Genomic DNA, 72,089 nt, shown 5'->3' with positions numbered 1-72,089 from the left:
AAATATGGTGGTAAAACAAAACAAACAAGCAAACAAACAACAAAAAGCCACAGGTGAGTAACTGAGACCCTCTTCAAAGAAACACAGGAAAAGGTAATAGATAGCTGGTGTCATAGAAGTTAATATGATGGGTGAGATTAGAGATGGAGACAAAAAGGAGAAGTAAAGGGAAGAAGTCTGAAAAGAACAAAGGATTAAAATACAAATGTTAAAAATGACAAATGGAGGTCATAAAATGCATTTAATCACCCTTCACTTGTGGAGGAGAACTGCTAACCACAGCAGCCAGGGAGGAGACTGATAGGAAGGAGTTCAATGAGAGGACCTACTGAATTACTCTGGGGTTTATGTGTGCTGAAGTGTGCAAATGGCAAAGAAAGAAATGGGGAAAACACCATAACACCAAAAAAGGTTTGTGCTTTTCCCCTGTAGCCAAACTTATGCAGCAGCGTCAGGGAGACGATGTATAAGAATGGTATGAAATTGCCCAAACAAGAATTTTTGCATACTTACAAGTGTTTTTTTTTTTTGTTGTTTTTTTTTAAACAGTTACCCCTGGGCAGGTAAAAACTTTGGCAAAAGGGGATGCATTGTAATTCTGACTTCTCGTAATTAATGGAGAGGAAGATATGATACATCCAGAGCTGTAGAATGTAGTTCCCTGATTATGCTATCGTTCGTTTTCAGTTGTTCCATCTCAAGATTATTTATCTAATTTCCTCAGGATTGTATCCTCTAAATTCAGCTGTTAACAACTCTGACAGTAAGAAAAGCCAGCAGACATTTTGCACTCAGAACACATTACAGGCTTGTACTTCAAAACCCTGGTTTTGGAAAACTTGGGTCTATTTATAGTGATATTCACATTGTTTCAAATTTCTGCTTTCAAATCTTATGCTAAGTCATGACACAATTTCAGTTTATGATTCTGTCCTCTCTTATGGATCATTTGGGTGTATATATTGAATCACGTGTAACCCCGAGGGAGGAGGAGTCCCCTTTAGTCTGTTTGACTAAGCATACAATAATTGTTCCTCTTAATCCTAGTCTATGTAGATTCTATGACTTTATGACTTGGCTGTGTATAATGAAATTTAGGAAAGGAAATTGACTATATTTTGTTGCTATAATTTCTTTTTAAAATTTTTAAGTGCTATTCCTTCAGATTTATTTGCCTCGTGCATGTTCTAGAGACAAAGTTTGACTTTCTCTCCCTCCCCAACCCTTTCCTTCCTTCCGTCTGTCCATCTGTCCTATTCATTTTCAGTTCCATATCACTATTTCTGAGAAATTTGAATGCACAGACACTATGGTAGAATTTTCCAGGCATAAGGAGTGGACAACTTGAGTTGAATAAAAATGTTCAAAGCACTTTTATTTAAAATTCTCTGAACTAATTCTTCTGTATTCTTGCAAAAACACATTCCTAAAAACAAACAAACAAACAAACAAAAAACAGTTCATCTTCTGTTTTTAGGTATTTTCATTAAAAAAAAAAAAAAGCAGGAAAGGTAATAAATTACTATCAGACTGGTCCAGCAGCAAATGCTTCTGATCAGTAGTGTAAGAAGTAGTAACGCTGCATCCTTTCACTGCAGTCTGCTCACACCATGATCCCATGAGTCAGGACAGACTATGTAGGTCCTGCTAATGTGACCCCAAGGCTGAGGAAGACCAGGTGTGATGTAGAGGACAGATGACCTGTTCTGCACACCCATGTGTCGTAGGTCTCCATCTAGCTCTGCATCCCAGAGCTGGCTGCACAACAGAAACAGAACAATGTGAGCTTATTGTAAGAAAGCTCTAAACAGTAACTTTTGCCTTTTCTTTTTCCAGGTTCAGAAGAAAATTCGTCCCAATTCCAAGAGCATAAAACAGAGTCAAGTGATGACTGTGGTGGAGGTTGCAATTTTTGGAAATCGTAAAAGCTGGAACACTGTTTTTAGAAAGAGAGAGAGAAACTTCCACAATAGCAACATGGCATTTAACTTAATGAGTCAATGAAAGAAAGATATAAAACCTCTCAAAGGAAACATGCAAATAAAGAAAACTTCTCTAAATCATTAAGGTTTCACAGACAGGAAAAGGGTTCTTGCATGGAATGGGGCAGTGCCGTAAATGAAATCTTTCCAAATTCTGTGCTCAAGCACTAGGCTGCTGCTGTTTGCAGCATGTGTGGTGAGCTGTGTGGGCATACAAAGGGACAGGCCTGAAAGCAGCAGCAGGGCAGGGATGCAGGTTGCCTTCTTGCTCTTTGAGGCTCTCCAGGTCACACTGAGTGACATGAAATGTACGTATCTGCTCTGTGCCCCCGACAGAGTTGTCTACAGTCCCGTGGAGTTACAGCAGGTTCCCAATGGGGCTGCAGAAGCACAGATGCTTCCTATGGTCTCTGGGGTCATCCCCAAGGAATTCACCTTTGGGGAATAATCTCTAAGTGGGAACAATTTGCCAGTGTTGCCAGCTAAAGACTGTGCCTAACAGCATTTTTGAAACCACAGTTAATAACTGGAAGTCAGCCTTCAGCAGCCAAAGAGATACGTTGGAGAGAAATACATTCAAATACACACACTTGAATTTCTCTAGCATACAAAAATACTACATAGGACAGGTTTAGCATCTTAGAAGGTTATCAAGAGCTAATTCTTTCACCAAAACATCTAAATAAAGGCTTCAGTATGTGCAGTGTTATTGATGATTCAGTGAGAGACTGAGCCTTTGAAGTCTGTCACCATCTTTGAATCCTGAGAAGTCTGTTTCTGTCCATGCCACTGCCACCCACATGTGTCTATGTGTTTGTCTCTGTCTGTGGTTTTGCTTTAAATTGTCAGTTTTCCTCAAGGCAATCAATGCATCATCATCAGGACTCTGCAGTGAACAGCAAGGAGAGCTATGAATAGCCATACCCTGGGGACCTGCACACTGAGTGTCTTTGAAGGGGGCAGGGACATCTGCACCCTGCATTGCAACTAGCCCTATAAATGGAAAGGGGTTTGCTATAGGGAAAGCCAAATTACAGAATCAGAATAAATGTGTTAGGCACTTGCCCTGTGTTTGTGTCCTCAGTCTGCAGCATTTCAGCATTGCTCCACCATAGAGAAAAGCCTGAGTATGCCAGTAGGGATAACAATTCATCACTAGTATTAGCAAACAGCATCTGCATTTTTGTCTCACAGACTATCAAGAGAGGCAGATACACTTATGCACATTTTACAGACAAAGAACTGGGCTGAAACTATTGCAGTGGTTGCATGCAGCATCTCTCAGTCTTTTTTAAAGTAATATAAAATTTATGTGAAACATAAAATGAACATACTTGGGTAGTTCCACACTGATACATTAAGTGCTACTTTAACGTTATGGAACCCTAGAAACTTTTAGGAAAATATCAATACATTGGCATGTTAATATGCCGATACATTAAAGGCTGATTTTTGTCACAATATATAGTCAGTTTTATTTCTCAATTATTCTAATTCTGATTTCCTAGAATGATGAAATAATGTTTACATTAGAAATCTTATCCTACTGAATTTGGTAAAGTTAACAGAAGCAGAAGCTCTTTTCAGAGGATGCCAAAAGCAATTCTTCATACTCATTGTTGGGTTGTTTTGACCCAAAGTGGAGAATTTGAAGGTGTGAAAACCAAATATGCTTCTATATCACTGTGCAGGAAACCTGGGGTGGGTTTTAGGCTGGTAATGTCATCACTTCATTAGGATCTGTATTTTAGTTACCTAATGAACTGTGTTTAAGCACTTGATTCTGTGAACAGGTTTTCCCTCTGGAGGCTTTCAAGAGTCTCTGTTTTCATGTGGGTAGGATTGCTTTGCTAGGAACCCTGGACACAAGCCTAATTTAAGTGTACAGGCTGGTGCTAACTTCCACTCATGATAACTAGCACTTTTGCAGGGATATACTGGGTGGAAACCTGGGGACAGCAGATTAATATGTTGGTCTCAAAGGGGAGTCTGGTACCTCACAAGGTTTTTACAACAGAATCTCTCAGATTTGACTTGGAAAGATGGTTGATAAAACCATCATCAGAAATTAGGGGTGACTATCTCTTCAGAATGCATTTTGATGGGGTAGCTGGAGTCTGTTGACTACTGGGTCTGACCAGCTATTTTCCTGATTGTTTCTAGCCTACCCTGAGGTGCACCAAGTGAAAGGCTGAGAGGGAGCTCTCTCAGTTCACTCTTGAGGAGCTGAAAACTTTGGACAACAACAGGTCCTTCACAGCTGAGGCTGTAAAAGGAGGATCCTTTATTTAGAAATCACAGGCACAAAAATCACCTAAATGTAAACATGCCCTTACATGACATCAGTGTGGCTGGATAATTTGAATGGATCAGATCTGTTTTTCTGTCATGAGAATTGCTCCTTTTTAATACTTTTACACTGGGTTCAAATAATTTTTTAGCTCCTTATAAATGTAAGATCTTGCAAGGATCGAGGTAATGGAATAATTTAGCTTTAGCTGCTATTGCGGTATTAAGTAAAAGGTCATATTTTATTATGGTAAAAAATAAAGAAGACACACTGACTCCTTAAAGACAGTTTTCCAGAAAAACAGCCCATACCAAACCAAACCAAACCAAACCAAACCAAACCAAACCAAACCAAACCAAACCAAACCAAACCAAACCAAACCAAACCAAACCAAACCAAAACCAAACAAAAAACAAAACAGCAACAACAGCAATAACAACAAACAACAACAGCAAAACGCAATCCAAGGCACTGTACTATAAGCAGCATTTAGATATTTTTGTGTTCTTTTTAGCATTCATGTTAGGGACATCAGGATGAGAGCAAGATCTTTGTTTCTTAAGTGTTCATCTGTTCCTGCCACTTACTGGCTTTTCTGTGCAATCTCATAACAAAGCTTACATTAAGCCCCTAGAAAGCTATTTATATATCATTACTTGGATAGGAACCATGTCCTGTCTTGGTTTCCTTACCCTAAATCTACCAGGTTTCCTATAAATAGGTTTGGTGTCTTGGAAAAGCAAGCACTGGGGTTCTTTTTACCCTATGAAAAGCATTGTGTGCAGTCATTCTCATCCACAGAGAGAAATACCAAAACTCATATAAGGTGTTATCTATGCAAGCCATCGTGTTTTTTGATGCACTTTGTATGTCTGTAGTACGGCTGTAAATGATGGTGTCACTAACTAGAAAGTGCCAGAATGGTGAGTCCTCAAAAGAGACAAGGATGTGGATATGGATGATGGTAGGTGGTACCTGTGGCCTCTTCTTTGAACAGACCAGTCCCGTAAACAAGGATAGTATGGGCTATCCACACAGCAAGTTTTCATATGAACTTTGGGTTTGATGAGTAAAACAGGAACTGTTGGGCTTGATAAGAATGACTTCTCCTACTGAAGAGAAATAGAGGAAAATCATGGCAAATGCAACCTCAGAGAGGCTGTTTCCTACATTTCACTGCAGGTGCACATTCACCAATTCATCCTGCCTTCTTTGCCCCAGGCCCGTGGTAACAATTCAAGGTACACCATGGTTTCATGGCAGCTTGAATTCCTCTTAATTTGTGCTGCTATGGCCCCAAGGCACCAGAGGCTGCTCCCTTTCACATTATCACAGCTCTGTTCCAGTCCATTCCTCTCTGTTTCAGTGCTCAGCAGTTCCTGACCAGATTTAACCAAGGGAGTTGAACCACAGCCACATCTTCCACTTAGGATGCTTCAGCAGAGTGGTACAAGGCAGCTAGACCCTCCAGAGCACATTGCGTTATCACAGTAACTGCTGTAGAAATGGAATTGTGTTGAGAGGATGTTGACCACCTAACTACTATTTGTATTTTACATCCCTGATGAACCAGTCACAAAATATCTAAATTCTTTATACAGCCAAAGGAGTGTGCGGTGTGGTGCCATAGGCAGCTACCTCAGGCAACAGCTTCACAAGTAAAACTTACACAGATTTTTCAATATTTTGAGAGCATTTTTCTACAGAGTGAGGTGATAGGATCCATTCCAATTTTAGTTATTAATGGTCAAAATTTGCCTTTTAAGTTCTCAGGTATCTTTCCACTTCAAAGTAAAAGAATGCTACTTTAAAAGATTGAAAGCAATCTACTTACTGAAAAACCTACCTCTTACTACTGAATAACATCTCTTTTCACTTGTCAGGAAAACCTGAACCTTAAAAACTTACAGGAAATCTAATGTCTATATGAAGACACAGTATAAGCCTACAGTTTAGCAACAACAGCAACAGAAACTTATGGTTTCTTCCAATTTTATGAACAGAATAGAGTGCAACTGAGCACTTGGGAAGATCATAAATGTCTCAAAGCCACTGCTGGGATTTGCTCATGTAATACCTCTTGCTATTGGGGGTGCTCAGGTGTTGTGGTGTAGAGCAGAGTCTAAGATACTGACCAAGAGAAAGTGAACACAATGTGTATGGTGACAAGCTGTCCTTTGTTTTAACAAAAAGTAGGTTCTTCCTGTTTTTCAGATCCAGAGAGTTCCAAAATACATTGCATGCCATGGGTCTGCTCCTCAGTTTTTGTCACAGCACCACTGAAGAAAAACTGTTTTGGACCTGTGCCTGGTGTTTTGCCAGCCAGCCAGAGAGTCTGGGGGAGAAGTTGTCAATGGGCAAGCTTCTCTAGCTCAATATTGTGAAAATTCTCCTGTACTGGGAAACACAGAAATTCCAATTTATAGTTGTTTTTATTTATTCACTGTTAAGTCTTCTTCATTCTCATACCTTTTTTGTTCTAAAGACAGCTTTCAGAAGTCTTGACCACATTTTGCGCTAAATCACCTTGTCCAAATCATTTACAATCTTACGCATAGGACTTAGCCAAACAAGCCCTTATGTAAGGGCAGATAAATTTTAAGCAACTATACAGCAGCTGTGAAAATCTGAGACTCTTAAAGGCTGTGGATGCCCTTCCCGATGACACAGAAGATGAAAAGTTCCCAGAACAGAAGCCTGCAGTCTGTTGCTTTCCCTGTTAGACTACACTGAGGCTCTGAAAGGATCACAGGGCAGCTCAGGCTAGGAAGGAGCTCAGGAGGTCTCTGGTCCAACCTCCTGCTGACAGCAGGGTCAGCTATGGTGTCAGACCAGGCTGCTCAGGGCTTCAACCAGTCAGGGCTTGAAAAACTCCAAGGATGGAAACTTCAGCTTGGCGACCTGTGCCGCTGCCTGAGTGTCTTAAAGGGGAACAAGGTTCGCCTTACAACCAGTCTGAAACTCTTCTGTTTCAGCTATGTCCGTTGGCTGTCATCTTCCCGACCATTCACCTCTCTAATGACCATCTTGTGTGCCCTAGGGGCTGCTTTTATGCCGCTCGAAGCCATCTCCACTCGAGGCTGAACAAGCCCAGTTTCCCCAGTTCTCTCGGGATGCTCAGAGTGGAAGCAAGGAGGGGGAGCAGGAAGGCGGCAGTTGGTCCATACTATAGGGCCTACAGTGCTATCAGGGCTTCAGCACGTTGTGACCTGAAGCTACAGACAGGCAGTTCTGCTAAGTTAGTGCCATGGTACGACCATACATCTTTAACAAACAAACAACTTCTTGAAGCAGAACTACACAGCAGAATACCTACACTAAAGCAGCCTTTGGTAGGGAGCTAGAGGGAGATTTACAGTCATTTCATGCTTCTGTAAAATTGTTTTAATAAACCTGGAAGTTTATCAAGCATTTAGGAAAGTTAGAAAAAACAGTTCAGTGCAACAAAGCTGTACTGCCACAGCTAAAAATATATTTTTAAATGAATACTGCATTTTTAAATTAAGAAATTGGACAAAGTCCTACAGAGCCCTGTTTCAGGTTTGGCATTAAGCCTGCAAAAATACTTATTATGGTCAGCCTCTGCTACTGAAACATTTATTATGGCTGGATGTAGGCAGGTTCGGTCAATGTGAGAGATACTTCTAATCTTCATTGCTCTTGATGAGTATGTTTTTCACCATGTTCCAATTCAATAGAGTCTGTCTCGCTGCAGAACAAACTCCCTGCCCCCCAACCCCATCAGATTTTATTACTTAACTCACAGATTTCTATGAAAGCTATTTTTGTTCCTAGCAGGGTGCAAGGAATGTTAAAAAGTTCTATTTCTTTTTTTTTTTTTTTTTAAAAAAAAAAGATAATTACTATGCTGGTGTTGCTTGTCTGCATTTTATTTGGGATATGTTTAAATTTATAAGTTGATAAAAGCAAGTTTTCTGTTTGATCGTTAAATGGTATGAAAATTGGTGAAGTAAGACCACAAAAAATGGTAACATAAACATCTGATACTGTTGGAAAAAAAAGTCTTTAAAAAATAGAGTAAAAGACTATCTTATAATGATTTCCTCTATGGGATAGGAGACTGAAATAGATCCTATAACCTCTTGTCATCATTTAGGCAAGGTTCTAATTACTGTGTGCCATGTCAATCTGTTATGCACTGTATCATGGCTTATGATGTAGTTTGTATTAAGTATAACTTTCCTTAATTGGAGAGAAGTACCTTAGGCTTAAACAGTTAGTTGCTGCTTCATGAATGAAACTTTGTACAGTCAATTATTGCATGTTTTAGATCCAATCACAGGACTGCCTTGCCCCAAAAAAAGAAGCCAACTCATAATAGTTTGTTTGAGATGTTGCTGGATACAATGGATGAACATTTATGTTTTGAGACAGATAAAAATGAAATAAAGCTATACTGTCTCCTCTAACCTAGCCTAGAGCTTTCTATTTGTTTACAATACAGAATTAATTTTCCGCATATTCAAATCCTTTTTTCTCTTGAGACATTTTCCGCGTGACTTGTTTGGGGGGTAAGAAAAGGAACTAACCATGTATGTGCATATTGTTACACTAATGGCTTAGCATATTCTGCTCCTTTTTTATCTTGTTAGCTACACTAAAAGATATTTGGAGCAGGAAACTATGATTAATTTGAACAGTGCATAGCACAAAGACCCTGCTCCTCATGGGAACAGCTGGACATTACTGCAAGTCCAATACTAAGAACATTCATCCTGTGTCATTAATTGAAAAAAATAAAAAGGAAAGAACTACTGCAGTTCAAAACTATCTTTAACGCGTTTTCTAAAATTAACCTCTGAAAAATATTTTTTAAAAGTATTAAGAAAGGTAATGATCTATTTAGTATGAAAAGAATACTTATGCTGATGGTTCTGCTTAATCCACTCATGGAATTGTCCCTCTTCCAGCCCTTGTCTTTGCCTGCAGCTTTGGGGCATCAGGATGAGTGCCTTGTACCACAAAGGCTCCCAGGAATATGAGGAATAGTTACAGCAAGTTCTCACTCAATCTATGTGGCTGGAGTGTGCCCAGCATGCCTGGGAGCTTTGGAAACTTCAGACACCAAACTCTAATAACTCGCCACTGAATGTGTGTGAAGAAAGATTTATTTTCAAAGCATTGTAAATTGGCCACATCTCTGTTCCCATAGCAACAGCTAAAAGCACAACTCCAACATAAACCCAGTGTACATAAATTAAAGTATTTACCTTTGCTGTAGATGGTTGTTTGACACTCCTTGTGAGAATACAGAGAAAGTAGAATACAAACAACACTACATTATTATAAAAGTCTGACATGCAGAATACAAATTACTCCTAAAAAGTGGAATTGCTCTTGGTTCTAGTGATATGTGTGAAAACAGTAATTATTTACACATCACCTGTGTTTGAGTTAAAGGTAGCTTCTCTGAGATATCTTTTGAGTGCCAAAAAAGAGTAGTGTATAAATCCAGAGGTTTATTTTGATTTTTTTCCAACTTTTGGACTCTTGCAACATATTACGTTGTTTGGTCAGCTTACGTGGTTGAGGGTCATTTTTTTAGGCTGATCATCCTAGCTTTTCTTTTCCAGTTAAAGCAGGCCCATTTAAACTAGCTTTATAACCATCCAAAAGTTTCATTAATGAGTACAGACATGTACATGCATATGTCCACACACAGGCCTGCATGGTTTCAGGAGCCCTCAGATAGTAAACATCACATCTTCTTACACTGGAAACCGTTAGTTATCAAGTTTTCCTCAGGAACTTCAATGAAATACTGTTGAATATTCATATGTTTACCAATACATGATGATTTTTACATACCTTCATATTTAATTTTATATTTTACTCTTGAATCCTGTGCATCAGCCAATTCTAATCAGAATGCAAAACATTGGATCAATTTTAGCAGGGCTGATCAAGCAATCAGTGTGAAACAACACAGTCATATTTGCATCATCCCTTCTTCCTTTCATGAGCCTGAGATGGAAAGAGTTACTGAACAGCCCTGTATTTTTCCAACAGCAAAGGAAGACGAGAACTAAAAAAGATTGCTAAGTGACAGTGCAGGAGGGCATGATGTTGACTTGTTATGCTTCTAAGCAATGTAATTTAATACACGAGGAAGACGCCCATAGTCTGGTTGTGACCATCAATATTTCTGACACAAATACAGACTTTACGCAACCAAACAGTTTGCTCCCTATTTTAGATTAAAAAGCATTATCAAATAAAAGAGTGGGCTTAGCAATTACACAGCATCTAGAATCTTACATCAGAAATAGAAATAACCCAGATTCAGAAATAACTTGCAGGCACATCAGTCAATCAAATAAGGGTGCTACTGAGAAAAGATCTAAATATCTTAGTCACAACAAAGACAACTATTTTCAGCAAGGGCTCTGCAGATGCACATTCTGCTTGCAGCTGCAGCCCAGCCCTAAAAAGAGAGGTCAACTGGGTTTGGAGGGAATCCAAAGTGAGGATTTGAATGAGCTCTGCAGCCTAACCCTCCAGCTGAGGATGAGCAACTCACGTCAGCTCAAGATTTCAGTCCACTACAACCATCAGGGGAGTTGTGAGGTGCCTCAGCTGTACATTTGAGCCATAAATCTATTTCATTTGGATCAGCAGAGCAAAACCGTGTGCTGTTTATTTTCTTGCTGCCACTGTTCAGAGGACCTCTATGGAAAGGACTTTATTTTTAATCAGCTGAATCACGCCAGGAGACGTTTGAAGGCTTCTTATGTGCACTTAGTAGCTCAAGAAGGCAGGTGCTATTGCATGAGAAACAAGGAGGTTTAGAATACTGTGGGCCAGTTCCTCAATTGGTTTAAAATGGCGTATGTCCACTGACCTGCTGCATTCACACCAGCTGAAGAGCTGAATGGTAGTATATAGAAGAACATAGGATTTAAAGCTACAGATTTATGCTTTAATGGTGACAGACATACAGATAACCTCAAGGAAGAAGGGGAGCTCCTTATCCCTGAACTTAGCTGTACTGCCTGCACCTGATCAAGCCATTGTAAACACAAGTTTATTGCTGGGTCCAGTATTATCCCATGTTCTCATCGCTAATCTCAGAACAAATATGAAATATATGCTGTTTATTCTCTGGGTGTCAGAAACAGTGCCAGAGTGGTAAGAACTTAGAAGGGAGCAGTGACACTGTATGCTGAATGTTGACATTGACTTTCCATTGTGCAGGCTGTAAAATACAACTGTGATGAACGGATGAGCCATGCCCTGGTGCTCCCAGCATCATGGTACAAACAAAAGAGTGATGGATCCTTACTGTCTGACAGAGGAGGCAGGTGGCCCTAATGGTGGAAGCATGGGAAATGGATATAGGAATGCTAGCCACAGTTTAAGGGCTGCATCTGCAAAAGCAAGCTGAGCCGATGAGCAGGGGATTAGAAAGATAGCCAGTCATCTTTTTCATTGAAGGGACACCAAGATGTGGCTAATTACATAGAGCTAAGTCCTCTCCTGAACAGGAAATAGAGAGCATTACAGAGTTTTTATCTGCACTGGAGAGAGCATAACAAGGACTGGTGGGATGCTGAAGTCAGCTGAACTAAACCAGAAGGGAGACACACCAATTTTTAAGGGTGAAGATTAAATATAGGGTCATATTATTGAGGGGAATGGTGAGTTCTCCATCTCCTCATATTTTCAAACTGAGCTGGAAATCTTGGTAGCTGTTGGACTTTCTGCAAATGCACCCGGAATACCACAGTTTATATTTTAATTATTCCTTCTGGTCTTAATCTCAGTGGGGTATGGGGTCCATGAACAAGGTCTGGAAGGACCAGCTTGCAGGAGCACATGACAGAATTAACTTGGCTGTAGGCTATAGGCAGCTCCTGCTATAAATAAAGACAAGCCTGCCGTTAGTAAAGGGAATCTGAGGATCAGGGAAGTTGGGGACATGCTGTAGGACTGATTTCTTCTACATATTTTAGAGCAAGAATCTAACAGCTGAATGCAGGGTCCCTTTCCCATACCGCGTGAATGGTGATGTGTCATATTGCTTTGAGCCCTTCACATCTCACTTTTTTTATTAAGGCTAACAGTTATGTCCTATGTGGGTTTGCTGTGTGAAGAAATGTCTTTGTCTTAATTTAAGCACATTTTTCATGCTCAATAAAAGGAGCACCGTTTCCTTGAATTTCTGGGAGACTCAGTGGACTTTCGAGGAATTTATTATATCTTACTTCACTTGGTGAAACCTCTGCTATTGTGAAGGAGTTATCTTTTCCTGAAGAAAGAACCTATGTTAGCCCAGCAGGGATGGAGCATTTTTACAGCAGGGCCTTACAAGTGCTGACTGGATCTGGATGGCCCGTTGTCACAGCGTTTCTCTGATTTCCCAGTGTGCCAGGTAGAATTTCTATCAGAATGACCCAAGGCTCTTAATTATGCATAAATATGGGCCATCCAATGTGTTCTCATGAACGATTTTTTAACTCATTATCTGTACATGCTGCTGTCTTCTTGGAGAGATTACCACTGATCTTTCTGTTGTACATACGCCCTGCAGGTGCTCCTGGGATCAAAAAAGAGCTTCAGACAGAGCTCTTATCCACCAGCAAGCATAATTTGGAGGAGTGGTAGGTGCACTCCCAGAATCCTAGAGTCATTGAATATCCTGAGTTGGAAGGGTCTCACAAGGATCACCAAGTCCAACTCCTGACTCCACACAGGACCACCCAAACATGTGTCTCAGAGCACTGTCCAAACGCTTCTTGAACTCCGGCAGGCTCAAGGCTGTGACCACCGCCCTGGGGAGCCTGTCCCAGTGCCCGGCCACCCTCTGGGTGCAGAACCTTTCCCTAACCCCCAGCCTGACCCTCCCCTGTCCCAGCTCCATGCCGTTCCCTCGGGTCCTGTCGCTGTCCCCAGAGAGCAGAGCTCAGCGCCTGCCCCTCCGCTCCCCTCGTGAGGGAGCTGCAGGCCGCCATGAGGCCTCCCCTCAGCCTGCTCTGCTCTGGACTGAATCCTGTGGCATCCCATGGCATTTGAGGAAGAATTTAGTCTCCCTGAGGCTAAGGAATGAACCCGGGTTCCCTGCTGGAAGAACTTGCTGTTTTCAGGTCATGGATTTAGGATGGTGTAGCACAGCTGAGATCTCTGGTATGTAGGAAATACCGGACAAGATACGGCTGCAATAGCAAAAAAGATTGAGTCATAAAAAAAGGGATTCAAATCTTGTCATGGATTGGGGAAGAGAAGATTTAAATGAGAGTATTAAGGTGAAGTTCATAAACTCCTAACAGGGTTCATAACATTGGCTTTCATCAGGGTTATTCACTCAAGCAAGCACACTGTCATAAACAAAGCTGGGAGAAGTTCAGACATGGAACACAGAGATATGTGCTTTTAAAAACCTCACTTTTCCCTAGAAGATAATCTAGTTAAATGATCTTCTAAAAACAAGGAAGACGGGAAGAGGGTCACCGAAGAAGCAACAAATGTGTTTATTCTCAGAGATAAAAAAAAAAAAAAAGTGTTAAATATGATTCTGGACAAGCCAAGTGACCTTTGCCTGCTGCCAATTTTCTTTAGCAGAAACTTAAACTGTGCTTTAAATAGCAAATTAGATTGCCCCCCAGGGACTACAGAGCTCTTGTCTTCCCGTCCCAAGTGCTGTTACTTGGAACAACAAGTTAAAATAATTTTAAAACAATAATAAATAATCTATTTTTTTCAAAAATAAATGGTTTTGTGGAGTTATTTGGAATGTATTTACACAATGTCTGGTGAATTAATCAGTGATAATGCTTTAATCCAGCTTTTTTTAACATTCATGTAGTAAAATACTATGATCAGTGATAATATGATTGGGGAAAAGTAAGGATATTTCTTTGCCTTCAGAAAAAGAAAAAAAAAACCACACAGCAAAATGAATGGAACACAAGCTAAACCCATAACATACCACTACTGGAGATGCTCAAACTCAATCCGGAAGTCCTGCAGGGATTCTGAAAGCCTGATGTGTAGCCCTGAAGGTGCCCCAAGGGTGTGTTTCTTGTGTTTCTTCTGATGGGCGTGATACTGCCGGGCAATTCTGGAAGTCAATGCAGAAGACATAGTGGAATTTGCAGATTATACATACCTATGCTTTCCTCTCCTGTAGGTGATACTGACTTCCTCACTCACTTGAGCTTCATAAAACGTTAGGATTGGGACTTTTTATGGGCCTGTCTCTTTGTCCTTTCCTGTCCCTAGCCTTGATGATATTCTTTGTGTGAAAAGTGTCTGATACTCTACTCACCTCAGAAGTGTGTTTTTTCATTTGCTCCAGTCTAAAGAGCAGAATTTGACTCACTGGCTACAAACAGAGACTGGTGCTGAGGGACTGAAAGGCTGGTGACATTTCACAAAGCCTTCTTCATGACTGCTGAGAGATAAAGATGTGGCTCAATGCATAAGGTTAAAAGAAGCAGTGTCCTATATTTCAGTCTCTGAATGGGAATATGTTTCTCCTGATAGGAAGTAGTCCTGGCCAGCTGATCTTCAAAAGGTGTGTGAAGCTCCTGCTCTACCCCTTGGACTCCAATATCTTTAAGGTTGGTCGTATCTACCTGCTTATTTCTTAAGACACCACAGAACATGTACACATTTAATGGATACTATTTGTAGGCTGTAGATCAGTCAAAGACTTCATTGTGATGGTGAACCAGAAATTGCCAACAGACAGAAGATACCCACAGAGTTCTGCAATGAGTGATGCTGGGAGCATGAAATTGTATTTCTTTTTAGTTTGGTGGTTTGTGTGTGAGATGAGCCATGGCTTTCAGTAGCACAGAGAGGAGGGAAGGTTGACACTGAGGTTTGGTCCTGCAAAGCCATTACAGTATTGCCTTCTCCAGAAACTACCAAGGCAGAGACAAGACTGGAGAGACCACATGGGAAATCTCTAAAATTAATTTGAGTGGGCTTCTTTAGTCACACATGGAACTAACTTGATGCAAAGAAAAAGCAAAATCCTCACACTTTCACATCACTTTTGGGGAAAGGAGGAATTAATTTAAATATTATAACCATTAAAGAAGAAAATGGGTTCCTGAACTAAAATAACTCCACTTTCAGATAGTTTCCTTCTGACTCTCACCTACAGCTCATCTACAAGTTGGAATATTTAGGTCCTGCTTGAAAATCCTGTGCCAGTATTTCCCAAACATAGTTAACATTTTCACACCAGGTAGTGTTTTGTCCAATATGCATAAAATAAATCGATCCTTGCTTCTACAAGTATCTATATCTCACAGGGAATGCTTTAGTTCTCTTGCCTAACATGCAGCCACAATGCATTGGAAACAGATGTACTTCGCACTTACTTATCCCTTTTCATCTGAAGAATTTAAATCACTCTGAACACATTAACTATGTCTGAGGTCATTCTGATACAGGTTTTTCTCATGTTGGTTTTCCTGGACATGGGGTAACAGAAGGAAGGTACTTGTTCACGAGCACAGACTATGTCTGGTCTTGCCAGCTGTGGAGATTTCCAGTGAGGGATGGCAGCCTTTGAAACCATCCAAAGTAAATAAGCATCACCACTTATTCACAGTCACAATTCAATAATACATTTTACTCTTGTTCCTTAATGAACTGTTAGATCCTGCAGCCTGATAGGAGAGAGGCTGTCCCAGCAACATGGTGCCAGTAGCAAGGCTGAGCTTATATTCCCAGAAGGCACACACACACCTAGCACACCTACACCCCCCATACATAGGTATGTACAAGTGCCTGCTGCAAGAGATCACAGCCGACACACAGAGCACTCACATGAAGACAAACAGCACCACTATCTTCATCCTGCTCCTGTCTCTGGCTGAGCATGTTGGAGGTCCATTACAGGGAATGTGTTACAGTGTGGATCCCTTCAGCAGCTGGGCTCAGACATTCAGCCTGCCCAGTAGCTATCCATGGATTCCAGTCTGCCCAGTTGCTGGCAACTGTAAGTACAAGTCTGTACACTCCAGCTGCTGGTACAGACCCCCTTGCACACTCCAACACATGCATTTCCCAGTCAGCCACCAGACACCATGGCCTCTCGAGCAGTTGCCTGGGGCTCCATGGTCCCTTCAAGAGCTACCTCCTCCAGTTTCCTACTCACAGGCACACTGACCTCTCTAGTTCCCAGGCCACCTGAGTTACTTCATGGCTCATCCAGCCTGATGTTCAGTAGCTACCACATGCTCACTGGCACACCCATACTTGTGCCACGTGCTGGCACATGGGTCTCTGAGCCCTGGTCACACCCCCATGGTTGCGCTCAGACCTCTGCACCTGCACCCAGAAGGGACAGTCCCTCACCTAGGAAAGAGTCAGAAAGGAACTGAATAAGAAGACAAGGCAGACTGTGCTCATCACAAGCAGGGCATGGTCAGACAAGTGCACTTACCAGCAAAATATTTACACACAATCAGCTCTTTTATTACCCTTAAGCCTCTGTTTTCTTATTTGTTCCTCTCCAAACCACACTGACCACTCCTTTCCCTGGGTCTGTGTTCTCCCCAAAGCATCCCTGAACAAATATTCACCAATCCTAAAATGCCTTTGCCTTCATCCCACACAAAATCTTATACCTCCACCTCTCTCAATCTGTAAGATGCTCCAGATCTCCCCTTAGCCAAAGACAAGGGGTGTCCCTTGGCCTGTGGGGCTGAGGGTCCCCCAGTACAGCCTTGGGAGTGGCTGGTTAGAGTCTCAATTATGTGTGGAGATGACATTTTAATCATGTAACCAAACTAGCTACACTAGTATAAGTCACCTGCTTGCACCAATACTAGTTGGACTACACTAAAACAGCTGCATTGATGGAGTTAAATATGACTGTCTGGATGCTCTGCTGGTGTGAGCTACCGTAACTCCACTGGCTTCACAGCAACCATAATGATCATCCCTGGCTGGCGCAGCTGCATTGCCAACCCTGGGAACATACCCCAACAAGTCTTTCAACCAGTTTCCCTATGCTGAACCATCAGGCATTTGTAGATGCATGTTTTGTTTTGCTCTTTCTGATGCTGGAGTGATAGGAGAGAGCAAATTCCTTTTCGAGGCCAGATTAGAAGGAGACTAATAAATTCACGTAGTTTTGTTTCTGTTTTGTTGCCCTCTTCTCTGCGGTTCATCTTATGACAGGAAAGTGGTATGGAAAGAGACACAGAGATGCAAGGGAAGAAAAAGACAGCGAGTGCTTATGCAACATAGCATTGAACATTTCAGATATTACATTTAAGTGCTTGCTTTTTTTTTGGGTTTCTCTTTATCCACTTTAACAAAGCTCCCTTGAGCTTATGAAATTAGATCAGTTTTAAAGACAATTTCTAAGAGGAGAATGGTTTATTTCCCCAAGATTTCAAACCTAATTTTCCTGGAAAAGCTCATCCATTCTGCAGTCTTTTGTTCACAGAGACCTTTCCTTGTCTCAGAATCTGAAATCTCTCCTAAGTTGGTTTTATAAAAGTAAATATTTAACAGATGCAGGACCGCACCTTGGAACTGCAGAGGAACATATTTTATCATCTTAGCCTTTCACAATGATGTTTTCATCTGCTCAGGTGGTGAACACATGTGCTGTCTTTCTAATTTCATTACATATATATCAAATCAGAGTTATGAATAAAGATAATACAATAGTGACAGCTAACATGTTCCCGTTCATAGTATGGAACTGCTTTCTGTGAATTTGCTGAAAACTGGAGAATCTTGTTGTGAAAATTAGGAAGCTTTTTTCAGCAGTGGCTGATGAGCTGTCACTATAGCAGGAAAATGGCTCCAGAAATTTGGGAACTGCTGTATGTGAAGTATCTTATTGTACTCCTTTTGAGGTCAATGGTAAATGTCTTTATGGCTGCAGTAGGATCATCATCTGACTGTATTCAAGTAAACGTGGGTCAGATGATCCAAGACCATCTCATGTGTACGCTCATATATAATCCTCCCCTTTTTCACTCTCATCCTCTAAATCACACTTATGGGATCACATATATTAAATTATATTAAATTAAATCATGTATAAAGGTCAACTTTGCACAGTTATTATAACAAAACAAAATTCCAGAAAAGCCCACAGAAGCAGCAGTATCTGTTAATGAAAAGCACTAATAATCACCAAGGAACATAATCTTAGCAGCTGAGATAAACCATTGATAGCTACTGACCACACTTGAATATTCTGTGATGTACTCCCAAACAAACTATAGCCTGGTCCATAGAAGCTGACTTGTATTTAAAGAATAACAAAATTATTAGACAAAATTCAGTAATCACACACAGAGATGGTGTGATTTTTTTCCATCAGCATTGCCACATATTGATTTCTTGATTAAAAAAAAAAAAAAGTTTTTCCATCTATCCATAAACATGTAAAAAGATACTTGAACATTTTTTCCCTGTTCTTTACCATTCATTTTCTTCACCATCCCAACACAACCTGATTGCAGAATAATTGGAGCCAGAAGGCAAATGCTAAATCATTTTATGGCAAACTTGTCAAAGTAAATTGAATAGAATAGAGAGTTCAGTTGGAAGGGACCTTCAAAGATCATCTAGTCCAACTGCCTAAATTCTCATGAGATTTTTTCTTCAGCTTCACCTTTTTAGTTCTGAAGAACTTCACGATGCCAAAAAAAAAAAAAAAAAAAAAAAGGAAGAAGAAGAAATAGAGCTTTAAATAGAGCTTTCATTAAAAAAATAAAAAATAAAAAAAATCAACTTTTGCTCACCAAAATAGATTTGTTTGTTTTTTTTCTCAAGGGGGAACTATTGCTTGATAAACAGCATTGTCCACCACAAAATGCAGTGGAGTTGAACCATCTGTGGGCCATCAGAAGCCTGTAAATGCATCAGCTGACAGCCTACTGTGGAAACCTAGGTTGGGGGAGATGCTTCAGACCAATGGATGATGTTCTCAGAATTACAGAATGGTTGAGGCTGAAAGGAACCTCTGGAGGTCATATGGTCCAATATGAACTGTTGACCTTGAGATCATCTTGTCCTCCCTGCTGCAATTATAGCATTGTCTGGGGACGTCAAATGGTAGTCACAGGCCAAGGGAAGATGAGGGTTGGTTGTAAGGGGTGAGAGACTACTCTCTCCCTGGTTAGTCTGTACCTGTCTTGATAGGTATGAAAGAAGATGCCCTAGATTCAGCACTTTCTTCTGTTGGTCCCTGGTCTTGTTTTGAGATTGGAAGTGAGATAGGGTGGAATAGGGACAGCTAATATCTCCACAGGTCTGTCAGCTTATTTCTATGAAGCATCTGTCAGTCCTCTTCCAGTTGATGGCAAGATGTGAAGAAAATGACTCTTCCTTCTGTGTCCTTGGCTTTTGACTGGGATGGCGGATTTGTGCAAGAAAGGGATCACATGGATTTCATTTCTTCCCAGGTGGCCGTGCCAGTTCTGAAGAAGACCAGGAAGGAGGAGAAGAATGATTTGAAGCCTTCAGTTTTTCTTGTGGACATTTAATCCTGGCAATACTAAGTTTTTGATCAGTCCTTCTCACTTCCCACATCTCAGGTATTATTATTATTCTTCCTACTGTCATCTTCTGAAATTTGGGGGAAATTTTCAACACATTCTCCCATAGTCAAAGAGGATCAGCTATGCAGGAGCAAATAGTGCTGAGAAAGGTGTACCTAAGGTAGCTGGCAAGGCCTTTCAACTTAGTAGATACTGGACTGCAACAAGTAAATCATTGAGGAATGTCTCTAGGAGATGATGTGTTGATCTCCTTGCTCATAGGTTAGGTATGAACTTAGGCACTCCAACTTCAACTTCTGTTGGGTATCATAGAATCATAGCATGGTTTATGTTGGAAGGAACCTGTAAGGATCATCCAGTTCCAACCCCCTGCCACGTGCAGGGACACCTCCCACCAGACCAGGTTGCCCAAAGCCCCATCCAGGCTGACCTTGAACACCTCCACGGATGGGGCATCCACAACTTCTCTGGGCAACCTGTTCGAGGGCCTCACCACCCACTGAGTGAAGAATTTCTTCCTCATATCTAATCTAAATCTCTCCTCTTTTAGTTTAAAACCATTACTCCTTGTTCTGTAACTACACTCCCTGATAAAAGAGCCTCTCCCAGCTTTTCTGAAGGCCCCCTTTAGGTACCGGAAGGCCACTGTAAGGCCTCCCCAGAGCCTTCTCTTCTTGAGGCTGAACAACCCCAACTCCCTCAGCCTGTCTTCATAGGAGAGCTGCTACAGCCCACTGGTCATCCTCGTGACCTTCCTCTGGACTCACTCAAACAGGTCCCTGTCCTTCTTGTGCTGTGGGCCCCAGAGCTGAACTCAGGGCTCCAGATGGGGCCTCACAAGAGCAGAGCAGAGGGGGAGAATCCCCTCCCTCGCCCTGCTGGCCTCGCTGCTTTTGATGCAGCCCAGTATATGCTTAGCTTTCTGGGCAGCAAGTGCACATTGGTGGCTCACGTTGAGCTACTCACCAACAAACACCTCCAAAATACATATAAGAATGTATTTTGAGACAATTATGTGCTGCAGTGCTTTGCAGACTGGCAATTTGCCCTGAGTGGTGGTTTCTGTCAATCAGGGGCAAGGAGCTGTATTTTCTGGGCCAACAGAGAAAAGGTCCAGAATATATTTCAATGGTGAGCAATCCCAAATAGGTTCCCAAATAGCTTGGATAAGAAAGCTCTTGTATCAGCTGCAGGAACTGTCAACATTTTATCCTAGGTTCTGACCCCTTGGACTTAAATAGAAATAAATGTGGAATGAGTAAGACAAACAAGGGAAAAAATGTAAGAAATAGCAAATGTTTGGGGTTATAATCAAGGAAAAACCAAACAAACCCCCATGTGACATCCCCAAATCTGCCTGCCAAGCATGTGATTTACATCTTCTGCAGGAGGATTTAAAAGAAATGTCTAATAATGTATTTGATTCTCTTAACCCTCTCCCCTTTTGTTACCTCTGTCTATGACATTAAGAGCACAGCTGGAGCCCCCCAAGCTAACTGAAGTCATATGATGCTCTGAGGGCAGCCAAACATCCCAGGAGCAGCAAGAAGCTGACAGGCTGAGCAGCCCAACAGGACAATAAAGTGTTTTTTAAAAAGAGAGGGAAACAGAAAGATGAGGTGGAGAAAGGGGTTGTGGGGTGGGGGGATTATGGACTGTTTGAACAAATTTGTCACATCAATAAAAGTATTCTTTTTAATGAAACATTGCATGTTTTTATTTTCCTTTTCTTCTGTTCTGATGGAGCAGTCACACTGAAGTATTTGTGGTATGTGAAGTATTGGAAAAATAAACCTGGACAGAAGAGAGGCACAGATGTTTTCTATGTTTGATTTTTTTTTTTTTTAAGAAACTTTCATGGTCACCACCCTTTACTGCAGGACACAGCACTGTGGGCCACGTACTAAGCTTCCTCCTGCCCCATTTGTGTTCTGTATGGATCAGTGGGTGCTGCTGAACCAAGGGGAGAAAGAGCAGGCTTGCTTGGGACCTCAGCTGCTATTAGAGCATGGGCTGTACTACTGGACTGGCAGAAAAAAAGTGCTATGTTAGCATTCCCACCAGGACAAATTCCTCAGAGGACAAGCATTGTTGCACTGGGTCTTGCATTGGTGCCACCATCGGGTCAAATTGCTCTTTCCTGGTATGAACAAGAACTAATTTAGAGGTTGGCAACAACAGTTGAAATTCCATGGAAAACAAATGTCTTTGCGTGAACACTAGAGCAAAACCCAGACTTTCCAAATTGAGGAGAGGTGGAGGAGACTGTTCCTTGGTTTGTGTCCACATTAGCAGCAATGCCAGTCAAAACTGTCAGCATAGAGCCAAACGATGAAGCCAGCTGTGGAGAGGGGCTCCTGCTCCTTTACAGGAGCTGAGCTGGTGTGATGAGGAATGAAGGATTTGCACAGTTATTAAGATCTTCATGACACTGTATAACTTTTCAACAAAGGACAATCTTTATTTATTTATTTATTTAGGTATTGAATAGTCACATGGCCATGATCCTCAAGAATCATAATGGAAATGCAAAAATTATTTTGAATATTTAGCTTCATAAAGTGAACTATACTTTGCATTGGAAAAATGCACATATGAAAACTCTGAACAGAACAGCTTTCCCTCCCTCCATAATGGCACAAGGCTGTTGAGATGAAGTGGTTTCTGCTCTGCAGTCCTTGTGCCTGCAATTTAAAAACACATTTTGATCAGTGATGTTTGTAGTAATGAAAACCAGTCCAGACACAAGAAAGTTCAATGTGGCATGCACCATATTAAAAAACAATAGAAAGTCTACAGAATTGGAGATAAAGAGGATAAAGAAAAATGTACCAGGACATCAAGCTGCTGTTTGGGAAGAGCTCTTTAAGGAGATAAGCACATCCCATGTTAGGGCTATTTTTGCAAAGAGTAACATAAAAAAGCAGTATCTATTTCTAGATCTATCGATCGATCTATCTCAGAATTCTAGTAGTTAGAGAGTCAAATTTAAGAATAACAAATTCCTAACACCATCAGATATAACAGGAAAAAAAAAAAGGATGTGATGTGACTGGGAAAAGTAAAATTGGGGAAAGGAATAGGTGAGGGAAAAAAATACAGCTTTTCCAAAGGAGAAGAAAGGTGGACAAGGAAGACAGGAACTGAACCAAGAAGTGTGGAAGGACTGCTGTTACCACGTCCTACCATACCATATAATATTCAGGTCATGTGAGAAGTTTGGGCAATGCTCCCATTGAAGGCAGTGGATTGTGCAGGACTGAAAATGTCAGGGGTCATGATCTGCCTATTGAGGGATTACATCTGAAAGTCTCGCTTCTCTCCCGAAGAGGTCTCCATTGACCTCCACCATCACAAACACACACACAATCACACAGTCCTGTGGAGGAGTCCCTTGGCTGTCTGTCTAGTGGCTCAAAGCTTCATATGGTTTTAAACAAGAAGGAAAAATCCCCAAAGCCCACCACCCCCGGAAAAGAAATCCAAACCTCAAAACCCCTTGAGAGCAAAAGACTGGTTATAAAGGTTATAAATGACCTCTTGGGTATAGCTCCTGTTTTGTTAGCAAAGAAAAGCCATCATTTTCCAAGTCTGTCTGCTTGGTGCACACAATTATTACTAAATTCATGTCCAGTGCTGGAAGAAAATGTGGGATCCAGTAAATGAGAATAAAAATTTTGGCAGAAGACAAGTGATTGTGGGATAGCCTACAATAGCTAAGCTCAATTTTCCAGGATAAAGCTAATATTTAGTAGTTTGTGCCAGCTGCTGCCAAAGCATAAAAATCTAGCAAAATCTTTCTGTCCCATAGGGTAGGGTTTTTTTTGTTGTTGTTGTTTTTGTTTTTTTCTTCCTGGGAGCTGGGAGACTTGGAAATACAATAAATATTGAAAGTGTTTGGGTTTGTGGAGGCAAATTAGTGGCTACAATCTTACTGGTATTTGATAGTTGTCCTGACTTCCCTGTACCTATGAGGGATTTGGATGGGAAACACACACACACATGTTGGCGACTTTGATATAATCAGTCAGGGGGCAGAAACGCCCATTTAAAGCAGAGCTGGGTAATGCAGAACAGTCATTGCTTGGGCTTTTCTGCAAATTACTCTCCGAAATGGCTGGAGATATGAATCCTCTATATTTTAATTTCTTAAAGTTTCCTGGATTCATTTATAGGTAGGAAGGCAGTACATATCTTAATGTTTTAATTTTAATGTCATAGATCGAAACTCAAATTCCCAGATAAAATAAGTTTTTGTACACTAGCATGATGCAGTAAACATATGGCTGTGACTAGCTGAAACTAGAGAGTTCAATTAAGAGGTATGTAAGTGATTTCTCTTAAAAATGGCCCTAGCTTTTCCACATCTTTTAAACTTCTACTTTAGTGGAATTTGGCATGTCTGAGAGAATTTAGCAGATCTGAAACAACATAGGTATAACTAACAAAGGATAAGGATCAAGTCCATAGGAGTCTAAGTGGATTATAGATGTATTTTAGACCACTGTAAATAAGAAGTGGGATTTGCTTTAATCTCAAGATTATGTACATGAGGGATATCTCCACTGCAGTCTACAGATATACTTTCACACTTAAATATTATGTATGAGGACAGAAAAAGGTATAGTTAGAGAATCTTTTGCTAGGGTCTTTCAGAGAGGCACGGTAATTGTTCCCTGAGAGAAAAATAAATAAATAAATAAATAAATAAAGTCAGCCCAATCAATCCAGCTACTTCAATGGCAAAACCCACTACACCACATGTGTGACTTAAATCTGTGATGGCTAGGTTATCACAACGTAAGAATGCCATGTTATCTTGGAGATTCTGGTTGAAAGTAATGGCAGATAAATTACTTCTGTAGTGTCTTTCCAATGGTAGATCATTTAACTTGCTACCCTGCATGATGGAATAAATAGAACCCACATAGAAATGAGGGATCTGCAGAGGCCAGAGATGCTCTTTAAGAAAAGGATTTTGAAATTTCCAAGTTCTATTTCATAGAGTTCTATCATCCTAGAATCACTTAAGTTAGAAAAGACCTTTAAGATCATTAAGTCCAACCATCCACCTAACACTACAAGAGCACAGCTAAACCATGTCCCTAAGCTGTATACATGGATACATCCGTGCATCTGTTAAATACCTTCAGGGTATTTGAAGTATCTCATTCTGATTTAGTGGGAAAAAATAAAAATAAAAATCTCCACATAATTAATGGTCTTTTTTTCTTTTGGACTTTTTTTTTTTAATAAAATGTTTTGATTCTGACATAAAGCAACTAAAAACAATGAAACCAAACATTTTCTAAAATTGAAAAGCAGTTTCAACATCACTAGAACTATTTATCAAAAATTCTTAAAGAAACTGAAATTCTTAAACTAAATTCCAGGAAACCCAATCACAAAATTATTTGATTCTGGCACTGCTGCATATTGGGATGGAACATTTTGATAGTTCTATCAAAATTTCTCTGGAAAACTTTAATAGAAAACTTTTCCACACTGTAAAATGTCTGTAAACACAGTACATCTCTCAGAGCTCCCATTTCAGGTCTCAATCCTCATACAACATTTATGTATCTTCTTTGATATCCTTGTAACTGTACATTAATCTGTACAATTGTAGATGTCCCTGCTTGGAAATCCTCTCCCCAGATATGCCACAAAGTACTTGAGACCCCAGAAGCCCTATTTTGGTTGATTCTATAGTAACGACTGCTAAAATGGGGTGAACTGCAATGAGGCAGTCAACCCTTCAACTTAAAGTATATTCAAGTTAAATTTTCATGGTCTATTCATTTGAAAGGTTCACGCTGTGAGAAAGTTTTTTGAGAAGGGCTGAGAACTGCCTCTGTGCCCTAGGTTTCCAGCTTAGGATCCATTGCTCTTTGTTCTCTATCAGTAACAGCAACATTAACAGAAGAAAAAAGGGAAGTCATCTTGGGAAATATTAAAGCTATTTGTCTACTATGTGCATAGATGACAGAATATTCTTAATGAGCCACAGAAATGAGAAATTCAGAGCCCTACAGCAGTCAGGAAAGGGCTTGAACTTTCTCTAAATACCAGCAATCCTGTAAGTCTGGTCAATTGATCCTGGATAAAAAGAATGTTGTTGGTATCTCAGTAAGCTGGTTAATGTGAATTAGACTAAAGCATTTCAGAGGTAATGGGGACAACTGGGTTAGCCAAAAAATGCATTAAGAAAATATGTTTTCAGAAATGTAACTTTGCAGAGCTGTCAGCACGAGGAGGGTGTGCGTCACGCCAAATGGAACGGCAACGTCTTCCTGACAACTTTCAGGTTCCATTAGCGACTGAGGATGCCTGTGAATTCAGTGTTATATCCATTAGTGAGCAAATCATGCACGTCTTTATTAGCTGAATCTCTATCCATCTCACAGACTATCCTTGCTTTTCTTAGAATGACACCATTATGAAAAATGTGCAACCAAACAAACCAAGTGAATTCAGTCTTCTACATCTGCAGGAAAAACCATGCTTGAACCCAATTATTATTTTAGTTAAAAAAAAAAAAAGGAAACCATGGATTAAAAAAAAAAGGAACCCATGTATTAATTTGGGGCCAAGCTGTGCTTTGGCTACAGGTTATACTGAAATAGCAGATGCTCTCTTCTTCTTCCTCCTGCATGTTATATTTCTTACAAGAACCATGCATAAGTGCAATCTTTACATTCGGTGAAGGAAATATATGGATTGTGCCCTCCTTACTTTCCTAAGGCTGCATAGAGTGAGAGTTTTAAAAGCTTTTAATAGTCTGAATCTCATTACTGCTATCATTTCTTGCAAGAAACCCAAAACTACAGGTGGTCAGGTACCTGAGTTTGAACCATCAGCCCAGACCTCAATCCCACTCATCCCCTGGAAGTTCTGGGGGGTTTATTCAGGTGGATCATCCAAGTGCCCGGGTGTTTATTGCTTGCTTACACCTCTGCTAATTTCCCAGGCAATAAGTCCTCTGCCTAGGATTTGATGCCACAATAACCATGAAGTTAGAGGAAGACCAAATATGAGGAAGCACAGTTTTGTAGTATAACATATTCAGGTGGACAGGCAAAGCTAACATCTGCTTTCAGGATTTTTTTTTTCTTTTTTTCCATCCAATTACCACTTTATAAGGGGAGGTGGAGGTGGAAGGTATCCTATTCTGTGGGTTATGGTACTCTTTTTGGAAGACTGGGTTTGAACCCTCAGGCCCAGGAGGGATTTTGATCTCGGTCTCCCTCATCCAGGATGATTGCGGTAATCATTAACCATGACACAAAGACCACAGCAATGCTATGAACATCTGGGCGTGGCTGCCATGACTTGCACCAAACTCATCGCTTTGAGGTGATGGTAGGCATGCTTTGAGTAAGCCTGTTGGATAAGCAAGTCTTCTTAGAGGAACTATATAGTTGAGACAGGTCGTACATTCCGGGTGACCTCAAGGAGATGGAGACAGGTATTTAGAGGTTCAGCTCAGTAGCCACAAGCATGGAAATTTTTTCATGAAAACTCTTTTCAGGCTACATCCCTATGACACAGGCCATTGCTTTAGGTCTCTTTTGTGGCCAGAATGCTGTCTCAATGGTCCTGAAACATAATTATTAGGTTCAAAGTGTCTGCAGTAATATGAAGATTGTGTTGCAGCCCTGCAAGGTGGTGCTTTTACATCAGAAATCTGAAGGCAAGTGCTTCATGTTCTGGGACGTGACATAACGGTGCGAGAAGGTGTCTGAAGATGGAAAGCCTGCTGGGATAGTTCTGAAGGAACTGTGAAGGACAGAGAGCTGAAGCTGGCAGCAGCTACTGGACTAAACTGTCCCCAGAACTGAGCACACCCTTTTGCTTTGGAAGGAAACTGTTCACCTTGCAAGACAGCACAGGAGCATGCAGTGTGTGTAATAGGAGCACCAGGAAAAATACAACAAGAACTGAGGGACTGGGTTGTTTTCCAGGGACATTTCTATCGCTTTGTTCCCTTCTGGAGTGCAGGGTCCTGGAGTGGGTGGCCAGAGGCAGAACAAGGACTGCCTCTCCTTTGGCACCAAACCTCCACACAGGAGATATACTGTGCCTGTCATGGGTGACAAAGGCACTTTTCCCTGAAGACCTGTAGGAGGAATCCCCCAAGGAGAGCTCAGGAATATGCTTAGCTGTTCCCAAGGGGTACCTTCCTATAGCAGTTCTGGACGCCAGTTGATGTGAGCTGTAGTTAAATAGCACAGACACATTTTTTTCGTGCTATGGATTTCAACCCAGCTTTCCCAGGAGTCCAGAGATGTGGAGTTATTTTTCCTCTCATTTTTATTTTTTTTTTTGCACATTTTGCTTGCATTAAGACTGAAGTCTGGAATGGTTCATTTATTTGCATTCCTGTCAGCACAACAGCATGGGGATACATTGAGAAGGATGACTTTCTTAATTACGATAATAGAGGTTTTGAAGCTGTAACACTGTATCTTTCTTTTAGTGACAGAAATATGTTATGCAAGGCAAAGTCAACTCTAAGAATGCCAAGCGATCCGTCATGCTTCTCAGCTGATGACGTTTTAGCAGAACAGCAAAATACATTTCTATGGAGATTGTTCCAAAGAGAAATGTCTTTTCCAAATACAGAGTTGTATTTGTACATAGTAGTATTTTTTTTGTAACAACACAAAGTTCACCTGCTGCATTATATCGAGACATCTTTAAAAGCAAATCCAGAAAAATAAAACCTGCACCCAATTTTTTGTTCCATAACTAAGTCAAGGCACCAAGAATGAAACAAGATTAAACATTTTATTTAAAAAAGGCAGGGAGTGTAGTACAAATTACTGTGTACCACATCAAAGGAAACCCAGGAATACAAAGTCCATGGGGCAGCTTGAACAAGTTACTTAGAATAGGAGCATAACCGTGGTCTGAAGCCGCATTTTGAGAAATCTCAGTATATCCCTCTAGATGTTTTTCAGCTGGACAGCAGGACTATGCAGAGTAAAATATTACACTTGATAAGCACCAGTCATGGAGTTGTACAGTTTTGCTGCAGTTTCTGTGGGTCCAACTCTGACGTCCCTTGAAGCACTGGCAGGCACAAGTAGTTCCAATGAGAGATGGTGATCTCAGTGCTAACAGGGCTCACTAACAAAAAAGGTCATCGGGGTGTCTGAAAGCAGAGTAGCAATTTGACCCAAGGGTCAATCTCCAGAACAGCAGCCTGGGAGCACGGTGGTCATCCAGGGTCTCCCTGCCCCATGGAGAAACCCCATGTAGATAGAGGGCTGTAAGGGTGCTGCTGCAGCCAGTGGCACTCTGAGGCTGGGCTCTGCCATGTGAATTGTTTTATTCTTACATCCAGACTCCGCACATCTGCGGAAGTTTCACTTCAATGGCAAGCATGAATAGCAGGGAGAGTAGACTGGAAATCTGATATACCATGGGCCATATAGAGTTGTCAGCAAAGTTAATGGTGAGGACCATTTCAGGCCGACTGCACCTATGTTGAATGCCTATCTTCGGTTATCTTCCTCCGGACTGGGAGCACCTCATCTCTATTATAGCACCTCAAATGCCTGAGACACACCAGACGTCTGCCTGTGGAACACTTCAAAGCATTGGTAGGTATCTACAGATCAGGAGGAATTAGTTCAATTTGCCTCTTTAAAGCATTTTCTTCATTTGAATTAATTAAATACTTCATGAATCATAGTACAAAATCATCTACACATAGTCTCATCTCAATGAGATTTTTCTTATCTACATTCCATTCTTCGAAGAAAATGAATGCCTTCTGTTCAGGTACTTATGTCACTATGCTTTCAAAGATTAAACAAAAGAAACCTTGCTTTTTGATCACAGTTGCACTGCTTCATGAAGAAGATCATGGTAACATGCATTTCTTTTAAAAATAATGTATAAGAAAAGCCAGAAATCGAAGTACTAGATTTTTTGAATAAAACTAATACTAATTCTTTAAAGCGAAAAGGATAAATAAAATAATAAGCAGTCTTTATGTTTCATTCTTAGAATTATTACAGTTTATTATCTGGCCACCTGCAGAAGAGAGGTTTCTCTCTGGCAGAACAGGTGGGCTGAGAAAGTAAGAGACAAATTCTTGCTCTGTATCAGCCCTGTGTCCACTGAGACATAAGGCTGAAAGGTGTCTGCTCGTATTCCAGTATGAGGAAAAAGATCAGGCAAGTTTTACATATTTAGTTTAAATTGCCAGTTTCTTGGGATTTAGATATGCTTTTGATTTAAATAATGCCTATTAACTACATTAATATCTGTAGCTCTGAATACACTGTGGTCATGAAACTTCAGTTTGAGGTGCTTCTGTTGACACAGTGCCATGTTGGAGTTTTGTGCCAGTGCTCACTAAAAAGCACTTCCTCCTGAATGACCTCTCCTTTTCCCTAGCCCTTGATTAATAATTGAATTCACAGCCTCAAGTAATGCAACTTTCATATGCTGTATCACTTGAGATCTTTAACATATTGGAAGACTGCATGTACCACTCTGAGTAAGGTTTCCCTTGATATGGAAAAGCTGAAAAAGAAAAAAGACAACTTTTTAAAATGAACTCTTTATCTGGATGACTTCGAATACTTCGACATCTATCTATATTTTTCTTTGTAATATGAATCAAGAATAATTAAATGGGAATGGTAACATCTGTCACCAATCAAAGGACTTGCAGTAAAATTAAAATGATATTTTTTCCTCCTAAAATCCACTTTTTCATCTGATGCCATTCACTGAGATCAGATGCATTTCACTCTAGCTGTGTCAGATCTTGGAATTGCATAAGTAATAAAGTCCTGAAGGCCAATGGCATGGGAACAATGGAATGTGTAACAATATAATCAGCAGCAAAATCTATATTTAATGTGTGGCATTCTAATGCTATAAAATATGATCATTTTTAAACCTCTTTGTTCTTTCTCGCCAGGTTCTATGGCTGCTAAGAATTTTTAATCTTGTGCCATTTTATCTTAGCTGATGTCTTTTTATTTTATTTTATTTTTGCTTCTGACTTTGGAAATTATTATATAAGACATATGAAGGAGACAAGTGAGGGAGTACAAATGGATAAAACAGTCTATACTGTGCTTAGTAAGTGTCAAGCAGAGCCAATAAGTTTTTAAACTTGACAGTCTGTTAATCTTTTGCAGTGAACTCAGAAAGAGATTTTCTTTTTTCAAGAGCTACCATGGCATTCAATTGCAACCATTTTATTGCTGGAATTAGCTGAGCTCTATCACTTTTTAAATGAAAATATTGCTTTGCAAAAAGGGGAAAAAATCCAGCTCCGTCCAGCAAATTTCAGCTGTACTTACTCTGGTGAATGACAGATACATTTTTTTATACTGTTCCCTTTTATAGTAATAATACTAAACCCAACACTATACTAAGCCAGTGTCAAGGGGATGGCATCAAGGATATGACAAGAAAGCCAGGAAGCTTATAAAGAAAGAAAGAAGATCTGTCTATGGAAAAGTCTTAAGACAAGGACAAGAGGCCAATATGGCAAAATCCTTCAGAAACCAATCCAGAACCCCATGGGAGCCAGATGGGGTTTTGTGGGCACAAGAATTCATTTTCTTGAGCTTAGTCTAGGATTACGATCTTAATTTGCTCTGGTGAATTTAAGTAGAAAAAATCAACGTGCATTGAGTCTCTGTGAGAAAATATCTTAAGGTAGGATTAATCTCACATAAATTCAGCCATTTCCTGACAGGTAGCTTCCCTAAGACACTTGTGTTGGGTCCACTGATAGAGAGAGATGTGCATCACTAGCCTCATCCTTTTCTTCACAGGAGCCTTTGATTAATTAGTTTAAACTATGTGCTGAGCTTTCAAGGGGGTAAATAAGGCAAGGTGAGCCTTGTCCTGTAGGTCTCTGATCAACTGGTGTTTTCTCTAGCATAGGGACAGCAGACGGCTGGGGATGGAAATCACCTTGAAGTGATCCTAGCCACATGTCTGAGACTTCTAGCACTGGCTACAGGAGGGCTGGGAGGCTGTCCACTCTATTTTCTATGGCATTTTCCTATTTTGTAAAGTCTTCAGATTTCAGACAAGGGTAGGATTCTGCCTTAACCTTGAAAGAAAAATTCTCCTTTTTTCAGTGGGTAGACATTAATAACCTAAACATTTTCACCTGTGAGGTACTTTGGATAATACAGGGTGCCTTGGGGTATTCAAGGCAGAAACAGTCTGACTTTGCAGAATATATGCAAAATGGAGAAATTTGAAGAAAGAGTCGGTGGTCATGTGAGATATCCATGCTCGCAAAACAGGGGAAGAGCCAAGGTTTACATCTACCTAAAAATAAAATACAACAAAAAAGCTCAGGGGAGGGTGAAGAGGAAATCATTATTTTTGATTCTTCTGAAAATATGTGTTTAGAGTAAATCCTCAGTTTCTGAAGTGCAGATGTTTTGGGGGCCAAATTGTGGGAGCTTCAGAGCTTCTCCAGCTTCCTGCAACATCAAATTTTCAGGTGTTTGGCACTTCTCTGGATTTGGCTCTTCCATGCAAGCTAAGTAACAAAATGGCTTGTGGTAACATAAGTCCTGCTGGCAGCCCACAGACAGGTCCTATCTGTGTTAGCAACCCATCTTCTAGAGTGGGACTAAATCATGCTGTTGACTCACCTCCCAGTCCTTTTCTCCTCTAGATTTATGAAGTTTTAACATCTCCTGAGCTCTTTTTTGGAGGCATGAAGAAGCAAAGGACTACCAACAGCTTGCAGTGCCTCTGCCCATCCTTTCCCAAAGAGTTGGCCACATCGCTGAAAAGAGATGGAGGCTTTTACAGTAGATGTAAGAAGTACAGCTTTTTAAGTAAGACAGATGAATGAGGGCAGTGAGTTAAGCACTGGCTTGATCCCAGAAGAGGACTTTGCAGGGGGTGTTCATAGCCCCTGGAATCATTTCCTCAGACTGACACGCTGCTCCCAAACAGTATGTTGGCATGTTCTTTAGATTAAGGAAAAAAACACAGATAAGCAAGCAGCAGAAAATAGCACATCTGGCACTAAGGAGGACCCACAGCTTTGGGCAGGGGCCAGTAAAGGTGTAGGATTTGTTCCTGGTGAGGCTCTCTTAGAATAGCCTGCAATCAAAACAAAGAAGGAGGCCAAACACCACACCACCATAAGGAAACCTGCTATCAGGCAGTGGCTCTGATTCACTGGGACCAGAGACGGGGGGGATCAGAAAACAATGTGTCATGGAGAGAAGCACTGCATGCTGCTGCTGTGGCTGCAGACTCATAACTCCTGCTCATCCTCCACGTCTGCAGCATTTGGCTCATCCCCTCTTCAGGGCACAATCTGCATATAAACGTTAAAGTAATATGGCATGATATTAATTATATTTTATCTGCTTTTTCCTACTAACATTAAAATTGTGTTCACCAGTATGTTGGAGGTAAATGAGACTAGTGTGTTATACTTTCACTTCTAACCATAGATGGGCCATACTCACACACTGCTGGTGGGGGACTGAATTCTGGTAAACCACCAGGTGGTCAACTTTGCAAGAAGCTGCAGCTCATCAGCCTCTTCCAATTTATTTATTTTTTTTTTCCAGATTGGACAGCTGTAGAACAGATGAGGAAGTACCTAGGAGATCAGAAAAATTGTTACGTAGATTGTTCTTGCATTTGATTAGATGACAGTCTGAATGCTTCAGAAATCACCAAAAGGCAGGTCTGGGGTCAAAACTAGCAAATACAAGAGAGCAGCTGGAACTTCATTTGAAACCAGGACTCTGAGATCAGCGACACGCTGTGCAGCCTGGGTTATACTGTGATCTTCTCAAAGCAGGTGGTGGTTGATAAGCACAATCAGAGATCCAGTGCATGTGGAGCAAAACCTACCATCCACATTCTCCTTTTCAGTGGTCACTTGTTCAGTCTCTCTAGATGTCTAGAGAGTCTAGACATAGCGATACTTTACCACATATGAAATAGATGTATTCTTATAAAAAGGTTAGGGAGCCTTAGCACCAATAAGACTGTGCCATGTGTATGCTTAGTGGACACAGTTACGTCTAGTGGGGAAGCTGTGGTACTCACAGAGGTGAGGCATCCTCTCTGAGCCATGCAGGTGCAATGCAGGTGACTCCACACAATTCGCATAGTCATTCATTCGCCCATTGGTTTGTTTAGGTAAGAGCATTTTTCCAGATACATGGTTTAAACCACCCCTTGGAAATGCACCTAGCTGTTCAGCCACCTCGTTTTTTCCACATTGGCAAAACATTTTCAGATAAACACATCTCATATCCTCTGCTTATTCAGATTTTTCTGTCTTACCTTGTATGGTTCTGATGATCTTCCTGCTCTTCCACTATTTTCATTCCACTTGCCTTTGCAGACCCAGAAAAATATTTGGCAGTGGCATTGCATGCAGAAAAATTACAAGGTTTGTCAATTCCATCAAATGTGATTACCCTTAATTGAGTACTTATTTTATTGAAATAAAGGCCAATACTTCAGACTGTACCAGTTTTACCAGAAGAACAGTTTTAGCAGACACTCGTAAAACTAACTTGTATCAGTTGCCTAACAGATTTAGCATATTTTTTGGCCTAGAGGAAGACTGGTATCAGGGCATCTCAGCTATTACCCTTGAAGTGAGCCTTTTTCAGACTGGCAAACATATACTACTTGCCTGATTTTGTGGCTGTATTTTAACAGTGTCTTGATCAATTTTTTTGCCTTCCTCTGGTTGCTGTGCATGACCTAGCTTGTACATGAAAGGGATGTTTCCTCAGGATAACTGGGGGAACTGGGGAGCAAAAAAGTAATGCAATGCTTTTTGGAGAAAAAGAAAAGGAAGTTCAAACTCTAGATTTCTCTCTGGAATCAAAACATATCCTCAATCATTAATTTATAATGAAACTTAATAATAACATAGAAGAAGTGAACACGTCTGGCTCCAGTCTAGTTGCAGGACACTCAGGACACTCAATATGTAGAAAGAATTGAACAGTTGCACAGCTTCTCTCTAGCCTCACATAATGTAATTATTTGCCAGAATAAATGATATTTATAGAATATTATGCAGTCTAAGTAAATTGACTGGCTTGAACCGATTTCAGTGTCACTCAGGCATCTCTTTCTTCTCGCCTGTTTAAGTTGGTCTAAACTGAAATGATGGAGCTTAAGGTCTTGAAATAACGCTGTTTGCATTATACATCTGGATTTATAGGCATTTATAATTTCCCAGAGCTTGGAGCCCAGCCTCTAAATATTATATCTATTTCTTCCTCAGCACTGCAGTGCCTATGTTGAAATCACAGCAATGGTTTAAAAACAAAATCCTTTGAACAAGCGTACTTCCCCGCTGTTCTTTTCTTTGAACAATGCAGAGGGACAGATACATCTAGGTGGAGATTTCCCTTGGGCTGTGATTTCATGATTGCTTTATGCACACTAAAGCCAAGGCCAGAAGAGCCAGCCTTGCCTCCACCTGTGTCATTTTGCATTCCCTCATTGTTGCTGTTTTAGCTGTGTGATGCATCAGATCGGAGAACTGGCGGGATTGACATGTTGGGATGTGGGTTGGGATTTGTGCTAACATCACTGCATCTTCAGATAGATGTTTTCCCTAGTCCAGCTCGCTCCACTAGCTCCTGCTGTGGTAATAACAAGTAGCTGTCAGTACAGGAAGGAAAACTACACCCATTTAGTGGCAGCCCACACTTAAATCAGCTTATAACAACTGTGAAACCAACCTTTTAAGACACCTGTGCCGAGAAGATCGCTCTCTAAAGATACCGATCTCTCCCTTTGGCTGTAGAAGAAGCATGAACCATCCCACACCACACATCCAGCTTTCCCATGGCTACAAACAAGTGAGGTGAATCCCAACACCAGAGGTTACAGTAACTGCCAGAAAACCATTTGTTGTTTGTTTTCCTGGTCTGGTGGTGCTAAGCAGCCAGAACACATTGCGGTGTCCTACCTGCAGTCACAGATGCTGCAGCTCAGTGTGGTTGCTCATTTAGCTCTCATATCTTCTGATGTAATCATGTTAACGATGAAGGAAGTAAGAACATGAACGTAGAATAAGCTGGATAAACACACAAAGTAAACATACGTATACTCACATCGCTCCGAGGGATTGCTTTCTCCCATGCTACCACCATCCACTTGCCTTGACCTGTGTTTTTGGCACATGCAGTGATACTTGACAATTTCCTAAACATCTCTGTTCATCTGAGGCCACAGCAAGTACCTGTGTCTCTTCCCAGCATGGCAGAACTGGATGGCATCCCAAAACAGCTTGGATTCCACCCACCAGCCTAATCCCCACCTCACATGCACTTTTTTTTTTTTTCCCCCACTCAACTCTCTGATGGGTATCCTTGAGAAAGATCATTTTCAAGGAGGGTTTTAATGAGAAAGGTTTTTGCATGGTTCACAGGAACAGAAAGGTATGTCTCACTGGAGATGGCATCATGTCAGATAGCGTGAGTGGGAAAGGTGCTGGGGATGGTGGCAGAGGTGTGGTTTGTCTGCTCCCAGCTTGGCTCAGGAGGGCTGTCAGCTTCTTACAGGGGCACAATGAAGGAGGGACCAGGGATTATGTTGTCCTATTTGTTGCACCAGCTTCTGAGAATCAAGAAGATCTTTATCTCCCCAAATATAATTAAGTGCATCTGGGAGGGAAATGCTGGCTGTGAGTGGGGTGAAGAGGCAGTGGGAAGCAGGCATGGCAAGCTGGGAGGCTGCACCATGAGGCAGGAGAGGAAAAGGAGAGTGGCTGCCAACAACAGAGTCAAAACAAGTCTAAAAGGTGCTGGTAAGGAGGCTTTCTTTGAGGCACAGAGGAGGTGGCGGTGTTTGTTCAGGCCCAGGAAGCCACTAAGAACTGCAGGAAGGGGAAGCAGGAGTGTAGGACAGGGCGTGATGAGGAGGGAGGAGTTTCACATTCAAACCATTTCATGCAGCCTGGTTTGCCCAGTAGTCTGAACTCACTCACTATAAAGAGATGCCTTGTTCCAGTTTACGAGTTTGTATTCTAATAAAATGTTGCTTTAGAAACTGGCAACCTCTCAGTATCTCTTGGTGCACTCACTTTCCAGAACGAGTGGGGCAATTCTGCCTCCAAGTCCTGGCCAAACTGGGGCCCCGCTGCAGATAAAAGCAGAGGTTTGCAGAGGACGGCATGGCAGAGCTATTAGTAGCACCTGGAAGATGAAAAGAAATAAGATCTGAGGGCTGGAACTGTGCAGAGCTTTGCAGATTGAGGGCTACCCTGTACGCTGGGTCTCAAACACTTCCACCTAGTTTCTGTGTGCAGCTGGACTTTGACAACACTCTACTTTTGTCAGAGGTTTCTCCATGTATAACGAGCAACTCAGAGCTATTTCTGTGTACCCAGAAATCAGATTCATCTGATGTGCATGCACAGGGAAATTCTACTGTGCAGTTGTGAGACAGTCATTACTGCTGTGCAGTTTCCAGAAAAAGCTGGATAGTCTTATCGTACACGCATGTATCAATGACACAGCACTTGCACATTATTTGCAGGGCTTCCAAAAAGCGCTAGGTCTACAGCACAAACTCTGCAATATAGATTTGCACATGTACAGCCAGTTGGACATGTCCAGAGGCGTTGAACTTGCTGAGTATCTGCAGGCCATAAGGGAAGCATTTGCTGCTTCCCAGAGGCGCTGGATTTACTGCGCGTACATAATGCAGTGCATGTGTCCGTATTTTTCTGGGGGAACACCTGGGCAGAAGTATGGGAGCAATAAACAAGTGTTCACGGCTGAAGAAAATGAATGGAGGAATAACGTGTTGGGTGAATCGGGAGAAAAAGGTCGTGACAAATGGCAATTTGACAGGTGTGGGAGAGCTCGCTATGGCAATGGCAATGCTTAGCCATGGGGTGGGCTGAGCTGGTGCGTGCAGAGGGGCTCTCACTCATGCTACCACTCCCCCTGCCACCCACGGAAACCCGTGGGAGCCCCCAGAAACCGCTCCCCTTCTTTTGGCTGCATCAGGATGGGCCGGTTCAGTGAGCTGAAGGGGCTCTCCCAAGCCAGATGAGGGCAGGTGTGAGAGGAGGGGAGCCACAGCCTGACGAGGGGGTGGGCAGGTGCAGGGAAAATCCCTTCTGGCATCAGCTGAGTGTTAAATCAGCTCTGCCTCTTGCAGGGAGTTCAGATGAGGCACTGCAGGCTGGTGGTTATGTGGCAGTCTGTGAAGGCAAGCCCTCTTTGAATTAGGAAAGGGGGAAAATGCATTTTCCTAGCACAATATGCTGATGGATTGTAGTCTGGGATATTTTAGCCCACCAGTATTTATTTTTTTCCCATCTAAGTGCACGACCAAATCAGGAGTCAAACCTTGCATTTACTTCAAAGCAGAATTGTTACATCCATGGTGTGCATGCGAGCAGCAGGCTCCCTGGGGAGCTGCTGGGGGATGCTCTGGAAGCCTTGGAAAATACACGTTTGCATGTGAGACTGCAGAGTGCCCACTGGAGATCCTCCAACCATTTGCAGGCTCCTGGCGGTGCAGAAAGTGCATTTAAGTCTGTACCACCAGTCAAAGTGGCTCTTGTTGGCACAAGCAGGTGAACAGTTCCACTGCATGCATTCATGAATCAGATTAAAAGATCAATTTAATATTTTTTATGGAAAGTAGTTGCTGCATATGGCAAAGTCATTTTCACGTCTAGTGTCTCAGCCATTTGCTTTTTAGTACCCTGAAGGGGATTACAGCAATTGGACTAATTGCTTAACAAATTGCCTTTGTAAACCAAAGGCATTTTTGAATGGTATGGGACCAGAAAACTTTTATTTTCTTACTCTTCTATAACTAAAGTTTCCCAACTAATGTTTTTTAAACTTTGGCATTATAAGTGGGTCTCAGGCTGAGCTTTTATTTACCAAGTCATAGCTGGAAGCCAACTCTGATGTCCAAGTTATAAAAAAAATGAAAACAGCAACTTCTAATGGAAAAGCTGAAGTAGTCCAAGCTTTGGTGAGGCAAATGTACCTCTATAATAACATGAAATATCTATCTTTTTTTTATTATTATTTATTTAATTTTTTTTCTATACTCAGAGCCTCATCACAATCTTTTTGTGAGGAATTTATGTTACTAGAGTAGAATTCCCCAGTGGAGTGTGTATTCTTTACAGTACTGATGAATTAAAAACCTTATTTGCACTCAGATGGAGAACTTTTCTTCTTGTTTAATACTGCAATGTTCTGAACAACCCTGTAAATACTGCTCATCACACATTGACTATTATGCTGTCTTAGTTCCAGTAGAAGTTACTAGCAATTATACTAAAATTTGACAAAACTTCTTTTTAGTATGTCTTCCAGAAAAGCTTCACTGCATAGCAGAGCGTACATTTTCCTTAATCTTGGCATTTTGCTCTTCAGCTGCCGTCATTACATCTGAAGCATTTACTTTGAAATGCCTGCCAAATATTTTTGCCCCGGTACCACAATAACAGCACAGCAATGTGGGAGTGATTCCACCAAGTGAGTTTACAATGAGAGCAGCCTGCAGAGAAGTAGGCTCAGGAAAGTGCTCTGTGCGCTAGGTTCTCCTAGCGAGATCCAAATCCTAAGCAGATCTGCTAAACCTCATTAAAGGTCATGCTTTCATTCTCGTAAGTTGTTGTTCCTTCTGATAAACAGGACAGCTTAAATGTGAGTTGTTTGGGTTTTGTTGTCCATTTTACTTTTAGAAATTAATTTCAAAATAAGTGCATTCTAGAAAGAGTTGCATTAGGCAGTCTTCAGTAGCGCTAATCTGCATAGCTCTGCAGAGATCAGAGGAGCTCTAGTGATTCACACCAGCTGTCTCCCTGGCCCTTTCCTGTGGGTAGTTAACTCTTGCTGTGGTTGTTTGGGCAGCATGGTACATGCCCAGATTTTTTTTCTCCCCCTAGGAAAATGCAAACAGTGAGGTACTTCACAGGCCCTGCTGTTAAACTTTAACACTGATGCATAGGGAACATTTTGCAAAAGTCAGGATCTCCAGGCTCCAGCTCATTCAGATCCTGCCCGCCGTGTAAATCTTTCTTGCCCCACTTCAATGGAGATAAGAAGGATTGTATGCCAGAGGTTCAGCTGAGAGAGACCACCCAAGTCATAGCTCATTTCACTTCTGCTGACCTTCTCTGATATGCCCATCAAAGCAGCGATTAAAATACAGAGCAGGAACGTTGTGTAGTGCAAATGTGTTCCATCAATCTCCTTTTCATCTGGCTCTTCAAATACTTCAGACCTGAGTAAGCAACTGAAAATTTTGCAAACAAGTATGAGTAAATGTAAAGACAGATTTTTTCCCCCTGTTCTGGAGCAGGACGATCTGTTTACCTTTCTGAAGGAGCTGTCAGCAGAGTGGTCATCATGAAATATTGAATCACAAATGGTGTACTCCTAGGAAAACAAGTACATGTAGAAACTTGTTACTTCTATTTTCAAGTGTTTGGTTTTTTTTTGTTTTGTTTTGTTTTGTTTTCCCTGCTATTTGAGTTTGGCAGCAGACTTTCTTTTTAAGTTCTAATGTTGCCTTTTAGTAGACTTTTAGTTGCCTGCTGTAACCAGATGGGCCTGAAACTCTAAACATTTTATTCACCTGTTTTCTGCAATTGTACAAGCACATAGGTCAGGAAAGTCAAGCGAGTGAATGAGTGGAGAGTCCTTATGCATTCAGGTTAGATGTGCTGCTACACATATAAACAATAAGAACCCTGCTATATCATTTAAACAGTCTCCTGAGCTATTCCCTGATGCACTCTATGCTATTGGTGTCTTTTCATTGCCAGCCTAATGCTGCTGGCTCCAATGGATAATTTTCCAGACGTGAAATTAAACCTCTAACTGAAAAGTATTTTTTAGAGGACCTAAAGAGTAAAATGACATTGGTGGGGGCTTTGCATTTCAGTTAGAATACGTGGACATACTCCATGGAGCAAGAACTGATTGCTTCCCTTTGAGCGCAGTGGAGAGCCCAACCCAGAGCCAGCACAGCAGGCTTCAGCAGAGAGGAGGTTTCACAGCTGGTGCTGGAGTTTCCTTGGGCCCCACCGTTGTCTCTCTCTGCTGGCAAGCCAACACACACACGTATCCATCTCTCTCCAGACACAGCTTGTGGGGATGTGATATACAGTGCAATTCCTTATGTGGGCTTTCTGAAGCTCGGTTCTATATATATCTGCCCTCTCCTGCAGCTCTGAGCCTCACAGGCTCATACAACACATACACCCATACAGAGAAATGCATCAGAAACCTCTTGCTTCTACAGTGTTTTGTTCTTTCTACACCCACACAGGGGCTTTATTTAGTTTGGTCTGTAATCTTTGGATATGGGATGTTCTTGCTAAATCATCTCAATGTCTAGGAGACGTGCACTGGAGGAAATCCAGGTCCTACTGACCTGTTCTCTGAAGCAGGGCAGAGCCATACCCATGTGTATCAGGAGCTCGTGCTGGCCAATAGGTCCCTGTTGGAGGAATGTACTGTTCTCTGCATAGCATCGTGGTCTCCTACACCCTTTGCAGATGTAGAGATGTCTGAAGAGCATAAATAAAGTCGTCTACCTTTTGACTTACCTTTTTGACTGGTCATTTTGTGGAGGAAGGGAATAGAAAGTCCTTGGACATTTCCCTCTTTCATGAGTGTAAGATATGAAACAGCCCTTAGCATCCCTGCAGACAGTCCCACTGGAGCCTGGCACACTGCATGTGGTTTCATGTGGACTAGGCCTTTAAAGGTGTTTCAGGCCTGTGAGCCTCTGTATCTGCCCACAAGTGAGCAAATATATAAGTTAATCATATGATTACAGTAGCACAAAGCAGCCTCTGATGATGTGCTCTGACTGGTGGCATGGAGACCAACCACAGCCACAGCAGGAGTTGTTCTCTCCTTCTCTGCTACACTGCATGCAAGGAAGGAGACCTGACACAGATACCACTTCAGCTCTTCACTGTTGCACTTGGTTGAGTTGGGGAGCAAGGGTAAGGGAAAATTACAAGGTGCTGTGGGAGCGTTCTGGGGTGCCCAGATCACTGGTCTGGATTCTTCAAACCATCAAAAAAACAGTCACCTACTAATCTGCTTTTCTGGTTGTATAATCTGGGGTGTGTTCTGCAGTCACTGAGCACAGATGCACACCTTCAGGGTGCAATTCATCTTAAGATAGGTGTCTAGGGGATACAGAAGGTGAATCCTCTTCTGGAGAAGCCCTGGGTTTTCCATTAACTTCAGGGAGGAAAAAATACGAACTCAGACAAAATAACCGCCATTTGGACAGATTAAGATAAACGACACAAATTTGCACCCAGATCCCTCTCATGACACCTATACAGGCACCTTTCAGGTCAGCAACAGGATTAAAAAGCCCCAGTAATTTCCTACCTACATCTGCCCCACAGTTAAGGATAATCTTTTTCTGTTTGAGAATTTCTGTAACTTCTCTCACATTGGTGTTTGGTACCTTCTGGGAGGCTTAGAAAGCTTTGATAAACTAGCAAAGTCAAACAGTTACCTGTTCAGCCCTCTTCATTTTCTCTGAATAAAAAACAAATGACAAAAAATGTTTCAAAGGTACTTAGGTGGAAATCGGAGATAGATCAGAGCAAACAGGAGAATGAATGATCTGTGCAGATGGTCGTTGAGAGAGGCTGGGCTCCCGTGCCCCACCATTGTTTTTGCAGGTGAGATCTTTCCCTACTAAAGCTGAGGAAGTCTAAAGACTGGATGGGTTTGAAAGACACACATCTGCCTTTGAATTCTATTGTTATTATCATGGCATCGTTTTACATAATTGACACCTTAAAAAAAAAAAAAAAGTGGTTTGGAAGATATTTTGTTTATACTGTAGCTAAATTCTGCCTGAGTTGTCTAGTCCCACTGAACCATACTGTATATTCATCAATGCATAGTTCTCTTGCATTTCAGTATTTGTTATGAAAACCAAAATTCTTACTCTGAGCTATTTTTGCTGGCAGAGCTTCAAAGGGAGCAACTGCTTTACTTCATGCCAACCTCTGTAGCAGTGGGGAAGAATACCTCTCCTAGGATCTTTTTAACCTTTTGATGCAGATTTGTCTGAACACATTTTTTTCCCTTAGTACATACCTGCAATGACAGGAACTTGTTTGATAAGACACTGACATAAGAAGTTAAGTGCTCTTGTTTAGTGAAAATAAATTGACCTGTGAATCAAAACATCTCTTAGTTTCTTTCTTTACTTGTTGGCAAAACTAATAAAAGAATTTCCAGGCTGCAGAAACATAACATCCTACTCCTTTCATGGAAGGGTAGCCATTGAGAAGTGTCACTGCCAGAGCTGAGATGATGGGCAGATCCTCCAGCCCATGGCAGAACAATAGCATAAAGGGACACTTTATGCCGGTTAGGGTAGAGTGAAATCTGCTGTTTTTATTTCAGCAACACCAGCAGTTATTTCCCAGAAACTTTACCATACGCACGTGCAGGGCTTCCGCTCTGGGCTATGCCTTGACTTGTAGTATAATCAAGACATTCACAAGACCAAGCAAATTACTGCCATCAGCTCCTACTTATCTGCTGTTTTAATTCATTCCAGAAAAGGTTCAAGAGTTGCTGTTTGTTTTGCAGAAGGAAAGCATCAGCCATGCCTTGGTGGGAGCCAAGATGCCAGAACTGCAGCCATGCCACAGTGCGGAGGTGGGTGAGCTCTGCCAAGGCTGTGCCAGGGGAGTTCTCCAGTCGGCAGGGGAGGCTGTGTTACTGGGATCAGCCAGAACAGCAGGCCTTGGCATTACCAGTGTACTGGGATGCATGGGTCAGAGCAAACCTCACTGCCCCTGCCTGTGTGCAGAGTCTTGGAAGATGTTGGTCTTTTGCAGGTATTGTCCAGAAAGGAGACATGTTGATAAAATCACTATAAGATGGTGGGCACGGGGCTCAAGGTATTGCAGCAATTTAGCTCTGAAGCCCATTTCTATCTTCTGATAACTGAAAATGAAAGATAGTGTACTATAAAATACAGTTTCAGTAAATATCATCATAAATAAAAAATAAGGTGATAGGTAGCACTCAGAAAAGCTCTTGATTACAATAGTTGTGTAATGTCTCTCTTTCAACACAGCTGGTTTTGTTCAGGAAAGATCAAGCCACTCTTACCTGTCTGGGATTTCTTCCTGGAACAGGTATAGCTTTATCCACAGGTTTTATATTTTAGGTGAAAACTAGGTCTCAGTTCCCCAGTGCTTAACAAAAATACAGTACAAACCCAAAAGTTTTGCAGTGTTCAGTGTGGAAAGGCTGTGTTTATGTTAGCAAGCAGTGCAAGGCAGTGGGACTGGATCTGTAGAGAAAAATAGTTGGTGTTGAGGACTCAAAGTCTACAAGACAAGTCCTTTAAGGTGACTTGCTTTGGAGTAGTGCTAATCTTGTCCCATAGGCCAAACACCCAGTAGCAGCTGGACTGCATTAGGTGGGCCAAAATGCAGTAAAAAGGGAAAGGGAGATTTGCTTCTAAAGCACGTTTCTAAACTAAACTAAAATTTGAATGCCCTGTAGTGTTAGTGCAGGTGTACCCTGAGTCTCTCACGTTCCCTTACTGGCTGGCCTTTGTGTCTGACCAGACTCCTCCGGACATAACACCTTTCATTCTCAGGTCTGGCCCAGTTCTCCAAAAGAAGAAAAATTCATCTAGCAGGAAATACAATATACTTGCCTTCATATGGTAATCATGTGTCCCCGTGTGGATATTCATGAAAGTCTTTAAAAGTATTGGTGGGTCATCATGAATCATTCGGCACGGGTGTCAGAAGTACTACTGTGTGTTATGGCAAACCTCTCATTCTTCAGAAATAGAAAAGTACTAGCAGGGAAAACCAGAAGGAATACCCAAAGTGTGAAAACAGATTATTCAAATTTTTTATCTCTGTAATTTGCACTAGCTGAACACAAATAGATGCAATTACTGCAAACTTTGTAAAACAGCAAGTGATGAACACTTAGAATTCAGGCATATCTTTGACATATACATAACAAATTATAACTAAACACTGCAGTGGTTACATGCATGATAATGTATTTCTGCTATCATATGATTTCAGTTATTTTTTAATTCATATATTTTCTATTTCTTGTAATGTTCTCTTAAGTATCTCTAATTTATTTTCCTGCACCGACTTTGTCTTTCTTTTGCTTGGCAGAGATTGTTATTTTTTCAGTTTATCATTGGGGGCATTCAAATTATTTATTTATTTTTATACAAACAGCGTAAGGGCTGCCAGCAGAACTTCTTGGAAAAGTGCTTGGCTTAGCCTCATTCTGTCGTCTGAACAGTAGCCAAGCAGGGCACGTTGTTAGTACTCCGTGAACAATGGGTACTATTGTTATATTAACTTGGTTCCATTTCTTGGGGGAGAAAGAAAAGATTGGTGGATTTAGTGGGAGATAAACTGCATAACAGGCACATGCCCAGTTTGGATTTTACTGAGAGCAACAAAGTGTCTCCAGTTAACATCACTGGGAATGAGGTTAAACTTTTAGGATTACATCTGTTTCACCAGCTGTAGTCATCTAAATGTTACATTTCTAAACTCACCCAAAGGCTTTCTCTGTGGATGGAGAGAAGCTGTAACTCCTGAGGGCGAGTGGGCCCATCACAAGGCGCCTGGGAAAGGTGTGATGAATTGGCTTCCCTTTGCCGATTGCATCATTCTGCTTTCCACATTGTTAATATTATAACATTTTTACTAGAGCATCTTGACCTGTGAATATCCCACAGTGGCGGTTTGAATATGGTGGGTTGCTGCTAGAGCTTGAGCAGCATTTTCAAGCCCACAGCTGAGCAGCACCAGTCTCGCTTGTGCAGAGGAGCATCAGGGAGCAATACCTGAGCACAGGGTGAATCATCTGACTTTGTAACAGTGGCTTTAGTGCACATTGTGCCTGACCTAATTAGCCCTGAAATACCCAGTCCTTATCACCATTTCCCCTAGCAACAATACTGCTCTCAGGCTAGAAGACTGATTTCCAAGCAGCTGTTCCTCCATGACTGAAGGCTTCATGCAGAGGTCCCTCACTTCATTTTCCATCTGTAATGACTGCAAAGTCAACTTCACACACTGCACCTGAAGGGTGGAGTCTGTCACTGGCACATTCCCTTTCATTTACAGTCTTTGCTACATGTTGTTAGCAGGGCTTGAGTGCTGAGGTGCATGGATGGCACTTTGGAAGGGCAGAACATTCCCTTGGTCTACCCTTAAGGATGCTTTTTTGTTGCATTTCTCTACTAGAAAAAAAAATCAGACATATTAGAGATTGTTGTTATGTGCCTTCTTTTTGCTATTGCTGTTAAAAGTAGAGTTATTATAACACTAAAAAGTAGTGTTATTTTGCCACTGCAGAATTAAATATATTCAGTGGTTTTGAAGAAGTCTGAGACTATTTGCTACCTGTGCGTTTCTGGAAAGATCAAACTTGAGAATAGCTTCATTGAAAATCAGCACTTGCACTATTTGAACTAAAAAGAGTTGGGTTTTCAAGGTTGAGCGGTGAGAGGTATAATTGATCTTCATGCCTTCAGCTCTGTATAAACTGCAGAGCCTTGCACCAATCCTGTTTCTACTGCTCTGACAGTAGTCAAGGTGGTGTGTAAGGAAGCTGCAGCTTGCAGAATATGAAAATACGGCAGAAATGGCTTCCCGACAGAGACAAGGGAACAGCTGATGTCTAGAGCAGGAAAAAAATCTCGGGGTTAACAAGAAAAAAATCTGAAAGTGTTCCAAAACATTTCACCAAAGAAAGTCCAAGTGTTAGTGACAGATGTTAATGATGTTGCTTAATGCTTGACTGGCAGGTAGTCAGAGACTTGTGAGCTGAGTGTGGCTTAAGAGCTTACTTGAAAGCAAATAGAAGCTTGCAATGAGGCAACGCCAGTTCCTGGTGCTGGGAGGAACATGGGAACTGCTGGGAGTTGGGAGCACACATCTGTTTAGCCCAATATCCTGTCTTCAGCAGTGGCAGATGCTTTGGAAAAGAAAAAGAAATATGGCATGTATACAGCATTCCTTCCCCTCCTATAATCCCCCAGCTCCTGGCAGTCAACAGTGTAGGGACTCCCTAATGCCAGACATTGCATCTGGACTGTTGTTTTTAATAGCCACCAATGGACCTATCTTCCATAAATTTGACTAATCCTTTTCTGAAGCCATTTTTATTTTTGGCCTTCACAGCATCCTACAGCAACAAGCCCTTGGGTTGAATTATGCTGTGTGTTAGGAAGAAATCTCTTGTGTTTGTTTTAAACCTGATTCTCAGTAATTTCACTGGGTGTCCCAGTTCTTGCACAGTTAAAAATAGTGAACTGTCCCTTACTCAGACTCTTGAGGCTGGCTCATTTTAGAGATCTACTTTTTCCCTTACCCAAGCATAAAATGCCTACTCACTGAAGAGTGAAAACTGCTCTGCATCTCTGTTGCCTCGTCTGTTATACACTGCTTCAAACAGGGTCTCCCTACAGCATTTAAAATAGGAGTATACTATCTTACACTACTCCTCATGTCTTCTGCTTAACTGTAATGTTTATATAGTGGACTGTGTTTGTATGTGCTTAACAAGATTATAAATGCTTGTAAAAAATAATCTCTTCTATTTCTTGTTCTTGAAATGGTGAATCCTAAGGGCTATAAATGATGGCAAAGGGAGGAATGAAATGATCCTGTTTTCAGGGCATCTCCACTGACCATCCCCAGCATCCATGCAGGGACCTCCTCCAGCCCATGATCACAAAGAGCATGTGGCAGTATGGCCTCTCTCCTGCACCCATCAGAAACCAAAAGGTGAAAACTGAGGCTGGCAAAGACCACATTGGTGGTTCCTTGTGGGGCATTGCTGGCTCGCTGCTCATGCTCTAGGGGACAGTGACTGATGGGCACCTCCACCACACTGAGCAAAGCCAGCAGTGGAGGATGGAGCACCCACAAGCCTCCACCACACCAAAGCTGGAAGTTATGGTTCCTATCTCCTCACCATGCTTTCAGGGCCAGCAGCACAGTGGTCATTGTGGTGGGAAACCTGGATGTGGCAGATGTCTTGAAAGCTTATTGTGCTGTGCACAGCAGAAGAGTGTGAAGGGATTTCTAGTAGTATTAGCTTTTCTCCACCATGTTTTGTCTGGCTGCAGAGACATCTTTCACTGTCCTACAGAGGAGGGAAGAAGGAGAAGCCCTGGCATTAGGGTCTAGTTGCAGTTTGCAAGAAGCAATGCTGATTTCTGTGGCCTCCCTTTTAAGATATTGTTAGAGCTGGTAGCTTGTGCTGCTTCCCAGTGAAAAGTTCCTTGTTCCCATGTCTCTCACAGAACTTTCCACCCCCCAGTGGGAGGCTCCTCTGAAGAGCAGCCGGGTTGCCCTGAGCATCTCAGCCGTGCACAGAGAAAAACAGACAATTTCCAAGCAGCTCTTGATTTACGAGCCCTTACTCAGCTAAGGTGATTAGCCCAAAATGTTGACCTAAAGCCACCAGTGGGAGGCAGCTCAGTTGCTGTTGTAATTGGGCTTACCTCATACCCTCAGATCAGTATCTGATTTATCACCACAGCGGTTCTGCCCTAAAGTACTGAGCCTAAATGTTCTCCTGCTTCCCTGGTAGAGAAATCACACGGAGATAGGTTGAGAGCCAAAATTTCAGAGGCAGCTTCCAAATATGTTCATCTCTTCTAGCCCTTGAGCTTTTGGGTGCATTACAATTGAAATAGGTGAAAGCTCCGAGTTCTAGAAGGCTGCTTCATTAAGCACAGAAAATCTAGGTGCTTGCTGATGAACCAAATCTCTCTTAGTTAATGCCCCACACTGCAGCCACTGGATGCCGTCCATGAGCTATCCAAGAGTGCTCACAGAAAATATTTGCATGAAAATGTGAAAAATAAAAAACCATGGTAATGACCTACAGTAGATGCTTCAGTGGCCACGTTTGCTGGAAATAGCTGGTCTAGCTTTGGTGCATTAAACCCCAATTAGGCCCCTGAGATTTGAACATGCACGTACATGTTTTGCTGAATTGGTGCCATGCTGCATAAAAATGACATTTCATACTCTGAATTTTGAATGTACAAATACTTTGGCACCAGAAGAGGGGAGCATGCAAAGAGTTAGAGGCACAAATCTGCAGGGCACATTGAGGCCCTTGTGAAATATGGCCCTGGATTTTGGCAGCTGAATTTAACTTTATAGCCAGAGGGTGAAGAAAAATATATTCAGATTTCTATAGTAAACAAATCTAACAGACGTTAACTTTAGCAGTGAGTCTATTACCACTTGCATTCAAAAATTGCATTTTTGATGTGTTATGTCACTTAGTGCTATTTAAACCCTTTTCTTCTCCATTAAAATAGGCATGTTAACATGTACCACAGGAGAATGTGCTCTTGAAATGACAATATTTGGTTTTAATCCTTACATTTCTTTGAACAAGTTTGTACATACTTTCTCCACTCTAAAAAGAAACTATCCTTCATGTTTAGTGATGGTGAATTTAAAACAAAAAAGAAATGGGGCGTTGCACATGAAAATTGAGCCTGGATAATTGTGAAGGGTATTTTTGACAACCACTGCACTGTAGCTGGAAGGTCACTGCTAAACTGTAGAGCAATTATAGTCCTCGGCAGAACTGCTTTACTTCTGTTTTACACTAGAGTAACTTAATAAAGTAAAATTGGACCAGTGCCATGACATTTAAGGAACTGTATTTTGAAGCCTCCTTCACACCAAAGTAATTTGCTGTGACATGTTGCACATGTCTCAAAAACACATTTGGAGATAAATCATTAAAATGGCCAGCCAGCACTGCGCTGTAGCTGTGCACTGAGGGTGTCGTCCCAATGTTCACCAGATTTTCTGCCTACTGCTGTAGACTGGTACCAGAGAACGCGAACAGCAAGCAGAATCTAAAAGGATCATTATTTCAGAGATTTGTATCCCATTCTGTTCCTGAGGCTGGGGACACCATGTTAATAGTTTTCTTCCCTACGGAAACCTCGGTGTGATTTCTGACATGTCGTGGTTGGCTGTTGGGAAGTGGTGCCACGCTCTTGGTTTGCAGCCAGGGTTTTTGCAGTGGCTACAAAGAGTCTGGGAGGACCCTTCACACACACACATTTGAGTCTGAGTGTCCTCTTTGGTTCAAAGCTTTTTACATGGCATGTTTCCTACAGCAAATGCTGACCAAGGGGATTAGCCTGCTGATCCCCCACACTTCTCAGTGAATCACAGAATCACAGAATGGCTTGGGTTGGAAGGGACCTTAAAGACCACCTCGTTCCAACCCCCTGCGATGGGCAGGGACACCTCCCACTAGACCAGTTCGCTCAAAGCCCCATCCAGCCTGGCCTTGAACACCTCCAGGGATGGAGCACCCACAGCTTCTCTGGGCAACCTGTCCCAGTGCCTCATCACCCTCACAGTGAAGAATTTCCTCCTCACATCTAACCTAAACCTACCCTCTTTTAGTTTAAAACCATTTCCCCTTGCCCTATCATTATCTGCCTGAGCAAAGGTTGCTCACCATCTTTTTTTTTTAGCCCCCTTTAAGTATTGAAATGCTGCAATGAGGTCTCCCCAGAGCCTTCTCTTCTCCAGGCTGAACATCCCCAGCTCTCTCAGCCTTTCTTCACAGAAGAGGTGCTCCAGCCCTCTGATCATCTTCATGGCCCTCCTCTGGACTTGCTTTAACAGGTCCCTGTCCTTCTTGTGCTGGGGGCTCCCTAGACCTGGATTCAGCACTCCAAGTGGGAACTCCAAGCAACATCCCTGTGCTCCTTTTATATCTTTTCCATTTGTATCTGTCCAGCCAAATTTTAGCAGCAAGCTTGCCTGCAGGAAGATATTCTGTACATAGCTGCTGCCATCACTGTTTTACCCTTTTCAGATTTCAGGCACATTTGGTCATTGTGGAGCCCACCTTGTTGCAGAAATTCTGTGTGACAGCAAAAAGCCAATCACTTGATGTTCACAGCCAGGCTGGGACACCAAATGAGAAACAATATGCAAAATGAGAAACATTTAGAAAGGTAGAAGCATCACAAATTAGTCTGATTTTAGGAAAATTTTCTCCAAACTCGCAAGAACCATACTGGATTGAGAAATAGCTGTGGATATAAACCTTTTGGAGAGAGAAGAGACTCTGGCTTTCTTACTCTGCCTGATTTCTTCTCCTGAGATGAAGCATTAGAGTTTTTTTCTCTCTGCTTCAGAGCTATGAATGCTTAAAAAAATAATCACAGTTTTGTTGGTTTTTGCTGCTTCTCTATTGACAAACAAGGAATAAAAATGTCTTAGGAAAGGTTCAAGCCCTAACACCGATTCCATGAAAGCTCATGTTTACACATTAAATCACTGTGTGACCTCCAGGGCTGCCTGTTGATCATCAGCTACGGAGTCAGCATCCTAAGGAAAGAAAACGCAAATTCACAAACTGCAAATACAATCCTGATCTTAGAAACCACTGACTTTCCTTAACTACTGGCATATAAATACTTAGAGACAAAAATAAGTCTTTAAATAGGATTTATAAGCTTAAGTTTTTCAAAATAGTCATTCTTGTAGAAAGTTGCTATTCAGGGAACCTTTATTTAATCTTTCTATTCACCATAGTCTTGGTGTTGTAAGCTGATTCCCGCTGTGCACCCCACCAGAACCTGAAGGGTGGTTCAAAACAAGCAGCAGTGGATCAATTTACTTTCCTGGACACTGCTGAAATTGCAAGGCCTCTATTCTCAGTTTTTGTTTGTTTTGTTTTCCTAAAAGACATACCTTTATGGATTGCATCTTAAGGGACTGCTCTAAGTCAGATTTTACTTGTCCCTCTTTTTTTTTTATCTGTTTTTTTTTTTTTTCCTTTAAAAATTGAACTGTTATTAAATTACAAGCAAGCCTTGTTTTCTGATTCCTGTAAATGTACCTTTTCAGCCCATTCCAGTTGCTGTTAAGGAGATGAAGGAGGAGGGGGAATCCTGCTTAAATTCCTGGGCAGGTTGCAGGTGCATTTGTTTGTATTAAGAGGAACGTCTAACAGAATCCTCCTTTGTGACACACTATCGCAACTTTTCAATTTTCCCTCATTAGCTGGTGGTACTTCCTCCTCAATAAGGTACTATTGTGCTGCCTCTAACCTGATCTGTGAAACACTGTGGAGCTGTCAACTCATCAACCCTAGAAATGGATAGTTAATCTTTTCAGGTGACTTGTTTCATTTCCTGTAGCTCATGTAAAATCCAAATATTTAGCTACTGCAAACAGTGAGTTCTTCAACTGCGTTTCACTGATAAAGCAACAAAGATTATTCCTTCTTGTGATTTTTTTTTTCTTTCTCTTCTCTTCTCTTCTCTTCTCTTCTCTTCTCTTCTCTTCTCTTCTCTTCTCTTCTCTTCTCTTCTCTTCTCTTCTCTTCTCTTCTCTTCTCTTCTCTTCTCTTCTCTTCTGTTCTCTTCTCTTCTCTTCTCTTCTCTTCTCTTCTCTTCTCTTCTCTTCTCTTCTCTTCTCTTCTCTTCTCTTCTTTCTCTTTTCTCCTCTTTTCTTTTCTTCTCTTTAAAGTTAATGCCTCTGGGTGAACAGAGCCCCATTTCTAATGTCATAATAGGACACTTAGTAAACTGCTGGTATCCTATTATATTTTCTGAGATTTTTTGCCGTGTTTGCATGGAGTCTAAAAATTCATCTTCACCTTCCATTTTATCTGATATTTTATGATTTTTGGTTCCCATCCACTGGGTGTGGTACACAGAGAGCACGAGACTATGCAGTCTGTCACTATGTGCTAATCACGGGGATGGAGGCTTTTTGTGTAGATGCAGACTCCGACAGTTTCAAACTTTGGGGTGTTTTTTCAAGATCAGTCAGAATCTCACTCTCAAAAAGGCTCCAACACCACAGCTTATTTTTATTTATTTATTTATTTTATTCTCCTGTCCTGATTCGAGATTGTTTTCTGTGCTTTGATATCACCTTCCTAGCAACCTATCCTATTTGAGAAAAAAATAAATAGATTGTGATGACAAAGAAGCAAGTGAAGCATTCCCATCTCAGTAGAAATAAAGCCCATATCACCTACAACAAAACAGGTGGTGCCAGCAGATAGTTCTTCTAAGCATCATAAAAAAGACTAGACAGAAAGGATTTTTCAGGAGTGAGATCACATGTAATTAGAACCATTTTATGGTGTAAGAGCATACATCTCTGAAGGTAATACAGATATCTGTGTTTGTTTGTTTGTTGTTTACTTCAGGATTTCTGTGGTCCTTTTTCAGAGGTTAATCATTCTAGCTGTATACTTTGTTATGCTCAGTGCCCTTGGTGCCTCAGTGAAGACCCACTGAAACCTTCAGTTTCAGGCAGGCACTTATGGCAGGGACACAGCAAGACACAAGCAAGGGATCCTGAGAAGCAGAGTTGGTGAGATCCGTAATGGTGTTTAAAGATGAGTCTTGAAGAAATGCCTTTTTGAGAGGTCCCCTCTTTCTAGATTGGGTGTTTAAAACAATGAAAACTGTATTCCTAAGGAAGAGAAGAGACAGATCCTGCATTGCAGAAAAATTGTTCTTGGAGGATGTGGAATTAAATCCAACAGCAAAATTTTACATGGTTTTCCAGTGACAAATCAAGTGTTTTGTTGTTGTTTTGTTTTGTTTTGTTTTCCTTTTTTTGTTTGTTTGTTTATTTTGTTTGTTTTTCTTTTTCTTTTTTTTTTTTTTTTTTCCCAGAGACTAGAAAGCACAAGTAGGCGGTGTTTTTGGAAAGCTGGATCAGGGAAAAAATTCTTCAAATTTTTAAATGCAGATACCTGTCATGTACTCATTTCACATCCTAATACACATCCCTAATTTATAGGTTACTTCTCTGAAAACTGGGTTATTGCTCAGTAATTTAGTGCTCAAAAGAGGACTATATGGGAGGAAAAGAGGAGAAGGGAGAGAGAATTTAGGAAGAAAGCAGGAAAGAGTGCACACAGGATGCAATCTAAAAGGGTAACTATAGTATAATAAAACAGATTTATCCCAGCTCAAGAAAGCAAATTTTTCTCCCCTCAGAGTGACTATCACACAAGAACAAAACCTACATATTATCACACAGAACCACAAGCTCTCTAGATTTGGGCTGTAAATTAGAGTTTGAACAATCTGGTAAGAGTGGGCTTGGATCCTTCTGAGCTCACCCTGACAGCCCTCCCTTTCTATAATATATTAATATAGTCATGATAGCCTGGAGATATAACTGTGACAGCACAAAACTTAATGTGCACCCAGTGAGCTCTTAATCCTTCTGTTTCACGGTGTTCTCACTGCTCAAAAGCATTACAGTTTACAGGGAAAAAAAAAAAAAAGGAAAAGAAAAAGCCCACCAGCATATTAATTTTACAATGCTGAATACCAAAGGAAACATGATAGATAACATTTACATATTGTACCAAATAAATTTCCAGTAACAAATATTATTACAACAAATACCAAAGGAACATAGAATTGCTAAGTTATTTTGGAATTGCTTTTCCATTGACTTTTGGAGCACCCCATAATCCTTCCCTATATATCAGTTCAGAAACACTGAAGCCTCCTTTATCACAACCAGCTGATCCAATCTCAGTTGTTCTTTGAAAATAAAAACACATGTTTTCTTACTCAATGTGGTGATCCATTTAGTCCCTCTCATACAATAGTTTTTGATGCCAAAACCTACAGTTTTATGAAACAGCAGTAGCTGCTCCACTTCCACTCAGGATCCCCACTTTCATCCCTATACCTCAAGCAATCCTCCCACATGAGCCCCACTTTCTGAATTTTGTTTTGTCCACATTGCATTATCATGTAACAGAGTTATTTTCCCATGTCTAATCTATCAGAGCTAAATGCTTGGTGTGTCAAAATATTCTACCCCTTGCTTCTGTGACATTTTCCTAGCTCTTTTTGGCTTGTCATATCCTCAGAATGACTTGGCCCACAAGCACTGAATATGTTTTGTTTTGTTAGCCTCACTGATAAGATACTGTGTTTGGGCAGGTCGTGTTTAATGCAAACATTCATAAAAATAAACTGACCTTTTGGTGACTCCAGTCTTTGGTGTAGCAACAACCTAGATGAATAAGAGATAGAAGAGCATGGATTTGCAGGTAGGAGAAAGAAATATGGCAGGTTACTGACTTGGAAAGTGTATAATGCTGTAGGAGGATGAGCTGGAAAGTTATGGGAGAAGGGGACAGGGAGGCTGCCTGGCTGCAAGCAGGGAGGAAGGTGAGAGGAAGGCTCAGCATGAAATACTGCTACTTTGGTACAACTACCTGAGTGTGTAGAAGGAGCTCACATACAGCATGTAGTGTCAGGGAACACCAGTGCTTCTACCAGACCCTTCATGCTCTGCTCCACACACTGAAGGCCATGAGATAAGCTGGTCAAGCAATGTGGACTGAAGCACTGAGGTGAAGATCCACCACTCCTCTCTATCACCCTGCTACCACCAAGATGGTGCAGACCTTGACAGGGGCAACAGGTTAGGGAATCAGCCAGTATTGTATGAACTACCATGGCTTGAGGCTGAAGCAGCACAGAAATGAAGCTGAAGGGGAAAGAAAACCACGCACCAGGCCTAGTGAAGGCGTATTTCCCTTCCTGACTATAAAACTGGAATAATTTGGGTTTCCTCTCAGGTGTTAAGCTCTTTCAAAGCAGCACTAATACTGTTTAAATCTCTGGTTTGCTGTAAGACCTCAACCCAGTTTTCTGAGTGCTGAGGTTTCAGGTAGTCCTGCCTTCTTTGGTGGGCTGCAGCAACAGGCAGGAAGATATCAACGCTTAGGTAAGCCCAGACATACCTCCTGTGGGCAACCTTGGCTGGCACCAGCAGCTAAGCTCAGCCCTCCTGCTTTTCACAGGGTTTCAAATCAAATCTCATCAGGGTCTTATGACTTGGTTGTCAGTGAAAGCCATGGCCTTAGCCATATTTTACAGAACATACAAAGGATGAATTATGGCAGCTAGTCCAGCAGAGTGGTCTGCAGCCTCATGCCTCTGCTGCCAGGACACACTCAACTTCAAGAACAAAGCAGAGCAGAGCAGATCATAGCAAGGGACTGTGGCTCAGCATTACAGCTTCATCAGGCCTTTCCTTGTCACGGCCCGTGGCTCATCCTCCTGTGACAGCCACGCAGCCCCTCTTGCTCAGCTGTGTGACTGGGGATTCAGTGGTTTTAGAAGAAAGGGAGAGAGAAGGAAGCGTAGAGGACAGATCATGAGAGACGAGCAACTGGTGAAGGCTAGAAAGGCTTTTTGTGGGTATAGGATTTTGGCACAGATTTCTCAAGGCAAGGTTTGGGTATTTCTCTGGTGATATAACTGTACAACAGCTCACCCCATTTATGGGGATGCTGTAGGCTTAGAAGTTTTTGTCAGTGACCTTGGTTGACCTCTTTGTGTGTATTCACAACATCTGCATATGTGATGCAAAGGCATAATGTCCTTTAAAACAAACTTCTTGCAGATACAAGCAAATCCAATTCAGTGTTTGCTGTTTGTTTGCTTATACCTTAAAGCTATCTGCATGGTTCTTGGGATTCCCAGGAGACCTTTTCTGCTGCAGAAATTGCAATGTGATTATAAAAAGATTTGCAAGGTAGAGAATAAGAGAAAATGATTTGTCCTTATATGGCACATTGGGACAAAAGGATGCTGACAGCACCTTGAACTGTTTTCCTGGCAGTGGTACAATGATAGGTTAAATTTAGTGTAAGGATGAGTGGTAATTCTGAGGCTATGCACTCCTTATGTGAAAATACCGATTCATCAAAAGTAAAACAATGCATGTAAATGTCTATGTTTTATAGCAGAACAAATGTTTTTGTTTTTTTTTTTTTAATTATCTAAATGTTTCATTCTGACATTTTAAAGCAAATAAATAAATAAATAAAATCTGATGTTTGAAACAACCTTTTATTACAAAATGTTACCTACAGAGAAAATTATGTATACTGTTATTTAAATGGTCTCAATGAAAACCTTGAATATTATGAAATTACTGAAGAAACAGTAAGCCCAGAAATAGTTTTTTAAGTTTCTTTGAAGATTTTTTTCCCTGCGAATTTTCATACCATGGAGTTTTTTGAGATCGTGGTTATTCTTCCCAAAGTGAAAGGAATGACAAATTAAAAATTCAGAAACATCCATATGTGAAGAAACAATTTCCCACTATCTTTGAGAATGTCTGGGAAACATAAGGAAACCACTGACAATTAGTGGCCACATAAAATAGTTTGCTCTTCCGCTTTGTAATCATAAAATACATTCATCTGGCAGTACTGTTTTTGAAGGAACTGATTTAATGGATCCACGCATGGCAGATGTTACATTTGCTACAGCAACAGTAAATTCCTTCTGGGAATTTGCAGCACTGTCCCAGATAATGCAAGTGTGCAAGTTCTCTTCAGAAGGATCCCTGTTAAAGAAAAGGAAAACAATTGCAAAAATAACCAAAGAAACAAAACAGCAACACTTCATGCTACTACACACAACAACAAACCCACCTTGCACAGATCTATGGTTCCCACTCAGTATCCTTCATTTACCAGGGTCAAAACAAAGTATAACAATAGGTCACTAATTAGTTGACATTAAATACATTTTTCTCCAGTTTTGATTTTCATGGGACTACAATATTTGACAGTGGCATATATCCTTAATATAAACTTAGGGGTTTTACTTCCTCTTTGCTTAACTTGGCTATGTGCTATGGTATAACACTGTGATCTCAGTATCTTTTCCAATGCCTTTTAGGGTTTTCATACCAACCATTCATAATCAGCTCAAATGGGGCAGCAATATGGATGGCTTCTGGACACCTGTATGTCCCTGTCTTCTTTCTGTATCAGCTTTGCCAGATAAATATTTGCTTGTTCTTTGGAGTCTGCAGACTAGTACTTTCCATTCTGTCCTCTATGCCCATGTGAAATGAATCACATATCTTCCTTCTCTCCTTGCCTTTTTAAGTTCCACTGCAGTGGTGACATTTTTGGACACCAAGTGCACATCTTTTTTCTTTGCCTGGTTTAGCTTTTACTGCATTCACCAGGTGATACCCTGGAAAGATTCCTATTGAGCACTTGACAAGGTGTTGTTTCTTTTTGCCTTTCTCATAAGTACTTTGAAGCTGCTGGGCTCTGGCCCTGTGGGGCTCAAACTCTCACTGCAGAGTCTGCAGTTTGCATTTGCCTACAGTGAAAAAAATTAAGGTGGTTTGAACCTAAGGGATTCATTATGGATTATTCTGTAAAATGATGGTGAAAGTAGGCATTAATCTTTCTGGCTTAAAATTTATCTAAAATGTATAGTTCTTTTTCTTTTTCTTTTTCTTTTTCTTTTTCTTTTTCTTTTTCTTTTTCTTTTTCTTTTTCTTTTTCTTTTTCTTTTTCTTTTTCTTTTTCTTTTTCTTTTTCTTTTTCTTTTTCTTTTTCTTTTTCTTTTTCTTTTTCTTTTTCTTTTTCTCTTCTTTTTCTTTTTCTTCTTCTGGTCTTTTGAAGACAATCTGTAATGTTCATAATCGTTGCAAGACTGTCGGGTCCTCCATCTCTTTTTTGTGATATTTTGCCTCAGGTTTCTGGGGAGTGAAGGACTGACTCTTGTGGCTTTCTGAAGGTGATGTCACTCAGGCTTAATTTTATATTTTGAACAGTAATTATGAAATAGTGAATGAATTCCAACATCTTCTGACAATTTCCTTATAGGAAAATTGTGACATGCAAATCTTCTGACACAGTCACTGTGTGCCACCAGGGATTGCTGGGGCTGTCTCCTCTGCTCCAACAACAGGAAGACACAGGTTTGTTCATGGAATATGGGCAGGTAAATGGGATGGGACTTCAGAGATAAAGTATCAGAACAGAAAATATCAGAAAGAAAACTAATCTGAAGAGAAGAAGGTGGAAGATGTGAAAAAGAAAACGGAAGTGAGACTGAAACTAAGAGGAGCCATGGGCAGACCTAAATCCAATGTAAATCATTTGTTTCCATAATTATCCAAAATCAGCAATTTCATTTTTCTGCTTGAAACCTGAAAGTGAGAAACACTTTGACAGTTGTGGCTTGGGGTCACTTATACTTGGGAAATCAGTAGTGTGGTGGGGCATGACTGTCAAAATTAAGACTAATTAATTGCGTGTCTTTGATATTTGTGTGTTCAGATGCAAATTCCCAAAGGATCCTTACTGTAAGGAAGCAGTCTCTGATTTTTTTCCAAATCATGTCTCGCAGAGTTTTAAGTTGGAAATCCCTGGCCTACTATGGAAGAACATTAATCATCAGATATAAATTCTAACTGAAGATAGAAATGGTGCAGGACAAACCACAGGTGCTTCCAAAAACACAGGTTTCAGATTGTTACTGAAAGTACTGCAGAAGTGGAAGGTGCAGAGATTTCCCCCAGATTTCCCTGCTGCTCGTTTTTTGCATTGAGCAAACAATGAAGGAAAAGCATGGAGTCCTGGTAATAGCAAGGGATGTCATGGAGTTTATCTAACGAAGCCCATCACTGAAAAAGAGAAGTTGTAAAAACCGTGTGTGTGTGTGTGTGTGTGTGTGTGTGTGCCTGAGTGTGTTGGAGGGCAGACACAGGGAGGCAAAGGTGGGGTGAGGGTCTGCCTGGGTTCTCCTAGGCTGGCGGTGACTTTCATTGTCTGATATTGTCTGACTACAACTAACAAATCCCCCTGCTTTGATCTTGTGGCAGTGGAAATCCGGCTAATGCTGCTGTTTTGAAAGCTTGTGGGTTCCTTTCATTATTTCATTGCCTATGCTGAGTAAAAGAAACATTGTGGTTTGTTTCAAATTAATGGCTGTCCATTCATTACTGCAGTGACTCTGAATATTTTCCTCTGCTGTCTCTCTCTAGGGTCAACCCCTGACTATTGTTCAAGTTTGGTGGGTTTTACTCAACTTCTGAGACTTACTGGTAAAAAGGAATGTCCTCCTGTAACCACACCATAAATAACCTCCACGGTGGTGGCCAGCTTGAAATGAATCACTAGTCTTGGGAAGGAGGTCTTGGGGAGAAATGTGCCCTTAAACCTGCCCATGAATTACCTCGATATTGAGCAGCAAAGCCCCAGCCGCAGGAGCAAACACAGCTCTGGATACATGGGGGGAATAAATTGGTTTTCCTCCCACCTTATCTATACCATGCCATGGACCTCTTTACATCTTCCAGCTTCTTCATCATATATTTCAGCTACTCGTCTTCCTACTGTCCTCAATTCCTTTTCTTAAACTCTTTGGAGCAGAGGTGATTTATGCTCCTTGCTTTTCACCTTGCTCTTCACTTTGGCTTGATGCTGCTGTCATAAAAATATTTTTAAAATGATACTAATGGAATGCAATTGATTTAGTGTCATTCAGGAATGATAAACTGTTAAAAATAAATCCTAATTTGGAGAATATTTCTAGCTGACAGTATTATGTTTTGTCAAGCATTAATATATTTTAATTTGTTTGTTATGACATATCACATCAGCTGAAATAATAAATTTGTTATGTAGAAAGCTGTGCTGTCAAAACCACAGTTTTCTGACTCATGGGAAATTCATTTAAAAAGAAGTTGGGGGGGTGGGGGGGTGAGGAGTGGGAGGTGTTGGTCCAAACTGAAACAAAAAAACACTCCTCTTTCCACTTTCTCCCTCTCTTTCTCTGTTGCATTTTTTACAAGCAGGAGCTCTCTGGACCATAACTCCAGCATAAGTCCTTGGGTCCCCCTGCACTTCTGCTTCCTCTGCAGAGGCAGGAGATCAGGCCTAGTGACCTGAATTTGGGTTTCCAGTCTACCAAGAAAAGTCTTGAATTTCTGGAGCACCACAGCCCCCAGCTGGATGTAGGTATGGGAACATGGCCTCAGGGCTGCCGGGTCTCCCAGTCTGGCACAGCCAGCTGGGAATCACCGTGGGGTTTCACTGGGGTCCTGCCTTAAATTCAGCAGGTGTAGGGAGGAGAGGTGTTAATGCCCCAACATGGGCCAGGATGCAGCTGCAGAGCGAAATCAGACTCAGTCCTGGGGCCTTTCAGTTTTGGTGTAGCCTATGAAAACTGTATAGAAGACAGGATATTTTAATTCAGCACCAGAACTGAGAAATAAATTAATTAACTAACTCGGAAAAAAAAAGAGTTTGGCTGGACATATGACAAGAAAAAAATCTTTCCTTCCTTCCTTCCTTTCTTTCCTTCTTTCCTTCTTTCTTTTCCTTCCTTCCTTCCTCCCTCCCTTCCTCCCTTCTTTCTTTCTTTTTCTAGTAGGACTTAAGTAATCTACATCAAACCCCCAAATGCTGGGTTGAAACGATAAGAAAAGTTTTTTTCAACCCAACATTTTATTTTTATTTATCATTAAACAAATGTTAATATGCATTAGGATCATGCATTAAAAGAAAATACAGCTTTGGAAACAAAAACAAAAACAACAACAACAAAAAAAAAGGTTGAAACTTGATTTAAGCAAGCATTGATGCAAGTATTCAAATCTTCTAAATCATCCATGAAAACACTGGTGAACAGAAGTTCTTTTCATTTTTTCTGCTGACCAAGTGAGTATTTCATTATTTCTCTACCTTTGGCAGAAATTTGGAGCAGGGCACTGTAGACATCCCACAGTTTCACATATTTAGGACATTCTCTGGGAAAGTAAAATATTTTCATTCAGCTTTAAAACCAATGGGGAGATTTTGAAGAAAAAAGGTTTTACACCAGTCTGTTGGCTTGAAGGCATTTGCTGAGTGGTGGGATACCATCATCTTCCCATCCTGTCCACGTGTCCTGCCTCATGACCAATGCAAGCTGGGGAGCAGGAGATGCAAGGACATCAAAGGAACTGAAGTGAGCTGTGGGCAACTTCAGAGGCCACCAGGTGTCCATACTTCTCTTGTGGACCCTGGCTGCTTGGAAATGCATCCATGAGAAGTGCTTTTGCTGCCTGTGGACGGTGCTGTTAGGAAAAAGTGTCACCAACATTTCTGGGAAAAATTACCTTTGCTAAAGATTGTTGAAACAGGCAGCAGGAAGATTTTGCAATCAGAATACACCAGACAGCAAATAATGAAGATCTAGATAATGAGGAGAAGAAATATTAAAGTACTTCCTCATTCCCAGAATTCCTTCCAGCCTCTGTCCCAAATAGGAAAATTGTATTTTAGGAATGGAATCCTATGTCACAAAAAAATCCTGTGGTGGTGGTGGTGGGGAAATATTAAGTATTAAAACAAAAACAAACAACAACAACAACAGAGAGCAATCCATTGCCTGTGCCATTAAGAAGAGTTTTTGACCCACAGAGTAGTCATGCTGTACAGCTTCGCCAGTCAGCAGAAATAAAGAGTGAGGTTAGTATAGTGGGGGAATAACCTTCTAATAAAATCATAGAATAGAATCATAGAATATCCTGAGTTGGAAGGGACCCACAAGGATCACTAAGTACAACTTCTGGCTCCACACAGAACCACACAAACCATGTGTCTGAAAGCACTGTCTAAACACTTCTTGACTTCCAACATGCTCAGGGCCATGACCTGGGGAGCCTGTCCCAGTGCCCGACCACCCTCTGGGTGCAGAACCTTTCCCTAACCCCCAGCCTGACCCTCCCCTGTCCCAGCTCCATGCCGTTCCCTCGGGTCCTGTCGCTGTCCCCAGAGAGCAGAGCTCAGCGCCTGCCCCTCCGCTCCCCTCGTGAGGGAGCTGCAGGCCGCCATGAGGCCTCCCCTCAGCCTGCTCTGCTCTGGGCTTGACACACCAAGGGACCTCAGCTGCTCCTCATATGTCTTCCCCTCTGGACCCTTCACCATCTTTGTAGCCCTCCTTTGGACACTCTCTAAAAGTTTTATGTCCTTCTGATGTTGTGCCACCCAAAACTGTACATAGTACTTGAGGTGAGGTTGTACTAGCACAGAGTATAGTGGGACACTTGCTGTAAACTTGATGTTGCAGTGTGGACCAGCAGATGGGATTTCAGATGTGTGAGCCCTCCTGCACGCATGAAAGCTGCTGGCATGCAACAACTGGCTTTTCCCAGCTGTCCTTCATTGGCCTCTGTGGCCTCAGGATTGTCCTCTTCATATTCATTTTCCACCCAGTATTTGCACTTCAGGTTTCCCTGTCTTCTGGGAACAGCAAATACCACAAATCAGCCAAAGCTGGTGGTATGGAGTGATCCAGACACTCTCCTGAAGTTTTAAGAACTGAATCAAGGAGATTTGCTGTTTTCCATCTCCCAAATGTTTAGGGAGACATTTGTATGTTAAGTTTGTCTTTTTCTGCACAAACAGCAAGGTCATTCTTTATCTGTGGTCAAGAGCCTGGAACCTGAGAAGAAACCTTGGAGGGAGCACCAGGACACCCCACAGAGAAGACAGCCGGAGCATCTCCGGGGACTGGAAGGTTTTTGTTGCTAGCACGTCTCCCTCAGTGGAAAGAAAATCAAGCATCTGAGGTTTGGGATTGAAAATAAAAGTGTCATAAAGTGTTACTGTTGAGAAGGCAGGCTCCGCCAGGTTTTTCAAAACTTCCCATATCTTCCCTGCCTTTTGACAGCTTCTCAGATAACTCACATGGCGAGGCAGACATGTTGCTGCAGCAAGCACCAGGTGGAAAAAATCAAAGTAACAGCCTGTTGCAAGGCTCTCGTTAGCATGGCAAGTTTCATATCGACACCTGGCGTGCAGACACCCCGGCCTCCACACGCACACACCCGGTCCTGCTTTTAAAAAGCTATTTGCTGTCGTCCCTGCGCTCCAGAAATCGCTCCTGTCTGTAATCATTTAATTTCATTCAACACTGAGAACACAGGGAGCAAAAGAGGTTTTCTTTTAAATGCCAGGGTCATTGGCTAATTTTTCTGTCTAAAATACTCAGGGGGAAAAGGTGCATTAAAGGTTTGCTCGTGAAGCTGTCACTTAGGCTGATAAGCATTTATCCCAGAAGTATGGCCAGAGCCAACAACAGGGTGTGTAGGAGTGACCACTCAAGAGTGTGTTTGTTGCTCACACTTTGGAAAAATGAGCACCTGTGCATCCTCCCCAGGTCCCGTGAAGTGAGGAGTGACACCCTAAAAGCTGGACCCAAGGCTGGAGTCCTGCCTGATCCAAAGAGTACCTGGTGATGCAACTCCACTCAACACGTTAACATAGGGTTTTCATGGTTTTTTTTTTTTTTTTTTTTTCCTTTCTGAATAGCCATATTTGCCGTATTTGTCAAGATAGCAAACTCGGTCTCCATCATTGCAAAAATGAGGCTTTGATGTATTGTATCTCTTTGCCAGACATTTAACAGTAATCTAAATAAACGGCATGGTTCAGTGGTTCACAGAATATGAGTCAAAACTCATATTTTAGGAGGAAAAAAATATCTTAAGATTTCCTTGCCACTATAATTCCTGAGCTGCCAAGGTAGGGTATCTCATTTTTAGGTATTTTGAAAACTGACTTTGTTAAAAATGCTTCAGCCATTGTCCTAAACAGCTGACAGGTTCCCACCAGCCCTCCCTGTGCCAGCTGGCTCATGTATTCACAGACTCTCTTGGCAAATGGTCAAATACAACACACATTTTAAGCAGCTGGATTAACCTAGAGATTCTTACCAGAACCTTTTCATCTGTTTTTCAGAGACAGACCACTGCTATTTAATTATACTTTAATTGAATGAAAAAACAAGTCAATACCTAATTAATTGGGGTTACAGAAGAATGACAATGTGGAGCCCTGGATTCTGAAACATGACATTCAAAGGAAAGCCTTGCTAATTTTGGCTGCATTTAAAATGCATTTGTGAATTTTTGCTTTCTTATTTTAAATTTCCTTTCTCTTCCTTCCTTCCTTCCTTCCTTCCTGTCCGTTACAAGTTCACATGGGAAAGAAAAAAACAAAGAAATCAGTTCTTCAATTTAATAAGTATTATTAAGAAAAATTTTTACTTTATCTTCTGTAGAGATGCTTATTAAAGGAGACCAGTGTTCTTGCAGCTTTACATCATTTATAGTGCTAATCACTTTTATTTTCTATCTAAGAGTATAATCAAAACAGCAGTAGTCTTGCTTAAAATTTCACAGTCTACATCATGATAGTGCTTGCAGTGTTTTAAATGAGGACCATATGTTCCTCCCCAAATCTATTTAACCATGGTATCCAGATGTTTGAACCAATTATGGAGGACAGCTCTACTTATGTATTCTAATGGTTAAGTATATAATGCTTACTTACCAGAGACAGTGCCACCCATCCAAAACTTTGCAGCCACCAGAAGGGAGCACAGGGAGGCAAAAGATTATGTAAGACCTGAATGTCACACTTCCCATCCATATTGTTGTCTTCCCTACTACAGGAGCTAAACAATATGCCATATCCTATATAACTCTCAAGACATTGCAGTGTAAAGAATTTATGAAGAGAAAGGAGTTTATTTCTTTGTCATGTTGTGTTTATACAGACCAGATGAATGATGTAATAATTCATTTTATTGCATCAGAACAGGTCATTCCGTTTTGTTGTGATTCTCATCCAAACTCACAGCTGAAGGTACTCTTGATTATCATTGGCAGCTGGGTCATATCTGTTGACATGATTCAAATACCATGAGGTTAATAATGAATTCTTTAATCTTTAACATTTTTGCTGTCTGAACTATGTGAAACAGACAAAATGGAAGAGCCAAATAATCTCTCCTATAATGAATGAGAAAGTGAACACACACAAATTAGGCATGTTTTTCCCCCATCACTATACTTTGCATTTGTTTCTGTAACATTCAAATTATGCGTGCATATAGATTTTAATGTAATAGTGAATGGTGCCCTGCTTTGCTCACAGACCCTTCACATTTTTCCTGTAAGCTTACACCCTTGTTGGAACATCCTTAGACATGGCCAATTTAGTGGCTGAAAATACCTGCCGCCACATATTTTTGAGATTAAGTCTTCCGTTTATCCACTACTCAGTCTGAAAACAACACTTAGGAAAATTAGGTAATAAAAAGAAACCTAATCAGAACAACATGATTCAAAACCTAATTCAATTTTGGACAAAAACCTCTAAAAGAAAAAATTTTTGCAGAGGTACACAAACACAGCCCATCCCTCACGGTGTTGTGCTTGTGCTCTCAGTCTCATGAGAGTAAAAGGGAACATTCTCATGTTGGCAGATACTGACACAGGAGACACCATGTTGAATTAAATTCTCTGGAATCTGTCTGAAATTCAGATTGAAATTCAGATTCACCTGGAGTATTGTGTCCAGTTCTGGGCTCCCGAGTACAAGAGGGACATGGAACTACTGAAGCGAGTCCTGAGGAGGGCTACGAGGATGGTTAGAGGACTGGAGTACCTGTTGTACAAGGACAGGCTGAGAGAGCTGGGCCTGTTTAGCCTGGAAAAGAGAAGACTGAGGGGAGACCTCATCAATGTGTATAAATATCTGAGGGGAGGGCATCAAGAGGATGGAGCCTGTCTCTTTTCAGCTGTGCCCAATGAGAGGATGAGAGGCAATGGGCACAAACTGAAGCACAGTAGGTTCCAGCTGAATATGAGGGGGCACTTCTTTACTGTGAGGTGACAGAGCACTGGGACAGGTTGCCCAGAGAGATTGTGGAGTCTCCTTCTCTGGAGATATTCAAAACCCACCTGGATGCCATCCTGCACAACATGCTCTAGGTGATCCTGCTCGGCAGGGGGGTTGGACTGAGTGATCTTCAGAGGTCCCTTCCAACCTCGGCCATTCTGTGATGCTGTGGTTCTTTGAACCTTATGGTGTCCAGGCTGACACTTGCTGCAGTTTTGATTCCATGATGTAAGGCTTTACTTTTATTTTCCTTTTAAAGGTCCTAAAGGATTTCTGCTAATCACAAGTGATATGAACCAGAAAGCAGGTTGAAAATACTTTTTTCTTGGTGTTGATAGCAGACATCTCAGAAGGAGTTTTGAAGCGTGGATGTGGGGATGTATGCATTTGAGTTTGAGCAGATGAGGGAGGAGGAAGAGTGAGTGGAGCAGGATAAGGAAGTGGAGCAGAGGTGGTTTGAGCCCCTAGGAAGATCTGGCTTGGCAGAGGAAAGTGGTTTTGGTAAGTCTTGTGCAGCTGGTGCAAGAACTAGCTCTGAGTTTAACTGCTGGCTCTCCCAAAACCAGTGGAAGGGCCTCCAGTGCATCTCTTACAGTGCAGTCCTTTCTGGTTCACTGTAATCAGCAGTCAAAGCACAGGCTAGCTCATAACAATGAATTTGCCTTGTTACACTTGTAACAAACCAAGCGAAAATGATGTGAAGAAAATACCAGCCACATAAACATATTCTGAATATTTTGAAGTGGTATCAAACCAAGCTCATTCCTCTTTGACACTGAGCCTTACTTTGCTGTTATAGGTATATACATTTGTAGCATTTGTAGAAGACTTCAGTAATTGTAGTGTCAGATCTTCAATCAGGTTGCAATGTGTTTATTTGTTTACATGAGAGGGTAAATTCAATGTTTATGAGGGGACATAAGGCACTTGGAAAATCTCAGAGTAGGAATACTTTAATATTGCTCAGTCTGGGTAGAGAGGACTCGGGATTTCCGAAAGAGCTTTACCTACATGCTTCAGCTGTGACATGAAGGTGACCAGACCACCCTCTAGTGGGATGAGACTGCATTTCAGCTTGTAATGTCTTACACTATGAAACCATGTTCCTGTTTCCTTCTGCCTTGGAGATCTTTTCAGATGAAAGGTAAGATCAGATGTGTATCTGTGCAAGCAGTGTGGGAGGGCTCCTATCTTAAACGCTCTTCAAACTTTCCCTGCTCAAAGGGTTTCTGAGTCAGAGCAGTGGGACCTGATACAGAAAAATGGAAATACCTCTCCCATGTCTCCCATATCTTTGGTTCTGAAATACTAAAATAAATAAATGCTTTTTTTTTTTTTTTTTTTTAAAAATCACAGAGTCAAGTCTAAGTGATTCATGCAAAATAACAGTAACAAATTGCTAGACTACAGGAGGCAAGTATTGGGCTCCAGAGAGAAAGATCTGTAAGAGGCTGGGAGATGATCAGGTAAAGCACTAGAAAAAGGTTTTCTTAATTACAGTTGGTCATATTAAAAACAAACAAAAAACAACAACAACAAAAACCCACAGCTATTTACTTATGAAAAATATTTCAACAACTGAGTGTAGAAAAAAAAAATATGAAAATGTTATTTATTTATTTTTCCATTATTATTTGGTCCTGCCAGAACTTTTTTTGTTTAAGAAAAATGCAAGGTAAAATCCCAGCTGATACACCTAGGAAAAGTCCTCTGCCTTGACATGAAGTGTAGCCACCAGTCCCAGAACTGGGTGCACTTCAAGCATCAGCTCATGCAGAAGGGAGAGGGCATGCAGCACTGTGAAGTGGGATAGGAGAGCCTTCCAGCAGGGCTCCTGACAGCTGCCCCACAGCTTTTGTAGGCCCATGTTTCAGTCATGGCTGGCTGGCAAAGCCAAGCTTGCCAAATCTGTTCTGGTACACAGAGCGGATGGAGCAGTGGTATGGTGTTCCATGTTGGTGCAGTGCTGCCTTTGCTCCAGAAGGAATGTGAAGAACTGTTGTGGGGTGCCTAAGAAAAGTGATTTGATGGTCACCAGAAGCTCCCATGTGAGTACCCTGTGGCCTGGGTTCAGGACTCTGACATGACGGTTACGTGCTCGGGAGCACTGCCTGCAGCTTCCAGCTCAGTCAGCCAGGGCTTGCCTCTCCTTCCACTAAATCTCCTCTTAGGCCACAAGCTCTCAGGAAAAGAGACTATGTCTTTGTCTGCATATGGAAAATATCAGGTTTGTTTTCAACACCATTGCAGCCTGAATAAATTGAAGCATTATGTGTAATAGTAAACATATGTTGTCCCTGCCTTGTGCCCATGGTGTTCACCGGTTGAAGAGCAGCCTCCTGAAATACGATGTCCCTGACCACTGCCCTGTGTTCACTACAGTATTTCAAGTTCTGCTTCAGCCAATGTATCTGAAAAACATCAGCTGACTACTATGGCTCAGTGATGAGTGGCCTCAGGTGTTACCTATGAAACAAAATTCAAATTCAATTCAATTTCAATTCAATTTCAATTCAAAATTCAATTCAATTAATTCGGCCTGTTAGTTTGACCTCAGTGCCAGAGAAGCTCATGGAGCAGATTATCTTGAGTGTCATCACACGGCACTTGCAGGGCAACCAGGCGATCAGGCCCAGTCAGCATGGGTTTATGAAAGGTAGGTCCTGCTTGACGAACCTGATCTCCTTCTATGACCAAGTGACGCGCTTGGTGGATGAGGGGAAGGCTGTGGATGTGGTCTACCTTGACTTCAGTAAGGCTTTTGACACCGTTTCCCACAACATTCTCCTCAAGAAACTGGCTGCTCGTGGCTTGGACTGGCGTACGCTTCGTTGGGTTAAAAACTGGCTGGATGGCCAGGCCCAGAGAGTTGTGGTGAATTGAGCCAAATCCGGTTGGAGGCCGGTTACTAGTGGAGTCCCCCGGGGCTCAGTGCTGGAGCCGGTCCTCTTTAATATCTTTATCGATGACCTGGATGAGGGGATCGAGTGCACCCTCAGTAAGTTTGCAGATGACACCAAGTTAGGTGCGTATGTCGATCTGCTCGAGGGAAGGAAGGCTCTGCAGGAGGATCTGGATAGGCTGGACCGATGGGCTGAGGTCAACTGCATGAAGTTCAACAAGGCCAAGTGCCGGGTCCTGCATCTGGGGCGCAACAACCCCAAGCAGAGCTACAGGCTGGGAGATGAGTGGTTGGAAAGCTGCCTGGCAGAGAAGGACCTGGGAGTACTGGTTGATAGTCGGCTGAATATGAGCCAGCAGTGTGCTCAGGTGGCCAAGAAGGCCAACAGCATCCTGGCTTGCATAAGAAGCAGTGTGGCCAGCAGGTCTAGGGAAGTGATTGTCCCCCTGTACTCGGCTCTGGTGAGGCCGCACCTCGAGTACTGTGTTCAGTTTTGGGCCCCTCACTACAAGAAGGACATGGAGGTGCTCGAGAGAGTCCAGAGAAGGGCAACGAAGCTGGTGAGGGGTCTGGAGAACAAGTCTTACGAGGAGCGGCTGAGGGAGCTGGGGTTGTTTAGCCTGGAGAAGAGGAGGCTCAGGGGAGACCTCATCGCTCTCTATAGGTACCTTAAAGGAGGCTGTAGCGAGGTGGGGGTTGGTCTATTCTCCCACGTGCCTGGTGACAGGACGAGGGGGAATGGGCTAAAGTTGCGCCAGGGGAGTTTTAGGTTGGATGTTAGGAAGAACTTCTTTACTGAAAGGGTTGTTAGGCATTGGAATGGGCTGCCCAGGGAAGTGGTTGAGTCACCATCCCTGGAGGTCTTTAAAAGACGTTTAGATGTAGCCCTTAGTGATATGGTTTAGTGGAGGACTTGTTAGTGTTAGGTCAGAGGTTGGACTAGATGATCTTGGAGGTCTCTTCCAACCTAGACAATTCTGTGATTCTGTGATTCTGTGAAAAGAAATGTATGCATCTCTCAAGCTTGGTCTATTGTTTTTTGACTTATCAATTCTACCACTGTAGCCCACAGAGGTTGGAGATTGAAATCCTTATAGTTGGGGCTATTCTAAGCTAGCTGCTCTCCATATCTTCATGTGCATGTACATGCATACGTGTGCGTACACATGCTTGCACACACATACTTTGTGTGCAAAGGAGCCTGAGAACTGCATACGGCAGACAGTCAGAGAGATGAGACTGAAAGCCTTGTTATTCCAATTTGCAAAGTTTCCAACATCTTCAGTATCTTCAGAGAGTTTCATTTTGATAGGTCCTATGATGTGGTCTTTTCTAGTCTCATTTCTTATAGTTCATTAAAAAGAAAAAAAAAAAAAGAGAGAGAAAAAAAAAAGCCTTGTTTTAAATCTTGACTTTGAGAAAAGTATTTGACATGATGCAAAATTAGCTCTTTTGTTAAGCCTTCTATTTCTTCTAAAAAAATGAAAATGTTTGTGGAGAAATCAGACAATGTGGTGACAAAGAACTGAAATTTAACAAATACCTTTATTGGCATTCTTATCTGGTTTATGATGACTAAGCATTGAGTCACTGAGATACAGTTTCTTTTTTGCTGTATAATGGGAGAGATTTAGGATTCAAGCAGCCTGCAGTGAAGAAACACTGATAATATATAATGGCTTTGAGGTCTTAAAGAATGTGATACAAAGCTGTTTTTCAAAACTTTTTTCCACTGACGGTCACCTAAAAAAAATTCCAGTGGATGTAAAGACTTTTGTGAAGCAAACAATGCCTTTTCTTTGTTACCTCTCACTGACCCCCTCAGAAGTAGCCCATGGATCCTGGGAGGCTTGCAGACCACAAACTGAAGATGACTGTGCTATGGGGAACGTCATCGTTGATTGAATTCAAGTGATTAAAGCATCAGAGAAGTTCTGGTTAGTCCTTCAACTACTCAGAGAACATGAAAGGTGACTTTTAAAGCATTATTTCTTCAGACAGTCTTGTAGAGATTGATTATACGGCTCTACGTCTTGTGAAAGGTGCATATTGCAGAAGGCAAGCCGCATCTTCCCACTGCAGCTGCTGGACAGTCCTCCTACATGTGCTGGTGGAGAGTGGCTCCAAGGCTGCTCCATCTCCTGCCAGTCACAAATGGTCATAGGAAGACAGAAACACAGCAGACAATCAGCATACGGGCCCTAGCACCTTCCTTTCCACAGTTATATTGATGGTGAAGTGTAGGGGAGCTCTTTTCCTTCTCCAAAAAAGAAGGCATCGCGCCATGCAATTTTGAGCTTGAGCACTCTTTCACTTGGAAAAAACATTGCCCATTGTGATTGCTCAATACCACTTCCTATCATATCCAAGTATCCCGTGGAGACCTTAAATCTAATAATTTATAGAATTTGCCTTAACATGCCTCAAAAAAGTCTCTGCAGCTCCCAGTAAGAGGTAATACATCTGAAACAACTCTGTGTGCTTGGTTGCTCAGTCATCTTTGCTCACTGAAATTCAGGATAAATCATGCTGGGAATGAAATGAGTCTTATAAATTGCCTGGGCAGTTACACTTGTGAGATGGGTAAGATCACTCCTTAGCTGTTCATAGCTGCTTCTGTGCAGTAGAAACAGAAAGCATTCATAAACTGAGTACCATCATGTCCTGGGTACCTAATGCAGGCAGGCCTGGAGGAGGACAGGGTTCTCAAGAGTGTGTATGTGTGGAAAATGCTGGGCATGGATGGAGCATTCTTTGCTCCCCTACATTACAGATCACTCTCATACTAAGGGGATCGATTTTGGCTGGTTC

The sequence above is a fragment of the Anser cygnoides genome, chromosome 1 (genome assembly GCF_040182565.1).
Source record: "Anser cygnoides isolate HZ-2024a breed goose chromosome 1, Taihu_goose_T2T_genome, whole genome shotgun sequence".
Taxonomy (NCBI): Eukaryota; Metazoa; Chordata; class Aves; order Anseriformes; family Anatidae; genus Anser; species Anser cygnoides.
This window is presented reverse-complemented; position numbering follows the sequence as displayed.